Source organism: Xenopus laevis, chromosome 2S, assembly GCF_017654675.1.
Source record: "Xenopus laevis strain J_2021 chromosome 2S, Xenopus_laevis_v10.1, whole genome shotgun sequence".
Classification (NCBI taxonomy): Eukaryota; Metazoa; Chordata; class Amphibia; order Anura; family Pipidae; genus Xenopus; species Xenopus laevis.
The window spans coordinates 158,871,035-158,931,963 of NC_054374.1; the positions used below are offsets into that span (position 1 = coordinate 158,871,035).

At 41.2% G+C, this 60,929-nt stretch overlaps 1 protein-coding gene across 2 annotated transcripts; it reads right to left on the reverse strand.

Annotated features, from left to right (window-relative positions):
* Positions 1 to 2,171: 2,171 nt before the first annotated feature.
* Positions 2,172 to 59,813, reverse strand: naalad2.S (N-acetylated alpha-linked acidic dipeptidase 2 S homeolog). Of its 2 annotated transcripts, XM_041584589.1 has the most exons (20): positions 59,658 to 59,812; positions 52,589 to 52,694; positions 52,164 to 52,235; positions 49,626 to 49,812; positions 47,173 to 47,274; positions 41,497 to 41,622; positions 28,642 to 28,828; positions 27,229 to 27,322; positions 26,540 to 26,635; positions 25,361 to 25,446; positions 22,257 to 22,376; positions 16,741 to 16,823; positions 13,793 to 13,856; positions 11,357 to 11,424; positions 7,042 to 7,133; positions 6,765 to 6,855; positions 4,557 to 4,821; positions 4,344 to 4,425; positions 3,395 to 3,487; positions 2,172 to 2,483 (listed from the first exon to the last, which is right to left on the reverse strand). In XM_041584589.1, exons 4-20 carry the CDS (start codon positions 49,734 to 49,736, stop codon positions 2,294 to 2,296), a joined length of 1,950 nt encoding a protein of 649 aa, XP_041440523.1. In that variant the 5' UTR covers positions 49,737 to 49,812; positions 52,164 to 52,235; positions 52,589 to 52,694; positions 59,658 to 59,812; the 3' UTR covers positions 2,172 to 2,293. The 2 variants fall into 2 exon arrangements, with proteins under 2 accessions (XP_041440523.1, XP_041440522.1); XM_041584588.1 differs by lacking the exon at positions 52,164 to 52,235 and having other exon boundaries at positions 59,658 to 59,813.
* Between the last annotated feature and the right edge of the window lie 1,116 nt (positions 59,814 to 60,929).

The following is a 60,929-nucleotide window of genomic DNA, read 5'->3' on the forward strand; positions in this document are numbered from 1 at the left end:
GTGACTGTTTAAATAAACCTGGGAATTTACATTTATTATAAATATGTGGTGTTGTGGTATAAAGCAGCACTAACCTGGTGAATGGCACAACCTATTTGATCTCGCCAGTTTTTATTTGCTGAGTTTTTTTCTGGTAATATTTTGTTGTGGTTTTGTTCATTAAATGGCAGCTGTTCAAGGTATCAAAATATTAAAGTATATTTTCTCACTTCATTTTTCATCAAATGGTAAAAAATAAAAATGAAACTTGACTTTTGATAAATTGGCTCCCTCATGTTGGTGGGATTTTGAATGAATTTATAATATAGTTAACAGGCTTTGGATATTCCCCCTGCACTGAACACACCAAACGACATGTCTTGCTACAGGGGAGCCCGTAAGCAGACCCAGATTTGTGGCGAGGCTACAAAGGGCCGGCCTAGGGCGGCGAAATTTTAGGGGTGGCATGCTGCCCCACCACATCCTAAATCGCTTGGTCGACAAACAAGCGAATATTTCCCCGATATGCCCACCAACGAAAGGGCGATATCAGGTTAATCCGAACATTTGGCCCTAGGGCCAAACGATCCGATTATACGAAAGAAAATGGGGGCGACGGATCGTAGGAACGCATCAACTAGCCGATTCATGCGCTCCTTGATCGCAGGAAAAAACCTGCCAGATTTTTGTCCAGATATCGATCAGGGAGACCCGATAAACTGCCAAGTCGATCTAAAGGACCAATATCGGCATCTTTACTCTGCTCCACCAGCGCTAGGACACTTCACCAGGAGTTAGCTCCCAGTGCGAGCAGCCATGTCGGTCAGAGCTTCTGACGTCACGCCCATGCGCATAATTAGAAAGTTGCATCATGCATTCATTATGCACATGCATGTGCCCCAGCATGGTTGCTCAAACCGGCAGCTCCCTCCCGATGCAGTTGGTCTAGCACTGGCAGGGGGCCAATTAAAAAAATAAATAAATACTGTTAGCCCCAGTCGGAGTTTAGCCTGCACCTTTGGTTGGGGTATGATATTTTTTGCCAACAGGTGCCCTTTAAGGAAATCACTAATTTATCTCTGAAGGAAAAAAAGCTTGTTGAATGGGATTATATTTTAAAACAAAAATAAAATACAAAAATGACTACAGTGATTGTGCAATTATGGGAAAAGAAAATTATTTTTTTCTTTTTAATAATAAGACAAGAACCTTGACCTGGATGGACATGAACCCATATTGGTGGCAAAACAAAGTAGGGTTTGATGATGATGCACTGAATCCAGGAATCAGTTTACAATTTCAGCCATCTGGTTGACAGGGCCCTAATTCCCCTAGCAAACCTGCATTGATTTGAATAAGAGACTGGAAAATGAATAGGAGAGGCCTGAATAGAAAGAAGAGTAATAAAAAGTTTTGAAGACGCCCGACCATCGGCCACTGGAAAGTATTGAATCAATAGAATTCTATTGTTTCTACCTGTATATCTGACGATTCAGCTCTACGTGTGTGTTGTAATGAATGATCTTTCTCTGAAAGATATTTTCCTGAAAAGATCGTAATTGTTACGTCTATGGCCTTCTTTACAGAGCATCTGTTTTTTAGATGGGGACTAGGACCCCCATTTGAAAGCTGGAAAGAGTCTGAATAAGAAAGCAAATACTTCAAGACAAATTAAATGTTGCTTACAATTGGCCATTCTATAACATACTAAAAGTTAGCTTAAAGGGGAACCACCCCTTTAAGGAATGGTGATCCAGATTACAGAAAAATCCTAGATCATAGAAATACCCCAGCTATCCAGATAACGGATCCCATACGTGTTTAATACTGGACCAGAAATGAAAAATGAGAAAATAAATTTTTAGCTGCTTACAAACTTGAACTTTGCACACAATACATTAATGGAACTATGATCGCCGGGCGAGAGTGTCTGGAGGGCCCCAAGGGGGAGCCGGACAAGGTGTAATCGCATCCCCGAACAGTAGAATATCCAACTATTTGCATGTAAAATCTTGGATGAGGGGACACAGAGTGCCTACCTCCATAGGCTACAGCAACAATGACACATGTGCAAGTAACTGGGGCTTCCAGTGCCCATGGAGCACTCTCATTGGATATTACATGTGAGCAATCAGAAGGGCAGCAGTAATCTGCTATGTAAAGTGCGATTCCATGCAACCAATCTCACCCAGTTTGAAAACTGTAGTTTCTTTTATACAGATAAATATAAAAATACTGAACAATAAAGCTTAGTGAGTGGTTTAAACAAACAGTCCGTTGGGATCAGAGATCACTCTCTGGAATTGTCCATGGTTTATGCTACTTCTTGAAGTGTCTCGGCCGCTGCCTGAACTGTAAATGCAGCAACTGAAATTTGCCTTTTCACTTCTTCCCACGCCTGGTACTGATCGACTTTATTCTCGATATCAAACAAGGCATCGTAGATCCCCGGGAAGGATTCTCCAGCGTACTTGTTATGGCTGCTTGGAGCGAAGATGATGTGTCTGAAAGAGCAAGGAAATCCCTAGTTTAATTATTTTCGATGAATGATAATGGCGGGTATCTCCTGGACTTGGGGTGCAAGACTTATCTCACCTTATTAAAGGTCTAAACAGAACCATGAATGCCTACTTACTTGGGGGTATCAAAAGTTAGACACCACCCAAGTGATTGTAAATACTAAACCCCGGGCCAATGCTCCTATCAGCAGAAAACTGCCCCAGCCCGGGTATTCTTCGATCGAGCACCACGGAGTGATCGCCTTCTTCTTTCTTTAAATTTCCTGGGGCAGATGCATGCACAGTAGAACGAAATTCTTTGTTAAAATTCGGCTTTAACTGCGCAAAGAAGGAACAAGCTGAAAGAGGTTAGCTCAGTGGTGCCCGCTGGAATAACCCTGGGCCGGTGCAATTTTCTCCTGATAGATGCACTGGTTCAGGGTTTCAGGTAAGTATATACAATCACTTGAGGTGCCTCCAAGTAAATATAGCCTTTCCTTCACCTTTAAAAATTGTAGACAGTTGGGTAATGATGATCTCCACCATGTACAGAGGTGTAAGAAAATAGAGAGCTAAGGATTTCTTCCTACCTTCCTCTGTCTAACTTAGAAGGGTTGGCTAGGTTCTCACAAATACCAGACTAAGAAACACCTTCTACTTTCAACAAAATTAAGGAGTACCATTGTAGATTATAATAGTGCTACACATAAAGAGAACCATGTCCTGATGCAATATCATTCAGGTGGAGCCTCTAGTCTATTCGATTGGAATTGTTTAGTCTGATGGGATAGTGATTTTAGATTGTTGCCCAAGTCCGAATTGACATATAAAAGCACCGGAAAGGCAAAGATAAATCTCAACTCGTCAAGAGACACAACTCAGACGGACATAGCCATAATACAGATAACATCATTTACCTGTAAAATTGTCTTCCTGGCAATCCTAAAGGATCTGTGAAAGCTCTTTCTGAAAACATCAACTGATCATTCATAATGCGAACATCAAGTGGGCTGGGAGAAGAAAATCATGGTTTAATCATACAATATAGGAAAAGGTCTAAGTGAAAATTCATATCCAGACCCGTCGGACTGGGGCATCTAAGACCTACCAGTAACAGTAGCCTTGAGAGCCCACCACCACCCCAACAGTTGCACAAGTCAATGGTAAGCACTTAAATACACCTTGAACTCCAGTTTAAGGTGCCTGCAACCATTACTTTATATTGGACCCATGTCTTTCAGATTCTGAAAGTATATTTTCTATAAACGTGAAGTAAACCTCACGGGGGATTTCTGAGGAACATAGGTTGAGGGGTTAGTTTCATGACAGCTTCTCAAGTTTGAGGCACAGAGAAAACTGACATATTTAGTGATCCAGATAGGACCACCTAGAAATTCCTGTAAACCCAGCTTGTAGGTCAGTTGACTCAGTTAAAGTGAGATTTGGGGTGGAAACATATTTCCTTGTTCTAGATATTCTAGAAATTCTAGATATCATTATGTGAATGTAACCTCATTACTAGTGAAAGGCTCCTTGACCAAATGTTGGACCTCCAAAGAGGACTAGAACTTTAAATGTTAAACATGTATTTAAATGTTGTGTCTCTCTCTGCTTACCTTTAATTCTATCCTATCCCAGACTGGAATGGATAGAAAATTAAGAAGAATAACATCTGCTGTATGTATACGGGCTTTTTCCAGTCTCTGTGAACACAGCCCCTGTTATTCTCCACAATTGCTTTTTGCATTCTGGGAGAGAGATACCGTCCTTATGGATTCCTCCCAGCACATTCATTTTATGAACACAGTATAATCGTAAATTACACTTTAATGTGGGAGACTATGTCTAATTATGTTTCGGACTTACTTATGGCGATTGAGATTTTCAAGCCTTTGGTGCAGCCCATCTGACGCTTCTGTGAAGTTCTGGATGGCAGAAAACAGTGAATCTGCAACATACAAAATATATTTTTATAGCAACCAATCAGCAGTTGGCTTTGGTTTAGTCTTCTGCATGTACTGTAGAATTCTCTGATTGCTCCCTTTTGGTTACCAACATTGTAACAAACCTCCCACTTACCAAATGATACTCCATAGGTTTCCATCAGTGACTTGGTTCTTTTGGCCAGACTGTAGATACTGGTCGCGTAGCTTTTCAGAGCATCTCCGTAGTCCTGGACATTGAATGGGATCACCTGGGAGTTTGCGAGTTCATAAACCAGACTTCCCCTCAACTGGGCCACTGCCAACTGTCTCTTAAACCCGGGGTCATAAAAACGATCCACCAGCTCAAAGGTCTCATAGACGGTGTGATAGACTGGGTAGTTGCTGTACTTGTCTGTTTTCTGTTGAGAGAAGGAAAAAATATTTTCCTTCCTTTATCCTGTAAATTCTATTCTTATAAATGGTTCTCAGTGATGTCATCCGTTTGCTTTGTGATGTCATTTCTGTCTTGAAAAATATACTAAAGTTCACTTCAGAGTTCCATGACCTTTATAAAAGCACAAGGTCTTTGTGTAGATGTTGGTGACTTTTAATATCTCATCCGGATTTACAATACATGGTATCAGTGAAATTTGACCACGCCCATTTTTGTGGCCTAACCCCCTGAATACCATATCCATTTTACAAAATTTGGCAGGCAAGTTTTAACACATTTCTGGGGGTTTTAGGGCCATATTTTAGGTGTTATTTCAGTTTTGCTAATGAAGGTGAAATTCCCCTATTATTACAATTGTATCTGAGTGCAGGTGCTGAGTATTCTGTGCGCTCTTCCAAAAACCTCTTATTTAATAAAGTTTCAGAAACTCTGTATATTTTTCTGGGGTCAGGGCAGGAGATCTGGGACATTTCAGCAAGAAACCAGGACCGCGGGCTGAGCTGTCAAACTCTAAGAGCAGAGACACGCGCTCAGATTCGGGAAGATTAGTCGCCCGGCGACAAATCTCCTCTTCAGGGCGACTAATCTCCCCAAACTGCCTCCCGCAAGCTAGAATGTAAATCCCTGCGGTATGGCAATCGGTGCATTTCGTTTTCTGAAGTTGTCTCACGAGGGAACTTCGGGTGTCTTCGGAAAACGAATCGTTCCAAGTGCCATCCCGCCGGCAATTTAGATTGTAGCCGGTGGGAGGCAGTTCTGGGAGATTAGTCACCCCAAAGAAGAGGCAATTTATCGCCGGGCGACTAAATCTTCCCGAATCTGAGCGTGTGTTCCTGCCCTTATACAACACCAATGGCTGATTGCACTGACTGGGTGGGAAGATATATAGAGTATTGCGTTTGGTTCAGCCCAAGATGTAATCAGCCCAGTCCTCTTGTGATAGAGAGAGAGAGAGAGAGAGAACACCCCACAAGTAGGTATTTCGTCCAAAAAGGGAGATATTTGTCCTTGTTCAACACAAGCCTAATAAATAAGACTTGCCTTGAAAGTCTATTCTGTCTATTGCTCCTCCGAGCACTGTGTGAAAAGAAGAAGGTAAGTAATGTGTTATATTAACCTTCTGTATAACGAACTCCTCCTTATCTGTAAACCCGAGGTGCAGCAGTAAGAAAGAGGTGCTTGTACCAAGCTCTGTATTCATATTTCAAATATCCACCTAGATCCCTGGATGGGCTTCCCTAACCCCTCTGATATGCCCAACCCCAACATTTGCAAAATACACCCATCCCCTCCAGCGTAAGGTAAGGGCTTGTGATGCACTGGAGAGGGGGCAGTACTTCCTATACCAAAATAATAATCCTTGTCATGAAAAATTCTTACAGACCAAGTGATGTCATACACCAATATGCAAACGTCTGTTAAAGCTATAACTATACACTATGGGGGTATTTATTAAAGTCCGAAAAAATTCTACTTTTTCTACTAGATTTTTTCGAGATTTATTATACCCCGAGGCTGCAAACAGTCCTAATCCATAAAATCCGGCATCTCAGATCTGCCGAGGTTGTATATAAGTCAGTGGGAGAGGTCCCTATCGTATTTGGAAGTGTATGTGGTCTGCTCTGAAATTAGCCCAAAAATCTGACTTTTTCGGGGCAAAAATCCGAAAAATGTGGGCTTTTCGGAAAAAAGTCAAGCGATTCAGGAAAAAAATCTTATGATTTGAGTTTCCGCTCGATTTTATCGAGTTTTGCCCCGATCCGATTAAAGTGTGATTTTTTTAATAACAAATAAGGTCAAATCGTGGATTCTAGTTTGGTGAGACTTTTTTAAATTATATAATCAGAAAAAAAAATCGGATTTTGATAAATAACCACCTATGTATTCACGTGAATATACTGTACTTGCCCGATTTTTGGTATAGCGAGCTCTTGCGGAGGCGATGCCCAGGCGCTGGAAATAAGCCTCAAAGTCACTTCCAGATCCAAGTTTATTTATTCTGTAAGGAAATGAAATCAATCAATCAATGAAAGGTGAAATAACGTTTGCTGAATGTTTAATAGCCGGGCCCAGACCAAAATGTTTGGCTTATGACCAACTACGGTTATTTGGAGAAACCCTCATATAGGTAAACAAATGCAGCAACGTGCAGGTAGGAAGCGTCAGCTCCTGTGCTGACAATTACCTGGGAATATCTTTATCCTCAATAGAAGGATCTTTTTGCATCCAGCTTTCATATAAGGACTTGCCCTCGAAACCTTCATCTGGGCTGGCAATCTGTAAAGAATACAAAAATCAGATCTTCAAAGGAGCTTATATGGCACCAAAATCCCAATAAATTGGCATTGAAATTGCTTGGAAATGCCTGTGCCAGCTGTAGGTGCCTAGAAACACGGCAGTCCTTGCTGATCATTTCAGTGCAAGTCTATGAGAGTCAGTAGGGTTGGATCAATGGGCACTGTGTTTTGGGGGGCTGCACTGTATCTGATAGTGGTGGGCACAAAAAAAGAGTTGCATTAAAGGGGTTGTTCACTTTTGAATTGAAGGCACAGGATACACAGTAGATAACAGATAAGTACTACTATAGTTTATATAAACAAGCTGCTGTGTAGCCATGGGGGCAGCCATTCAAGCACAGGATACACAGTAGATAACAGATAAGTACTACTATAGTTTATATAAACAAGCGGCTGTGTAGCCATGGGGGCAGCTATTCAAGCACAGGATACACAGTAGATAACAGATAAGTACTACTATAGTTTATATAAACAAGCTGCTGTGTAGCCATGGGGACAGTCATTCAAGCACAGGATACACAATAGATAACAGATAAGTACTACTATAGTTTATATAAACAAGCTGCTGTGTAGCCATGGGGGCAGCCGTTCAAGCACAGGATACACAGTAGATAACAGATAAGTACTACTATAGTTTATATAAACAAGCGGCTGTGTAGCCATGGGGGCAGCCATTCAAGCACAGGATAAACAGTAGATAACAGATAAGTACTACTATAGTTTATATAAACAAGCTGCTGTGTAGCCATGGGGGCAGCCATTCAAAGCTGAACAAGGAGAAAAGGCACAGGATACACAGCAGATAACAGATAAGCTCTGTAGTATACAATGGGATTCTTCAGAACTTATTTGTTATCTACTTGAATGGCTACCCCCATGGCTACACAGCAGCTTGTTTATATAAACTATAGTAGTACTTATCTGTTATCTACTGTGTATCCTGTGCCTTCATGGCTACACAGCAGCTTGTTTATATATAAATTATAGTAGTGTTTCTGAAGCAAACACGCCAGTTTTATCAGTGCAGGGCAACAGAACATTATATTTTCATTACTTTAAAACACTTTCATTTTTCAGCGTTACTGTTCCTTTAACAGACCTGACATCCACTACATTGTTTAAATAATCAGAACCAGAGAACAGTGGTTGGGGCCTTTGAGCCTCCCGTCTCCTTTGAACAGAGCACTGGCAAAGGCAGATATCATTCAAGTCAAGGAGACCAATTGTGCAACAGGGAAATGCAATGTAGATAGTAAGCAGCAGGTGGTGCTGTTGTTTCATTATATTGGCAGTATGAAAACAAGATTCCAACCGGCATTTCCAGTCCACAAGAGAAATTGATTTAGATGCAGATAGTGAGGCAGCACAGAAAGCAGCGCAGGCTGACATATATTATTATAGTTCATCAGTATCGGCAAATAAATAAAAAAGAATATAAAAGTCTGTTGACTTTGTCTTTGTGTTACAGTCCCGCCCCTTACGCATATGATATGACTAATGTAGTAAAATGGATGTAGATAGTAAATATACAGGGGGTTATTTATCAAAGTCCGAATTTATCTCAATATTTTCTGAAAAAAACTCTGACCAAATTTATTAATAAACTGTCCTGAAAATTTTGTTTGATGGGAAAAAATCGGGAAAAATCTGAGTTTCACGATTTTTTCATCCGATTTTCACGTTTTTGTCGGATTTTTTACACATAAACTCAGAATTTTGCCCGAAAACTTCGGGGTATTGCACGAAACCCAGCACATATCAAGGGGGTTATTTATGAAAGTCCAAATTTATCTCAATATTTTCTGAAAAAAACTCAGACCAAATCCGCACAGGTTTTTTGGGCTTATGTATTAATAGAAAAATTTTGTTTGCAGGAAAAAATCGTGAGAAATCTGATTTTCGTTATTTTTTCTAATTTTTCAGCCAAATTTTCACAATTTCACATTTTGGATCCAAAAACTTTTACCTTAAAACCCCTAAAACTTCGGGGTATTGCCAAAAACCCAGCGCACATCAAAAAATCTTTGGGACTTCTCCCATTTTCAGATTCTGACTTTTCCATCCTCGGGGGTTTAATAAATTCAGAAAAATTAAAAAATCACTAATTTTTCGTGATTTTTGCATTCAGAGTTTAGTAAATAACCCCCACAATGTACAATATAACAGCAGTCCTATAGGAACCATAAAACATAATGAGAATTATCTATTAAAGGGTTGGTCACCTTTCAGATTACTTTTAGTAGGACATAGACAGGGATATTCTGCAACAATTTGCAATCAGTTTTCATTATTTATTATTTGTGGTTTTTGAGTTATTTAGCTTTTTATCCAGCGGCTCTCCAGTTTGCAAGGTTGCTAGGGTAATTTGCATGCTAGCAACCAGTTTGCTGAAATTGCATTGATTCGAATAAGAGACTGGAATCTGAATAGGAGAGGCCTGAATAGAAAGATGAGTAATAAATAGCAGCAATAATAATAAATGTGTAGCCTTACACAGGATTAGATTTTTAGATGGGGTCAGTGACCCCCATTTGAAAGCCGGAAAGATACAGAAGAAGAATTAAAAAAACTATATATAAACAAATATAACGACCAATTGGAAAGTTGCTTAGAACTGGCCTTATAGTGTTCTAATTAGGGGCAGTGTTATAACTAGTAATTAGCATATTGGATGCAAAGAATTCACCAATGGCCAATTAAACGGGGGGGGGGGGTAGGAATAAAATGAGCTGGGGATTTATCTTTAAGTGGGGGGGGTATTGACACCCAGACAAATTTGCTAAAAATAAACGACAATTCACTGAACATGTGACCTAGTTTTCAGGTACAGAATAATTGTGTCCCTTGAAAAACAATATCCCATTGCCATACCTCCCAACATTTTGGAAACAGAAAGAAGGGAAAAAAAGATTTGACATTTTTTGACCACACCCCTTTCTGTTGCCACACCCCCTAATTACCATGTACATTTTACAAAATTTGGCAGGTTATGAAAGTTTGAACACATTTCTGTGGGTTTTAGGTGTTATTACAGTTTTACCAATGAAGGTGAATTGCCCTTTAAGTTGTGTAAGTTCTTATCTAAAACTGTTACAAAAGTATGTTAAGTGAGTATTCTGGGCTCTCTGCCAAGAGCCAATTAAGTTAGAAACTTTGTATCTTTTTCTGGCTGTTCAGTGCAGCAGATCAAAGAGAAACTTGGGACATATCAGTACATATCCGGGACTGCGGGTTGAGCTGTCTAAAGCGGGACTGCCCCTCTCAAAACGGGACAGTTTTGAGCTATGCATTGCCAGTGTCTTCCTTAGGGCTCTTACACACGGCAAATTTTTCCCTGTGTTTTATATGCGTTTGGCGCAGGTTTGAGCGTGAAAAAAATGCATTTGTTAAATTATTCCATTAATTTCTGCCAAGCTGTACTCATGAGTGTAATGAGTTGTGTTTTACTCCTATGCACGTTTGTTTAGGTGCAGAATGCTGCATTTTCCTGCGCTTGACGCATGTTCTATATAATAGAGGGTTGCGTTTGGAAGGGGAAAAAATTGCTTGGCTGTGTCAAAAAAATTGTTTAAATGCAATATAAAGTTTTTCTAACTCAACCCTTAAAGGAGAACTAAAGTCTGTAGAAATGTTGTACATTATGTTTTATGCTTCTGTACCAGCCCAAGGGAACCACAGCCCTTTAGCAGTAAAGATCTGTGTCTCCAAAGATGCCCCAGTAGCTCCCCATCTTCTTTTCTGCTGATTCACTGCACATGCTCTGTGCTGCTGTCACTTACTGAGCTTAGGGACCCACTCACAATATACAGTACACATAGAATAGAAATGTCACAATATAAGGCTGATTAGTAATTAATACAGATAATTACTACATGGCAGCACAGAAACCAGTGCAATTAGCATCAGAATTTAATAATCAGCAAACCTGTAGCATCAGCTTATATTACAGCCAGGGAAGCTCATTTTCTGCTGGATAATTAGTGACGAGCCCTAAGCTTAGCTTCTCAACAGCCAATCAGAGCCCACTGAGCATGTGAGTGTCACAGACACTTTCCAAGATGGTGACCCCCTGTGACAAGTTTGAAGTCCTGGATCATTGCTGCTATTGACAAGCTCAAACTTTAGCCTCGTGCAATAAGTTCACTATATAAAATATGCCATTTTTAGGGTTTAGTTCTCCTTTAAACCACCATCAGGTTTTACCTCTTTTGTCAGGTTGTAGACGAGTCTGTACATCAGGGGGGTACAGTCCACTCTCAGGGTGTAGTTCCCTGCAAGTATAAAGGAATCATTTCTTTCCATGTTACATAAGGGTTAATATCATATGGAAAGGAGGCACAGTGGGGTTTTCGGGGGTTAGTGTAGGAGGCACAGTGGGAGTTACACATCTACCAACATTTCGGAAATATAAAGAGGGACAAAAGGATTTGCCGCACGTATCACGTGAAAACAATTTGACCACGCCCATTTTTGGCCACACCCACTAATTACTGTGTACATTTTACACAATTTGGCAGGTTATGAAAGACTTGAACACATTTCTGTGGTTTTTAGTAGTGATGGGCGAATTTGTCCCGTTTTGCTTCTCTGCAAATTTCCCGCTAAATTTGCGAAACTGGTGAAAAATCTGCGGGTGTTGGAACCGTTGCAGGCATCAGAAAACCTTTTTTTTTTTCCGACACTGGCGAACTTTTGTCAGCGAATTTTCACAGCAAATTCGCTAATTTATTCGCCGCCGGCAAAATGCGCAAATTCACTGCGAATTCGTGCCTGGCCCATCACTAGTTTTAGGTGTGTACACTCAAAAAAAAACTTCATCAGACAAGGGTGGTATCATAAAAATGTATCTTTATATAGAATTAATGAAATGTGGCAATTGCCATGAAAATGGCCCCAAAGTTTCGACACCAAGACCAAAGTCGAGGGGGGCCTTGCCTTGGAAACGTTTGGGGCCATTCTCATTTTTTGGCAGGTGTATCGGCTTCTTGTTGCCTTCCTTTACTCTGTACAGACAATTGGACGGTATGTATATTTGCTCTAATGCTCCAATACTATGGGGCAAATTTATCAAGGGTCGAATTTCGAATTGAAAAAACTTAGAAATTAAAATTCAAAAAAGACCGAAATTAAGTCAAAGGTTTTTTTGGTCGAATATATCCGTTTTCAATCGTATAGGTCGGTATTCAGCCGAATTCGAATTATACGAATCAAAGGAATAACGCATTCGATTGAAGTTCACCAATTGACTCCAAGTAGGTTCTAGGAGGTTCCCCATAGGCTAAAACAGCAATTCGGCAGGTTTTAGATGGAGAATGGTCTAAGTCGTATTTTTAAAGAGACAGTACATGATAAATTTTAATATTCAAATTTTCAATTTTTTTTCAAATTCAAACAGAATTTGGATTATTCCCCAGTCGAAGTACACAAAATATAGCTCGAAATTCGAATTTTCGAATTCACCTCGACCTTTAATAAATCTGCCCTGATGTGTATTGATGTTTTTCTAATATTACATTGTTGCTATTGCCACATTTATTCTATATAAATATAATTTTTTTTACCCTTGTCTGATGAAGTTTTTTTTGAGTGTGCATACCTAATGTATTGTGTATAGTAGGTTACTCAATATAGGGGTAACCTTAGTTCTTCTGCACCTCTTTCCATTAGGGATGTAGCGAACTGCCGATTTGGTGTTCGCGAACGCCGTTCGCGAACACCGGCAAAAAATGCGAACGTTCGCGAACAGTTTGCGAACTTCGAACACCCGCTAAAATCGTTCGATTCGAACGATCGAAGGTTTTTAATCGTTCAATCGAACGATTTTCATTCGAATCGAACGATTTTCATTCGAATCGAACGATCGAAGCATTCGATCAAATGCTTTTCATTCGATCGAATGCTTACAATTGTTCGAACGAATGGAAATCGTTCGATTTTTAGCGGTCGAAGGAATTCGAATGGTCGAATGGTCGAACGATTTGTATTCGAATCGAACGCGAACGCAAAATGCGAACGTCGCGCGACGTTCGCGAACATTCGGCGGACGCGAACGGTCGAAGTTCGCGCGAACAGTTCGCTACATCCCTACTTTCCATACACAGTTATAATATCTTTCTCCAAATTGTGTGCCACCATTAATCTATACTATTGTAGGTTTTTAGTTGTTATTACAGTTTTGCTAATGAAGGTGAATTGCCCTTTAAGCTGCAAGTCACAGTTTCCCCAAGACACCTGCTTATCTTAAATTGTTACAGTTGTTTCTTTGCTTATCTTATATTGTTACAAATGTATCTAAGTGCACCTGCCACATATTCCGGGCTCTCTGCAAAAAAACAATTACGTTTTAGAAACTTTGCATCTTTTTCTGGCTGTTCATTGCAGGAGATCAAAGAGAACGTTGGCAAATTTCAGTAACAAGCTGTCAAAATCGGGACTGTCCCGCGAAAAATGGGACAGTTGGGAGGAATGGAGTTGGGTTGTGGGTATTTAGGGAGACTAAAAGAGACTGCAAATTAGCTCTGAGATAACATTTGTAGGAGCAGAAAGACGGGGCCACACTGACGGTAAACTTGCACTCATCTCTATGCCGTGGCAGACCCTGGGGCAGACCAACACCTTTAAATGGGAGTGACCACTTACCTTCTATAGAAGAGTCGGAGTTGATATAGGCCACAGCTCGCTCATGCAGAATTTTGGCATTTTCCTGTAAGAGAGAATTCAGCAGATTAAAGGGGAAGTAATACTAAAAACATCTTTGCAAGACCAAGACTGTGCACATGCTCAGTGTGGTCTGGGCTGCTTAGTGATCGTCATAAATGATTAAAACAGCACAAGTCAAATAATATCTGCCAGAAGCTGATACAGCAAGACTGATTAATAATCAGAATATTCAGACTGCACTAGATCCTGTGTTGTCATGTAATCTAATGTGGATTTTATAGTTTTTGTATTGTTTAATACAAACTTTCTCCAAATCTGCAGAACCAGTGGCTGCAGCAAAATAATCCTCCAAATAGAATCCCAGTTCGGGCGACTTCATTTTCCGAAGTCGCCCGAAGTTGCCTCACGAGGAAACTTCGGGCGACTTCGGAAAGCCGAAGCGATCTGAGTGTCACCTCGCCAGCAATTTACATTCTAGCCGACAAAAAGGCAGTTTGGGGAAATTAGTCGCCTGAAGAATAAGAAATTTGTCGCTGGGCGACTAATCTGCGAAATAGCAGCGTGTGTCTCTGCCCTAAAGGGGATGTAAAGGCAAAAATAAAATCCAATACAAATCTCTACACAGTCGCCGACTGCTCTACAGGGAAACAAACAAAGCTGCTTGAGTTCTGCATGGCTGGGAAGTAAGGCAGGGGCTCCCCCTGCTGTTCATAAGTATGATTGTTTCCCTGCAGAACAGTTAGGGACTGTCTGACAATTCATATCCACAGCAGTAAATGAAGGGAGAATGTCACTGTATACAGTCAGGTCTCTTTTAAAAACAGTACATATTTTTTAATTAAAGTATATTGGAGATAGGTTTCTTTTTCATTAAAGAAAGTAAAAATTGGATTTTATTAGTTTGCCTTTACATGCGCTTTAAGGTGAAATATGCAGTGAGTGAACCACATGTTAATGGCTTTACAGGCTGTTCTGAGAATAAATAAATAAAGTTAGTGATTGTGTCCAGCTTGTATTTGCACAGTCTGACCAGCTGGTGGCGATCTCTAGCAACGAAAGAAAGAATGATATGTTTTATTATTTGTGAGTTTTGAGTTATTTAGCTTTTTATTCAGCAGCTATCTAGTTTGCAGTTTCAGCAGCTATCCGGTTGCTAGGGTCCAAATTACCTTAGCAACCATGCACTGATTTGAATAAGAGACTGGAATATGACTAAGAGAGGGCATGAATGAAAAGTTGAGTAATACAAAGTAGCAATAACAATTTATTTCTAGCCTTACAGAGCATTTGTTTTTACAATGTGGACAGTGACACATTCAAAAACTAAATAATACAAAGAAAAAATGAAGACCAATTGAAAAGTTGCTTTCAATTGGCCATATAACATACTAAAAGTTAACTTAAAGGCAGACCACCCCTTTAATAGCATAAACCCCACTGCGGAGATCAGTACTGGATGCAAGACGGGTGCAAAGTGCACAAACAGGCTCAAGCGGCTCAAATTAGTGAGTAAAGGGGATTATTTATATGATATGTAATAAAAGTGGCAGCAGGTTTCACCTAAAAGATTCAAGGTAGAAAAGCAAATGCCTTTCAACCAATTCTATGACAAAAAAAAGAGGCAGAAACTGACTCCTTACATAGAAATCAAGACCAGGATTATTTAAGACTGATCTCCCAGTATCCCTGGTAACACATTGTTTTGTATCAAGACTGAACCCTGAAATTAGTAGTTTAGACACATCCACTGTGACCAAAGTCTGTGGGGTCAGAGTTATTGTTATATGCGGAAAGTAAGACACCAATAACACCAGGGGACTGTTCCTGCTGAATTGTGCTTAGTACAGGGAATACCTATGCTGCCATAGTTTTATGGGATCTCTCTGTACAGACTATGAGCAAACTTAGGGGACTGTTCCTGCTGAATTGTGCTTAGTACAGGGGAATACCTATGCTGCCATAGTTTTATGGGATCTCTCTGTACAGACTATGAGCAAACTTAGGGGACTGTTCCTGCTGAATTGTGCTTAGTACAGGGAATACCTATGCTGCCATAGTTTTATGGGATCTCTCTGTACAGACTATGAGCAAACTTAGGGGGCTGTTCCTGCTGAATTGTGCTTAGTACAGGGGAATACCTATGCTGCCATAGTTTTATGGGATCTCTCTGTACAGACTATGAGCAAACTTAGGGAGCTGTTCCTGCTGAATTGTGCTTAGTACAGAGGAATACCTATGCTGCCATAATTTTATGGGATCTCTCTGTACAGGCTATGAGCAAACTTAGGGGACTGTTCCTGCTGAATTGTGCTTAGTACAGGGGAATACCTATGCTGCCATAGTTTTATGGGATCTCTCTGTACAGGCTATGAGCAAACTTAGGGGGCTGTTCCTGCTGAATTGTGCTTAGTACAGAGGAATACCTATGCTGCCATAGTTTTATGGGATCTCTCTGTACAGACTATGAGCAAATTTAGGGGACTGTTCCTGCTGAATTGTGCTTAGTACAGGGAATACCTATGCTGCCATAGTTTTATGGGATCTCTCTGTACAGACTATGAGCAAACTTAGGGGGCTGTTCCTGCTGAATTGTGCTTAGTACAGAGGAATACCTATGCTGCCATAGTTTTATGGGATCTCTCTGTATAGACTATGAGCAAATTTAGGGGACTGTTCCTGCTGAATTGTGCTTAGTACAGGGGAATACCTATGTTGCCAGGCTATGTACAAACATTTAGATATTGTTGCAAATTGAAAGCAATGGCAAGTTGGCTTTAAGTGTCACTTCAAGAGAGAGCACACACCGTACAGCTATAGGTACAAATACATATACACACATTTTCCCTTGGCTTTGTACAATGATACAGTTACAGAACGTTTCCTATAGCCCCCAATGAAATATGGCTCTGTCTCACTTTCTTTATTACCTCGGCCCATTCAGTAGATCCCAGCAGTCCAAACTCTTCCGCATCCCAACTTGCAAATAGAATCGTCCTTCTGGGCCTCCAACCTGAAACAACAGCCGCTGGTTATAATAGGAATGATTATATCGGGGACAACTAACTGGGTCATTAGCTCATATTCATTATTAATTCTCCCAATATTATGCTGAATGAGAGTAAAGAGCCCATGAGGTTTGGTTACCGGTGGCACAACCCAGTTGTTTGCACACAAATCAATGTAAAGTGGTTTATTATCAAACTGCTTAGACTGCTCCTTTGCACTTTTCCAGTTTTCAAGATGTTAGCAGTTTTTACACTGCCAATATAATAGATTTGATACAGTTGTGCCACCTGCTGTTCAGTTCTGCCAGTTGGCTAGCAGAGAATCAAGTCACCAGAGGAATCATCTACTCAGGACATCCTCACAAGCCTTACCTCTGCTCACAAACTTTATTTTCTGCAGCTGCGGGTGGTTGGCAGAACTGAACAGCAGGTGGCGGTGTTGTTTCAAATGTATTATATTAATGTAAAAACTACAAATTTCTCGACAACTAAGAATTCATATAAATTGCAAAAGTGCTCAGAAGGGCATTTAGAGCAATTTTACAATTGGTTTGAAACCCAATCAATGAAGAGGATGAAAGGTGTAAAACTACTGCCGTCAGGGCTGCCTAAAACCTACTACAGTGGGAGTAATGAATTACTGGTTTCCAATGCTGAACTGACTAGGCCAGGGCAGGGATAACTGGATCACTGGGTGCAGCTGCTCTAGGGAAAGTAGAACAAGTCAATCCAGGTGAATTTGCACTGCCCAACCCGACTGCTGAAAGTAATCTCTCCGGCTCCCACAGACTGAGCATTGCACTTGCAATTAATTGGAATAATGCAATGGTGAAGCCCCTAGTGAAATCACAAACAACTGCTGCCCTTGTATACTCATCTATCTCTGTTAGGGCTCTTACTCATGAGTAGTTGTAGTTGCGCTCCCCTGCGTTCCGTTTTTCTGCATTCAGCCGCAGGGGATCGCAGGAATAGACGCCGAACGCAGGTTGAGGCGCAACATGCTGCATTTTTCCTGCGTTCGGTGCCTACACGCGCCTGTGTGAGTACAGCCCCATTGGAAAAAACATAATGCGTCTATTCCTGCGATCCCCTGCGGCTGAATGCAGAAAAACGGAACGCAGGGGAGCGCAGCTACAACCGCTCATGAGTAAGAGCCCTTAGGACTCTTACACATGGCCGTTTTTGCCTGCACTCTCCTGCGTTGCACTTTCTTGTGTTCAGCCACAGGGGAGCGCAGGATTAGACGCAGTTAAATATTTTGAAGGGGGCTGTACTCACACAGACACATGAAAGTGCCGAACGCAGGTGAAATGCAACGTGCTGCATCCCAACCTGCGTTTGGTGCTTACATGCGTCTGTGTGAGTACAGCCCCCTTCAAAATAATTGACTGCGTCTACTCCTGCGCTCCCCTGTGGCTGAATGGAAGAAAGCGCATCGCAGGGGGGCGCAGGCAAAAACAGCCGTGTGTAAGAGCCTTTAGGGGCTGTACTCACACAGGCGCATGTAGGCGCCGAATGCAGGTTGAGACGCAACATGCTGCATTTTTCCTGCGTTCGGCGCCTACATGCGCCTGTGTGTACAGCCCCATTTGAAATAATTAAATGCGTCTATTCCTGCGCTCCCCTGCGGCTGAACGCCGAAAAACGGAACGCACGGGAGCGCAGGTAAAAACGCTCATGTGTAAGAGCCCTAAGTGTTCCGTGCTGCTGAGAGTCAGATATTCCATAACAATCATCCTATAAGTGATCCATAGGTTCCTTTTTAGTGCATATACACTACAGGGACATATATAGGGAAATACTGGGGTGTTTTGCCCAAAGTTATCTGATACAGGAGGTATAAAGGACCCTGCTCATTAGAGCTTACAATTTAGTGCCGGGCCAAGCTGGCCGAGTGCCCTAGGCAACCCTGATGTTTATGTTGCCTCACCCCCTACAGCAGGGATCCCCAACCTTTTGAATCCGGGAGAAACACAAGAAAAAGGAGTTGGGGTGCAACACAAGCATGAAAAATGTTCCTGGGGTGCCAAATAAGGGCTGTGATTGGCCATTTAGTAGCCCCTATGTGGATTGTCAACCTAAATCAAGGCTCAGTTTGGCAGTGCACCTGGTTTTTATACAACCAAAACTTGCCCCCAAGCCTGGATTTTCGAAAATAAGCTCCTGCTTTGAGGCCACTGGGAGCAACATCCAAGGGGTTGGAGAGCAACATGTTACTCACGAGCTACTGGTTGGGGATCACTGCCCTAGAGCATGTACTGTATTTGCAGAAGAGCGAATTCTTGTTCTGACGATCGCAGCGACAATGTAAGAGCTGCCGAGTTAGGGGACAGAAGGACCCGAGCTGGGGAGAGGTGGTAGAAGAGGTACGTGCCTGGCACCCCTTTACCTTTGTGCCGTCTTCATCCAACCCCTAGTTCTGACTCTGTAACACTCTAAAGGAATATAGCAGCACCCGTATGCATGTGAATAGACAATATAGCGCAGATCCTGCTTATAATAACGGTGTTTCCCTGCTAAAAACAAGTAATTTCTGTGCCTGAGTCAGTTCCCAGGGGCAGGCCAGACTGGGGGTAAATAAAGACAATAAAGCCCAGATCCTGCTTATAATAAGCATACCTCCCAACATTTTGGAAATAAAAAGAGGGACAAAAAAGTTGACCACGCCCATTTTTGTGGTCACACCCTCTAATTACCATGTTCATTTTACAAAATGTTCTTATCTGCTGCTGTTCTGGGCTCTCTGCCAAAAGCCAATTAAGTTAGAAACGTTGTTTCTTTTTCTGCCTGTTCAGTGCAGCGGAAAAATGGGACTTTCCAGTACAAATGAGGGACTGCGGGTTGAGCTGTCAAAAGAGGGACTATCCCTCAAAAACAGGACAGTTGGGAGGTATGAATAAGGGTGTTTCCCTGCTAAAAACAAGTCATTTCTGTGCCGGAGTCAGTTCCCAGTGGCAGGCCAGACTGGGGGTAAATAAAGACAATATAGCGCAGATCCTGCTTATAATAAGGATGTTTCTCTGCTAAAAACAAGTCATTTCTGTGCCGGAGTCAGTTCCCAGGGGCAGGTCAGTCAGGGAGTAATGTATGTAGCTTGGCTGAGCGTGTGCCGTGCCATCAGCACAAACACAGTGAGACGGATCCCCCCACGTCACAAAGCAGCTTTAGAATATTAAAGATAAACAAGGAGGCACTGTACCAGGACTGGCAGAACCCAGAGAGTAAATAAGTGTGCGGGTGGTGCATTGTCTCCAGCATAGATATCCCTACTCCCTGCCAAGTTCTGCTCCATCCTGGAACTTCTCCAGCACCACTAGATCCGTGGCCTCTATTGTAATTCATTATGAGGTAGCCCTAAAATCCATCCCTCTGTTAGAATTATTGGGGTACCGCATGCAAGGGATGCCATGTGAATATTTTGGGAGGGTTCCCATTAGTCATGTAAAAAGTAGGTCTATAGGTCAAGAACAGAGGCATTTAGACTTTTTTTCAGTTCAAGCAATACAGTATCAAATCTTGGGCAGCTCACCCCAAATATCACCCTTATTGTCCCCCACGCTATGGTTCAGGTGTATCTAGCAAAGCAAATAGAGTAAAGTAGAAATCAACTGTACCCTCTGTTTAATTTTGTTTTCATTTACACTGAATTATACATAGATACAGCAGTAGTGGTGTAAACTATATGGCAGCTTCCACAGTTACACCTGGGGCTATTGCAACACAACAACACAAAGAAGCGGAAGAATCAGCTGCTACTGAATAAAGCCCTTTCAGTCTTTGGCAACACAGCCACTTATAATCCTATTGCTATAGATTTCTGTCCTGCTTTCCTGATGCTTAAATGGGTTTTTGTTGGGTGATATTATGCAATCATTTGCAGTTGGTTTTCATTATTTGTGGGTTTTGAGTTATTTAGCTTTTTATTCAGCAGCTCTCCAGTTTGCAGTTTCAGCCGTCTGGTTACTAGGGTCCAAATTTCTCTAGCAACCATGTTTTGATTAGAATAAGAGGCTGGAATATGAATAGGAGAGGGACGGAATAGAAAGACGAGTAATGAAAAAGTAGCAATAACAATACATTTGTAGCCTTGCAGAGCATTTGTTTTTAGATGGGGTCAGTGACCCCCATTTCATTTGATGATATTAGCAGTTTTACACTGTTAATTTCAATACTTAGTAAGAAGAGCGCCCCCTGCTGTTCTATCTACTGCTCTGAATGTGACGGGGGGGGGGGATTAAACTCAGCAGAGAAGCATCAGGAGACTATTTCAGCATAAGTAACTTTAAAGGCAGAGACACACACTTCGGGAGATTTAGTCACCCGGCAATAAATCAGCTCTTCTTTGGGGCAACTAATCTCCCCAAACTGCCTCCCGCCAGCTAGAATCTAAATCGTTGATTGGATGGCACTCAGAGCGCTTTGTTTTCCGAAGTCGCCCGAAGTTTCCACGTAAGGCATTTTTGGGTGACTTCGGAAAATTAATCGCACTAATTGCCCACTAAATCCCAACGGCGATTCACATTCTAGCAGGCGGGAGACAGTTCAGGTAGATTAGTCACCCGAAGAAGAGGAGATTTGTCACTGGGCGACTAATCTCCCCGAATCTGTGCGTGTATCTCTGCCCTAATTCTCTATCTGCTGATAAGGTGCAGATTAAATTTTTCTTTATAGCTCAACCAATGGCTGCAGGTCTTAGGTGCTGGTCAAATAAAGGAAACAATTATGGAATAAAAGATCAGTGTGTAGTGATCCCTAAAGCAACAGAATAAAGGTCCTTAGTCCTAAAATTAGTGGAGAAAGTGAGGGCCCACCAGGATATTAACAGGCATTCATGAAGACCAGTCCTACTCTGTAGAGCAGGGGTCCCCAGCCTTTTTTTACTTGTAAGCCACATTCAAATGTAAAAAGAGTTGGGGAGCAACACAAGCATGCAAAACGTTCCTGGGTGTGAAATAAAGGTTATGGTTGCCTATTTGGTAGCCCTTTGTGGACTGGCAGCCTACAGGAGGTTCTGTTTGGCATTACACCTGGTTTCATACAACCAAAACTTGTCTCCAAGCCTGAAATTCAAAAATAAGCCCCTGCTTTGAGGCCACTGGGAGCAACATCCAAGGGGTTGGTGAGCAACATGTTGTTCATGAGCCATTGGTTGGGGATCACTAACCTAGTGAATGCTTTCCAGAGCACAACTTTGAACCCCTATTTAACTAGTATGCCTTTCAGAGAACATGGGCAACAAACCTCTGGCATGCCAAGAAAATCACATGGCATTCCAGTAAAAATGTCAGCCTACATCACAAAAATGAACAAATCTATGTACAATCCACCTGCTTTGAGGCCACTGGAAACAACATCCAAGGGGTTGGGGAGCAACGTGGTTGGGGATCACTGATTTAGAGGTTACTTATTCCCAGATTAGACATACAAACTTTTAGTACCTTCTTTCACTTTTTTGCCAAAGCTCCTTGTGATTTCTTGCAGGACGGCTGCTCCGGTCGTTGGATCTATGCCTCCGAAGACCCAAGAGTCTCGATGACCACCCAATATTATGTACCTATCTGCGGATAAACATAAAAACGAATTTGCCCGATTGGTTGATATTGGCAACTGCGCTTGTGTGGTTTAGTACCTGTGTACTGTAGGGGTTCAGATGCCAGAAGTAATAACTAGTGATGGGTAAATTAATTTGTCTGGCGCGAATTCGCTGCGAATTTCCACATTTCGCCGCCGGCGAATAAATTCTTGAAAATTCGTCAGGGAATTCAAAACATTTTGGACGTGCGCCCGAAAAGTTGTTCTCGTCAAAATCAACGTGCATCAACACTATTCAAATGCCCATTGACTTTAATGCTGGTGTCAAAATTGAAATGATCGACTTTTTGGACGCGCATCCAAAATTTTTTATGAATTTTTGGCTTTTTCACAAATTTTGCGGGATATTGTCAAATTTTTGGCGAAACGGGAGAAATTCAGGCCATCACTAGTAGGGTTTTTCCCCCACAGCATTGGGTACTTTTTAATTCCATACTGCAAATTGCAAAAAAATTACTATTGGTCATTTGTCTTTATACATAGAGAAAATATAGGCACCAAGCTTAGTTAGGGTGCAATAAATGTATAGTATATATATATATATATATATATATATATATATATATATATATATATATATATATATATATATATAGTGGTGTGAAAAACTATTTGCCCCCTTCCTGATTTCTTATTCTTTTGCATGTTTGTCACACAAAATGTTTCTGATCATCAAACACATTTAACTATTAGTCAAAGATAACACAAGTCAACACAAAATGCAGTTTTTAAATGAGGGTTTTTATTATTTAGGGAGAAAAGAAATCCAAACCTGTGTGAAAAAGTAATTGCCCCCTGAACCTAATAACTGGTTGGGCCACCCTTAGCAGCAATAACTGCAATCAAGCGTTTGCGATAACTTGTCTTTTACAGTCTCTGGAGGAATTTTGGCCCACTCATCTTTGCAGAATTGTTGTAATTCAGCTTTATTTGAGGGTTTTCTAGCATGAACTGCCTTTTTAAGGTCATGCCACAACATCTCAATAGGATTCAGGTCAGGACTTTGACTAGGCCACTCCAAAGTCTTCATTTTGTTTTTCTTCAGCCATTCAGAGGTGGATTTGCTGGTGTGTTTTGGGTCATTGTCCTGCTGCAGCACCCAAGATCGCTTCAGCTTGAGTTGACGAACAGATGGCCGGACATTCTCCTTCAGGATTTTTTGGTAGACTTTTTGCCAAAAGTCTTGGCAATCATTGAGATGTTTTTTAGCAAAATTGAGACGAGCCTTAATGTTCTTTTTGCTTAAAAGTGGTTTGCGCCTTGGAAATGTGCCATGCAGGCCGTTTTTGCCCAGTCTCTTTCTTATGGTGGAGTCGTGAACACTGACCTTAATTGAGGCAAGTGAGGCCTGAAGTTCTTTAGATGTTGTCCTGGGGTCTTTTGTGGCCTCTCGGATGAGTTGTCTCTGCGCTCTTGGGGTCATTTTGGTCGGCCGGCCACTCCTGGGAAGGTTCACCACTGTTCCATGTTTTTGCCATTTGTGGATAATGGCTCTCACTGTGGTTCGCTGGAGTCCCAAAGCTTTAGAAATGGCTTTATAACCTTTACCAGACTGATAGATCTCAATTACTTTTGTTCTCATTTGTTCCTGAATTTCTTTGGATCTTGGCATGATGTCTAGCTTTTGAGGTGCTTTTGGTCTACTTCTCTGTGTCAGGTAGCTCCTATTTAAGTGATTTCTTGATTGAAACAGGTGTGGCAGTAATCAGGCCTGGGGGTGAGTACAGAAATTGAACTCAGGTGTGATAAACCACAGTTAAGTTATTTTTTAACAAGGGGGGGCAATCACTTTTTCACACAGGCCCATGTAGATTTGGAGTTTTTTTTCTCCCTTAATAACGTAAACCTTCATTTAAAAACTGCATTTTGTGTTCAATTATGTTATCTTTGACTAATAGTTAACGGTTTTTGATGAGCAGAAACATTTAAGTGTGACAAACATGCAAAAGAATAAGAAATCAGGAAGGGGGCAAATAGTTTTTCACACCACGTATATATATATATATATATATATATATATATATACACAGGTTTGGATTTCTTTTCTCCCTAAATAATAAAAACCCTCATTTAAAAACTGCATTTTGTGTTTACTTGTGTTATCTTTGACTAATAGTTAAATGTGTTTGATGATCAGAAACATTTTGTGTGACAAACATGCAAAAGAATAAGAAATCAGGAAGGGGGCAAATAGTTTTTCACACCACTGTATATATATATATATATATAGTACAAAAATCCCTTTGCCTAAATTAAAATATAGAGAAAATCTAGGCACTATGTTTGCACCATATTTGTGTGTTGTCTGAAACAAGGATAGACTGGGCCACTGGCAATGGGAAACTCTAGAAAACTTGCTCTTTCACAGGACCTCGGCCTATTAGGTTAAATTCAGCCAAAAAAGTAACATATTTCTGTTATCCTTTCAAACTTTAGGTGTTTTTTTCACTGCTCTCCCAAACAACTCAAGATCATCTCTCTCTTCCTGCTTCTGGGACAGAGAGCTCAATCACGACCCACCACTCTTCTACAGGGGATGGCTCACTAATCCCAAACATGTGTCTTTTTCAGCCTTAGTGAACACAACCCCTTATATTTTCCATACTTAATCTGTCTCTTCAAGTATTTTGGGAAAGTTATACCTTCCTTTAAGGGCCATCCCACTAATTGTGCAATGGTGGAAATATAAGATCAGGTGTGCCATAGCCCAAAGGAACCTATGTAATGAAATTCGAGACCACTTTTTTCAATATTGTGGTTCAAACTTTTGATTTCTCATTTTTTCAAAACATGAATTTGGGAGATTTATCAATAATAAAAATCTAAAAAAAATGTAGATAAAAAATCTGGTTGAAATTGTAAAAATGAATAGAACAATTTAGAACAATAGAGATTGTATTTGTGAATGAATACCATTAAGACTCTATATAGAGCATTCTATTCCCCTCACCTGGCTCCACAGCTCCCCGGATGGTGCCAATGACATCATAAATCCTGGTAACTTCATTGTTGCTGTGGACATGCATCCTGACCTTTCTGTAATGGAGAGACATCAGTTATAGGACAAGGAAAACTAATTTCAGCTTGAAAGAAGATGATGCTTCTGTATTGTCCGTCTCTTCAGAATTTGCCATTTTTAAAAGCTCATTTTCCTTAAAGGTTACTTAAAAAAAAATGTTGATTTTGTCACAATGACACGTGTACATCCACCCAGGACATTTTTATAAGGTCAAACGCCCTTTGCTGGAGAAATTCAAAGGAGAGCCCATAACATTAATGCAATCTGTACAACAAACATGGATGTTGTCCATCTTACTTAAAGGGAAAATATACCCCTCCTTTTTGACATATATTAATTTAGTTGGATTTATAAAATGTACATAAACACTATCTGAACTTCTAGAAATAAATATAATTTGTTTTTACACATAACTGATTTCACAGATTGAAAGGAAGCCATGTTACTCTTAGGAACCATTTTCCTACTCTCCACAGAATACTACAACCTCTTCTTCACCTTGTTCCATTGTTAAGTGATGGGTCCTTGGACTAGAAGTCCCTCTTCTCTCCATAGTGAGTGGGGCACAGATTCTAACATGTCCGTACTAGTTATATGTTGCGGCACAAAACTATCTAGCCAAAAGTGCCCCAAAGCCACCTACAGCACAGCAGTACATACCTAAGCTACATTCCAACATGGCAAAAGGATCTTCTGCAGTTGTGTCAGTCATGCTGGCCTGGAGGTGGTCAGTGTCATACTAGGGCCACCACCCTTATCCCATTACTAAACTTACATTCTCACCAACTTCTCAAAGCAAATTCCTGTGCCACCACCATCCCAGCCAGGGAAGCCTCGGACCCACTGGATTTTCTCCTAGTGCCCTGTTGGCCCAGTCTGACCTTCGAGATGGACAATCCTTCCATAGGCTGGACAACTGCTTTCATTTGTAATTAGCCAATGGAAGGATCATGCTTCCCCAACCCAGTGTGACAAAATGATAACAGTGAGGCTTTCTCTGTTCTCTGCCCCCTTCATGATGAGCAGGTAGTGGTACAGCTTATTCTTTAGCAATATTGATACACTCCTATGGATTTTCATAGAAATGAAGATAATTTGTCTTTGTCTTACCTTGTAGAAACATTTTGTAGGAATCCTGGCCCAATGTTGTAAGGAACATCAAGGTTTCCTTTCCAAGAGCTTGGTGGTGAGGCTCCTCCCATTAGTCTATTAATATGAACAGCAAATAAACAGAAAGGTAGGCGTAATAGCGGATATATTGTCGACATTCATTAAAGATACTTCTAAAGATGTGCGGTTGTCCCAACTTTTCATTCCTAGTCACACAAGTGCATCTATTGATGCAGGCAAACCCTAGAACTACCAGCACCTTTAAGCTGGAGCTGATTCCAGGGTTTCCACTGTGGGTTGCATCAATAGGCACAGCAGACCTCATTAATTATGCATGGTGATGGGCAAATTTTTTCACCTGCGGCAATTGCGCCAAATGTCGCCAGCGTCAAAATTTGTGTTCCAATTACACAGCCCTGACATTTTGCTAAAACATTTTCAACACATGCTGGATATGTGTCCAATTTTCAGTGTAATTGTGTACAGTATGACAGAACTCCTCTTTGTGGCTGCAATTATGTGGAATTGTTAGGGGCATTCTGGATAAAAATATGGCAAATTGCACCTTAAATTGCACTTTGCACATCACGTTTACATTTCTAAATAAAATAGTAACTTCAAGATTCAAAGCATGAACAAGGCTTTAGACATTAGTAAAGCTACTTATATGATAAAGTCCAATAACTTACTTGAGTATTTCCTCTGCATCACGGTATCCAATAGGATGAACAGGAATGCTGGGAAGGCCCACTCCTTCATCAGCCTCATATCTGTATGTGAACTCTGTGGATAAATGTAGAATCAAACATTTAAAATATTTTGAACGTCTATGCTACTGGTGGATCAGAAACAATATTATGATGTATTAAGTGAGCCTATGTATTGAAGAGTATATGTTCTTTGTGCAGATCGATACACTTAAATCAGTAGGGGAAATTAGTACCTTGAGAGGGAATAGTAGGACCTGAGGATGTAATAGAAGGATCTAGGGAGGGAATAGTAGGACCTGAGGATGTAATAGAAGGACCTAAGGAGTGAATAGTAGGAACTCGGAAGGGAATAGAAGAAGCTAAGAAACGAAAAGTAGAACCTCAGAAAGGAACAAAAAGGATCTTGGAAGGGAATAATAGGACCCGGGGAGGCAATAGAAGAACATGGGGAGCGAACAGTAGGACCTGGAAAAGTAGAAGGACCTCAGGAGGGAATAGTAGGACCTCAGAAGGGACTATGAAGAACTGGGAAGGTAATAATAGGACCTGAGGAGATTTTCCTCACATACAACTTGTATGTGAGCTGACTCTTTACATCAAACCAGTATTTGCTAAATTCTGCATAGCACACCTTGTTCTAAATCAACATTACAGAAAAATCAACCAGAATAAAAAGAGTTAAGTGCCATCAATATTATTAATTCAACCAAAAGGTTATTAGAGTTAAAGCTGTAACTCTATGCAGTTTTTTCCTTAGGGTGTCAGGAAAAACTGCTTAGGAGACCACTCATTATATCTGCCTTTGGATCTACATATATCCATGTATGGTATCCTTGCCCAGTAATGGAGGTCAACTGAACTCCATTGAAGAAACAGCCGCATGAGACGTGATCCTTTTTATGTAATATTATAGCTCTTGCACTGTGGTGACCCTATATATTCTTAGTATTGACCAAATGTACAGATGGAGCAAACACATCACAGTACAACATGTTACACCTTTCATTTCAATGGAAAAACATGTGCTACTTGTATAACCATCAGTGCCAAATATCTACATAAAATTTGCTCCAATTATACCAGAAAGCAATAGAAGGACCTAAGGAGTCTACATAGTCTACATAGCAGTCTACATAGTCATATATAGGGACAGGGTTGGTCGGGGTCGCTGGGACACAAATCCATCAGTTCAGTTTGGCCCCTGAAACCCAATCAGACACTGTGTTAAGGAATTCACTTTAATGTGTCCTTAAAACCAAGAGGTCAACAAAATAGAAAAGTGAGCAGATAATGTTTTTAGGGAACATTTGGAGGAAAGTTTGATGTGCAGTTAATTTACTGTTTATGGTGTGTTTAAGCATTATTCTCCAGTGTAATTATTCAAATAGTGACCTTTTGCTGGATAGCCAGGGGTCAGTGGGTCTCCTGCACCATTCAGATTAAGGACATTTCCTCGTTGGACTCCACCACTTGGGAGATTCCAACCATGTGGGTATGGTTCTACTCCAGGAGCACAGTAATCTGCTGGGTCAGAGTAAAGGATGATTCCCTTGGCACCCGATAACATTGCATTCTTCACCTGATTAAAAGAAATAATAATTAGAAATACACTAATCTGTATAATAACTGACATAGTCCCACAGGCCTCATAACAAGGTCATAGATATATAAAATCAAAATGGGCAAACCGGAGGAAAGAAAAAAACTTAAAAGTGCTCCATTTAGTGGTGGTGAGGTGGGACATAGAAAGGTAGACAATGTGTTTCCCAGATCCTGTCATGAATAAAATCAACCACAATCTATTTTTATTGTAACGCTATAGTAAATTGACTGCACCATTCTCTGATTATGAGCTCCACTCCCAATACTGTGCTCCGGATGAGACCTTACATCTTAGGGAGTAAGCCCTCGCAAATGGGTGGGTGTAATGTAACTGTAACAATTGGGTGCCATTGGCTCTCATAACTTAACCAAAGTACATATTTATTGAGCAATAACAATCCTCAATGAGTGTATATACAAAGCAAACAGGATCATATATCAACAGTGGATAGGCATATACTCACAGCACCTTTGGTTAGTAGCTGTCCCCCACATGTATGGGGACAATGTACACAGCCACTCAGGGTACACCCAGCTTTCAGCCTTTTCTCTAAGTGAAATCTGAGGGGAAACTCACATCCCTAGGTCTGTAAACTTAGTCCCTACTTCTGGGCAATTAGTACCCGGGATCATAATCCCACTCACAATTCTCAGAGGAGCCTCAAGCTGCTTAGCTAAATAGCCTGGCTAGCTGTCACTCCTAGAGTGACCTCTTAAGGTGAGTAGCCTATCCATACTAGACCTGACCTGTCTAGGTTCCACTCGAGCTCTGCCTGCCTGCTCAGGCCAGAGCCAGCACAAGATGGACCCTGAGCACATGGCTGCCCTGGACTTTATACTTTAGCACAGTGCCATCTACTGGTTACTATTGTTAACACCAAGGGGCATAGCTTTAAGCAGGAATAGGAACAGGTCCCCCTCCTAACTGAATTTTAGGACCCAGTTAGGTGTCTATAACACTAGAGGAATGCCTGCTAAATAATACTGGGAGACTAATTTACCAGTACCCTACATTATTAAGATGAAGCAGGTAAATATTAAGGATTATTTTAAAGGGGATAAAGTGTGTGGGAAAAATGTGCCATTGTATTAAACTCTTTAAAAGACAGAAGAAATGTTCTCAAAAAATGTGTGCATAATGCTGATCAGCAACTATGCTGAACTGATAGGGAACACACCCCTGGATTTGCTTGTGTGACTGCAGGGCCGTGATTGGCTATCGCCCTCCTATTGTGCTTCTGTCAGGGACCGTTAAAACACGCCCACCCCTCATTTGAAACATGGACAGGGCCATAGCAGATCAATAGGGAGCTCCAATAAAGGGTCCAGTTTTAAAGAAAATGTACATTTTTTTCCCAATGTGAAACAGAAGCATATATTATTCATAATTGCCTACACAATTGGGACTTTTTAGTTCTAGGTTTTCTTTAAATGATCATTAGCCTGGAGAAAGTTCTCACAAGTTCTCTGTATGGCTTGAGTATCTAAAACTCAAGCCATACAGAGAACTTGTGAGAACTTTCTCCGTCAACCATCAAGGCTGCTACCAAGAAAATTGCTCTTAAAGGGCCATCCTAGAATTTTTCCTCTTCATTGGGGTTGGGGTAACCATACATTTTTAGACTTCAAGATCAATATTTGTTCAAGGGTCAATAATGTTGAAGGGTAGTTGTGCCTTCATATACTTTTTAACCTCATTTTATGCTATGGGGGGCCATAGCATAAAATGAGGTTAAAAAGTATATGAAGGCACAACTACCCTTCAACATTGCTGCCAGTATCCAAAAATACAAACTGGAAACCACCCCTATATTTCACAATGGCTGGCCTCCTCCATTTACTTCTATGGGCCCCTTGCCTGGGGTCAGTTCTGTAGTTTGGAAAAAGGTTCTTTAGGCAGTAGAGCATTCAGAGTTAAATGGTTAATAGAAAGACCATTGTTTGGAACTCTATTAAAAGAAGTAAGATCCAATATTTTTGTGTTTACAGAGATGGGAACTAAGCTTTATCACTGGAGGGAAGGCTGAGCATCCTACTGGGATGAAAAATAAGTGTTTATCTTGGTTGTGCACTGATCCACTGATCAATCTGCCTAGCACTAGGGATCAGTATGAAAGCAAAATGCTGCATTCATCAGAGACAAATGCATAAAGTAGAGAGGGATTTGGATATTTCTTTGAAATAGGTCCACATTGATTTCTATAGAACGATTCCTTGCCAGAAAATAAAGCTTATTTTATTTTTGATTCTATTATGGTTTAATCCCGCCGACACGTTTGAGGATTTTCAGTAGAGATGTCGCGAACTGTTCGCCGGCGAACTTGTTCGCGCGAACATCGGGTGTTCGCGCTCGCCGGAAGTTCGCGAACGTCGCGCGACGTTCGCCATTTTGGGTTCGCCATTGTTGGCGCTTTTTTTTGCCCTCTCACCCCAGACCAGCAGGTACATGGCAGCCAATCAGGAAGCTCTCCCCTGGACCACTCCCCTTCCCTATAAAAACCGAAGCCCTGCAGCGTTTTTTCACTCTGCCTGTGTGTGCTGAAGAGATAGTGTAGGGAGAGAGCTGCTGCCTGTTAGTGATTTCAGGGACAGTTGAAAGTTTGCTGGCTAGTAATCGTTTTGATACTGCTCTGTTATTGGAGGGACAGAAGTCTGCAGGGGTTTGAGGGACATTTAAGCTTAGGTAGCTTTGCTGGCTAGTAATCTACCTTCTACTGCAGTGCTCTGTATGTAGCTGCAGTGGGCAGCTGTCCTGCTTCTGATCTCATCTGCTGACTGCTGCAATAGCAATAGTCCTTGTAAGGACTGCTTTTATTTATTTTTTTGTTGTTTTACTACTACTACTACTACTACTACTACTACTACTACTATAAGAGCCCAGTGCTATTAGTCTAGCAGTGTTGGGGAGTGGGACTGGTGTGCTAATCTGCTGCTCCTAGTAGTTCAGCAGCACCAACTTTAATTTTTTTTTTTTAATATTCATTCTTTTTTTATTTAACTTTTTTTTATTTTACTATCGCTGTAGTAGTGTATAAGTTGACCTTTTAGGCATTATTTGCCCTGTAGGCATTTTTTGCCCAGTGTGTTATTCAACCAACTGCTATCTAGCTGTGTGCCCGTGTTCACATTCTGTCTAAATATCCATAATATTACCGTCTCCAGAAAAAACACCGGAGTGACTTTTTTCAAGCAGCCATAATAAATTTTACGTAATCCGTATCCATCGCTGTAGTAGTGTATAAGTTGACCTTTTAGGCATTATTTGCCCTGTAGGCATTTTTTGCCCAGTGTGTTATTCAACCAACTGCTATCTAGCTGTGTGCCCGTGTTCACATTCTGTCTAAATATCCATAATATTACCGTCTCCAGAAAAAACACCGGAGTGACTTTTTTCAAGCAGCCATAATAAATTTTACGTAATCCGTATCCATCGCTGTAGTAGTGTATAAGTTGACCTTTTAGGCATTATTTGCCCTGTAGGCATTTTTTGCCCAGTGTGTTATTCAACCAACTGTTATCTAGCTGTGTGACCGTGTTCACATTCTGTCTAAATATCCATAATATTACCGTCTCCAGAAAAAACACCGGAGTGACTTTTTTCAAGCAGCCATAATAAATTTTACGTAATCCGTATCCATCGCTGTAGTAGTGTATAAGTTGACCTTTTAGGCATTATTTGCCCTGTAGGCATTTTTTGCCCAGTGTGTTATTCAACCAACTGTTATCTAGCTGTGTGACCGTGTTCACATTCTGTCTAAATATCCATAATATTACCGTCTCCAGAAAAAACACCGGAGTGACTTTTTTTCAAGCAGCATTCTTATATTTTACGTAATCCGTATCCACCGCTGTGTATACGTTGACCTTGTAGGCATTATTTGCCCTGTAGGCATTTTTTGCCCAGTGTGTTATTCAACCAACTGCTATCTAGCTGTGTGCCCGTGTTCACATTCTGTCTAAATATCCATAATATTACCGTCTCCAGAAAAAACACCGGAGTGACTTTTTTTCAAGCAGCATTCTTATATTTTACGTAATCCGTATCCACCGCTGTGTATACGTTGACCTTGTAGGCATTATTTGCCCTGTAGGCATTTTTTGCCCAGTGTGTTATTCAACCAACTGCTATCTAGCTGTGTGCCCGTGTTCACATTCTGTCTAAATATCCATAATATTACCGTCTCCAGAAAAAACACCGGAGTGACTTTTTTTCAAGCAGCATTCTTATATTTTACGTAATCCGTATCCACCGCTGTGTATACGTTGACCTTGTAGGCATTATTTGCCCTGTAGGCATTTTTTGCCCAGTGTGTTATTCAACCAACTGCTATCTAGCTGTGTGCCCGTGTTCACATTCTGTCTAAATATCCATAATATTACCGTCTCCAGAAAAAACACCGGAGTGACTTTTTTTCAAGCAGCATTCTTATATTTTACGTAATCCGTATCCACCGCTGTGTATACGTTGACCTTGTAGGCATTATTTGCCCTGTAGGCATTTTTTGCCCAGTGTGTTATTCAACCAACTGCTATCTAGCTGTGTGCCCGTGTTCACATTCTGTCTAAATATCCATAATATTACCGTCTCCAGAAAAAACACCGGAGTGACTTTTTTTCAAGCAGCATTCTTATATTTTACGTAATCCGTATCCACCGCTGTGTATACGTTGACCTTTTAGGCATTATTTGCCCTGTAGGCATTTTTTGCCCAGTGTGTTATTCAACCAACTGCTATCTAGCTGTGTGACCGTGTTCACATTCTGTCTAAATATCCATAATATTACCGTCTCCAGAAAAAACACCGGAGTGACTTTTTTTCAAGCAGCATTCTTATATTTTACGTAATCCGTATCCACCGCTGTGTATACGTTGACCTTTTAGGCATTATTTGCCCTGTAGGCATTTTTTGCCCAGTGTGTTATTCAACCAACTGCTATCTAGCTGTGTGACCGTGTTCACATTCTGTCTAAATATCCATAATATTACCGTCTCCAGAAAAAACACCGGAGTGACTTTTTTTCAAGCAGCATTCTTATATTTTACGTAATCCGTATCCACCGCTGTGTATACGTTGACCTTTTAGGCATTATTTGCCCTGTAGGCATTTTTTGCCCAGTGTGTTATTCAACCAACTGCTATCTAGCTGTGTGCCCGTGTTCACATTCTGTCTAAATATCCATAATATTACCGTCTCCAGAAAAAACACCGGAGTGACTTTTTTTCAAGCAGCATTCTTATATTTTACGTAATCCGTATCCACCGCTGTGTATACGTTGACCTTTTAGGCATTATTTGCCCTGTAGGCATTTTTTGCCCAGTGTGTTATTCAACCAACTGCTATCTAGCTGTGTGCCCGTGTTCACATTCTGTCTAAATATCCATAATATTACCGTCTCCAGAAAAAACACCGGAGTGACTTTTTTTCAAGCAGCATTCTTATATTTTACGTAATCCGTATCCACCGCTGTGTATACGTTGACCTTGTAGGCATTATTTGCACAGTGTTTTCTTCAAACCGCCATCTAGCTGTGTGAGCTTGTTCACATTTTGTCTAAATATTGATAATATTATCGTCTCTAGAAAAACCACTTGAGTTACTTTTTTTCAAGCAGCATTCATATATTTTACGTAATCCGTATCCACCGCTGTGTATACGTTGACCTTGTAGGCATTATTTGCACACTGTTTTCTTCAAACTGCCATCTAGCTGTGTGTATTATCGTTTCCAGAAAAACCAACTGAGTTTTTGTTGTTGTTGTTTTTTTAAAAATAATGCCAGGCAAAGGCAGGCCGCCACGCAGAGGCCGTGCTAGGGGCCGTGCTGCTATGCAATCCTGTGGCCCTAGCAAATTGCCCAGTTTTAAAAAGCCAATGACCCTGAACTCCCAAAATGCTGAAGAGGTAGTTGACTGGCTTACACAGCACACCCCATCCTCTACCGTTTCTAACTTTACCACAACATCCTCCTCATCCTCCACTGCTATGGCCACCCCACGTAACACTTCCTCCACCACCGGTGCCCCTTCTTCACTGGGGTCAGAGGAGTTATTTTCCCATGAGTTTCTTGAACTGAGTAATGCGCAACCATTATTGCCAGAAGAAGATGAAGGAGATGAGGACCTTACACCAGATTTAATTCTGGCAGAGAACACGATAGAGATGGACATAATGAGTGATGAGGAGGAGGTCCCCGCTGCTGCTTCCTTCTGTGATGTGTCAGAAGAAATTGATGCATCTGAGGAGAATGATGATGAGGAGATTGATGTTTTGTGGGTGCCTAGTAGAAGAGAGCAAGAGGAGGGTAGTTCAGATGGAGAGACGGAGAGTCAGAGAGGCAGTAGGAGAATAAGACCTAGAAGAAGCAGGGAGGACAGCCCGCAGGGATCAGTAGGGCAACAACATGTATCGGCACCTGTGTTCAGCCGGCCAACGCACCCGCCATTGCCGCCAATACCGCCAACTCCGCCAACTTCTACTGTTACCGCCAGATCGCACACTTCCAAAAAGTCAGCAGTGTGGGATTTTTTTAATGTGTGTGCCTCTGACAAAAGCATTGTAATTTGCAATGAGTGCAGTCAGAAACTGAGCCTTGGTAAGCCCAACAGCCACATAGGTACAACTTCTATGCGAAGGCACATGAGCGGCAAGCACAAAGCACTTTGGGAGCAACACCTCAAAGGCAACAGGCAAACTAAAAGCCACACTCCTTCTGGTCCAGCATCTTACTGCTCTACCTCTGCTCTCCTTGACCCGTCTGAACCACCCTCCACTCCGCCTTCCACCTTGACCACCTGTTCCCATTCCCAGTCATCTGCCACCAGCCAAGTTTCTGTGAAGGCCATGTTTGAGCGTAAGAAGCCAATGTCTGACTGTCACCCCCTTGCGCGGCGTCTGACAGCTGGCTTGTCTGCACTCTTAGCCCGCCAGCTTTTACCATACCAGCTGGTGGACTCTGAGGCCTTCCGCAAATTTGTAGCAATTGGGACACCGCAGTGGAAGGTACCCAGCCGCAATTTTTTTTCTAAAAAGGGAATACCACACCTGTACCAACATGTGCAGAGCCAAGTTACCGCATCTCTGTCACTTAGTGTTGGGCCAAAGGTCCATATGACTACTGACGCATGGTCCTCCAAGCATGGTCAGGGCAGGTATGTCACCTACACTGCCCACTGGGTGAACTTGGTAATGGCTGGGAAGCAGGGAATGGGTAGCTCAACAACAACAGTGGAGTTGGTGTCACCGCCACGGATTGCACGCGGTTCTGCCACCACCTCTACTCCTCCATCGCTCTCTACCTCGTCTTCTTCTTCTTCTTCTTACTCTGCTGCTGGGTCCTCCTTCTCCTCCTCCACACCTGTGCACCCCCAGCTCCCCCTAGGCTATTCGACGTGCCAGGTACGCCGTTGTCACGCTGTCTTGGGGATGACGTGCCTGGAAAGCAAAAACCATACCGGATCTGTACTCCTGTCATCTCTGCAGTCACAGGCCGATCGGTGGCTGACCCCACACCAACTGCAGATCGGAAAAGTGGTGTGTGACAATGGAAGCAATCTGTTGGCAGCGTTGAGACTAGGCAATTTAACACATGTGCCCTGCATGGCACATGTGTTAAATTTAATAGTCCAACGTTTTGTCTCCAAGTACCCAGGATTCCAGGACGTTCTCACCCAGTCCAGAAAGGTGTCGGCCCATTTCAGGCGTTCCTACACAGCCATGGCACGCCTTGCTGACATTCAGCAGCGCTACAACATGCCAGTCAGGCGTTTGATTTCTGACAGCCAGACTCGCTGGAATTCAACGCTCCTTATGTTGGAACGTCTGCTGCAACAACAAAGGGCCGTCAACGAGTACCTTTTTGAACTGGGTGGTAGGACTGGATCTGCACAGCTGGGGATTTTTTTCCCCCGTTACTGGGTGCTTATGCGCGATGCCTGCAGGCTCATGCGACCTTTTGAAGAGGTGACAAATATGGTCAGTCGCACCGAAGGCACCATCAGCGACCTAATACCCTTCGCTTTATTCCTGGAGCGTGCCGTGCGACGAGTGACAGATGAGGCTGTAGACCAGCGTGACGAGGAGCTGGAAGCGCACGATTTCTGGTCGGAATCACCAGAACGAACCCAGGCACCTGCTGCAACGCAGGGAGAGGTGCCAGAAGTGGAGTCAGAGGAGGAAGGTGGCTTTGTGGAGGAGGAGGAGGAGGACCAACAGGAGCAGGCTTCCCAGGGGGCTAGTGGTGACCTTTTGGGGACCCCTGGTCTTGTACGTGGCTGGGGGGAGGAGACCGTGGATGATGCAGTCCTTGATAATGAGGAAGCGGAGATGGATAGCTCTGCATCCAACCTTGTGAGAATGGGGTCTTTCATGCTGTCATGCCTGTTGAAGGACCCCCGTATCAAGAGGCTTAAGGAGAAGGACCTGTACTGGGTCGCAACGCTACTAGACCCTCGGTACAAGCATAAAGTGTCAGAAATGTTACCAACATACCACAAGTCCGAAAAGATGCGGCATTTACAAACCAGCCTGCAAAACATGTTGTACAATGCTTTTAAGGGTGATGTCACTTCAGGAACTCATCAACATTCCAGGGGCAGAGGTGCCAGTAATCCTGCCACGAGCACACCTGCAAGGACAAAGCCCTTTGGCCAGTCTGTAACGTCAGACATGCAAATGTTTTTCTGTCCAAGGCAGCGCCACAACCCTTCTGGATCCACCCTCAAAGAACGCCTCGACCGGCAGGTAGCGGACTACCTGGCATTAACTGCAGATATCGACACTCTGAGGAGCGATGAACCCCTGGACTACTGGGTGCGCAGGCTTGATCTGTGGCCAGAGCTGTCACAATTTGCCATGAACCTCTTGTCTTGCCCAGCCTCAAGTGTGCTCTCAGAAAGGACCTTCAGTGCAGCAGGAGGGATTGTAACTGAGAAGAGAACTCGCCTAGGTCACAAAAGTGTCGATTACCTGACCTTTATTAAAATGAATGAGGGGTGGATCTCGGAGGGTTACTGCACGCCGGAAGACTTGTTCTGACTTCTATGCAGCTGTCCTTCTCTTCAAGCCTCATGACTCCACACACAGCTGTCCTTTAGCGTCCTCCTCCCTCCGCCACCGTTACAAACTAGGGTGCAAACCCTACTGGTTTAATTTTTTCTGGCCTCTGTGCTTCAGTGGCTGCAACCAAAAAAACTGGGCAAACAATGTCTACAAGGTCAACGTATGGCGAAAAATGACTATTTTCAGCATTTATATGGCATATTTTTTCTGGCAACTGTGCTTCAGTGGCTGCGTCCAAAAAAATGCATATTTTCTGCATTTATATGGCATAATTTTTCTGGCCTCTGTGCTTCAGTGGCTGCAACCAAAAAAATGCATATTTTCTGCATTTATATGGCATAATTTTTCTGGCCTCTGTGCTTCAGTGGCTGCAACCAAAAAAATTTATATTTTCTGCATTTATATGGCATAATTTTTCTGTCAACTGTGCTTCAGTGGCTGCGACCAAAAAAATGCATATTTTCTGCATTTATATGACATAATTTTTCTGTCAACTGTGCTTCAGTGGCTGCAACCAAAAAAATTTATATTTTCTGCATTTATATGGCATATTTTTTCTGGCAACTGTGCTTCAGTGGCTGCAACCAAAAAAATTTATATTTTCTGCATTTATATGGCATAATTTTTCTGTCAACTGTGCTTCAGTGGCTGCGACCAAAAAAATGCATATTTTCTGCATTTATATGACATAATTTTTCTGGCCTCTGTGCTTCAGTGGCTGCAACCAAAAAAATTTATATTTTCTGCATTTATATGGCATAATTTTTCTGTCAACTGTGCTTCAGTGGCTGCGACCAAAAAAATGCATATTTTCTGCATTTATATGGCATATTTTTTATGGCCTCTGTGCTTCAGTGTCTGCGACAAAAAAAATGTATATTGTTAGCATTTATATGGCATATTTTTCCTGGCCTCTGTGCTGCAGTGGCTGCGACAAAAAAAAAATAATATTGTTTGCATTTATATGGCATATTTTTTCTGGCCTCTGTGCTGCAGTGGCTGCGACAAAAAAAAATTAATATTGTTTGCATTTATATGGCATATTTTTTCTGGCCTCTGTGCTGCAGTGGCTGCCACAAAAAAAAATTAATATTTTCAGCATTTATATGGCATATTGTTTCTGGACTTCTGGTTCAGTGGCTGCGACAAAAAAAACATAATTTTTCAGGAAAGTACACATGCCTAATTTTTCAGGGTTCTGCAACAGTGGCAAAATCGCATCTTTTATGGTCACCGCAGGTGATCAATAAAGTAGACCAAAACTGGGCCCACACTGCAGAATCTGTGTTTTTTGGTTCACTTCACTGTACATTGAATTACCTCTGCCTGACCGTGCACGTGCGCACAAGCACGGTGACTGCTAAACACACCACTACAGAAATATTGCCACCAACAGGACGAACATCCTGGAGGTGACAAGCAACTAGTAATTAAAAACTATTATTTGCTCACTTGACGGTATCATTCATTAAAGCTCTTTGCGTCTTTTTGCGTTGCAGTAAGCACCGCGTTTCGTCTTTGCGTGTGAACAGGCTGTAACTTTTACACGACTTGATTGGCATGTAGACGCCGGACGTTTTAAAGCATTTTATTACACAGGTTTAGAAATGTAGTGTGATTTCTGCCCTTTACAGCACAAAACGCAGCGCTGTGTCAACAATGGATTTTTTAGAAACATTTTTGCCCATGATCCCCCTCTGGCATGCCACTGTCCAGGTCGTTGCACCCTTTAAACAACTTTAAAATCATTTTTCTGGCCAGAAATGTCTTTTCTAGATGTTAAAGTTCGCCTTCCCATTGAAGTCTATGGGGTTCGCGAACCGTTCGCGAACCGCTCGCATTTTTGCGCAAGTTCGCGAATATGTTCGCGAACTTTTTTTCCGACGTTCGCTACATCCCTAATTTTCAGTCTCACGGTTAATGAGCACATCAGCAGGAGATACTTATTTATGCTAATGTGCAATAAAGGTGGCGCAGACATCAGTCTCGTATCGCCAGTCTTGACTTTCATCTTGTAACAAAATGAAATTGAATGTCGTGTTTAACACTTTCACTTTATTCATCGCAACAGTTTCCATTAAACTCAATTGCGACGTTGAATAGTTATACCACTGAGATTGGGTCATTTAAAAAGCCAGGAATAAACACTTACTACTGAAAGTAATAGAGAATGTGCAGGTTACATTTGTCCAAATACATGGAAAACAAAAATCATGTATAATAACCCCAGAACATATGGCAGGATAAATTCAGTGCCGATCTCATGTCTAATACTGTATATCCATTCTGTTTCTTATCAAAAATACAATGGTGTTGGGGGAAACTTAGCCTCCCAAAGCCTTCATCAAAATCCACCTTTGCCTACGTTTCCTGTTTCCTCGTATATCTTTTTTTACTTTTACCCATTTTTATACCATTCTTTCCCAATTCTCCCATTGAAATGAATCACCCCCTGAATAGACATTTCATGATGTGTTTGGGATTGGGTTGGGCAAGGGTTGTGAGTTTTGACTTGAAATATCTGTCACCCAATGGAAGGATTCTTGTAGTGTAGCTGGTGACCCATTGATACTTGAGCCCAACATTGCTGCCCTAGTGTAGTGCTTGACATGTCCAACCATACATGTGTGTCTCTATCAGGGGTGACCAAACTATTTTACTCATGAGCCAGATGTGAAAAAATAGCTGGGGAGCAAGACAAATATGAAAACAACTTTGATTGCCAATTCGGTAGCTGCTATGTGTACTTGTAGCCTACAGGAGGTTCTGTTTGGCAGTACACATGGTTTTATTCAACCAAAACTTGTCTCCAAGCCTGAAATTCAAAAATAAGCATCTACTTTGAGACCACTGGGAGCAAAGGGTTGGGAAGCAACATGTTACTCATGAGCCAATATTTGGGAATCAGTCTCTTGACCATCCTGATATTAAGTTTTATGATGCATTTATGTATTTTATTATGATGAATGAAGAGGGTCATGGGACTGTGTATGGAATCAGTATGTTATAAGTTTGCTGTCAGTGGAACAGTGAGGACAATTATTTGAAGAGGCATGTTCTTCAAGTATTTGAAGGACAACATTGGTGTTAAAAGAAACATTTCCTACATCCTTGGCTGTAACATTTGAAATATAGGATACCATAAGGTTTATTTCAGTTCAAGCAACACTTAAAGTTCCAAATGTTGGTTTAGTCATAGTTTTAAGAATATCTAGAACAGCACATTTATTCCAAATCTCAAGATGGACTTTTAGCTGTATCTAAGTTCAAACAACCATCCTCCACAATTCTCTCTCAAACTGACCTCCATGGGCCCCTCTGCTCTAAGTTCCACAGTTTTGGAGTTTCTTTGGAATCTTTCATGATTTTGTTCCACGTAAGACCATGGACAGTCAAGTATATCTGTGTACATATATATCTGTGAGTTTTATTCGCCTTAACCACTTCCTTTTCCCATCAGTTACATTAATGCACTTCACCACTTACTCTCTTTTTCCCTGTCACTGCTTCTTGTCTGTTATTACTCATAATAATCACATTACTGTCATTATTCCCATTACTCTCCCTTAAAAGTAGAGATGGTCTTACTTTGTTTCCTCGAAAGATTTTTCCATATCGAGCAATGACAATTTTCCCAGTACAGTTAATCCCCATATTTCTTTCCAAATGGAAAAAATCTTCTGTACGGCCATAGTTTACATAGACAAGATCACCCTGGTGAAAAAAAAAAGACAGTAATTAAATGAATTGATTTTCACGTGTTGCCTTGGTGGTCCAAGACAGGACTACTTGGGTCCCACAGAGAACCAGCTGTATCGGCTTCCACAATAACAATTCCTACCAATGACTTGAGGCAAGGGTTTATATATACGGCATAGCAGGGATACTGTAGTAGGGAGAGATGGTGCCTATAGTAACAATGGATAATAGTCTCTGGGAAGGGAATGTGACTGTGGGATAGCAGGTATAGTAGGGAGAGATAGTGCCTATAGTAACAGTGGATAATACTCTCTGGGAAGGGAGTGTGACTGTGGGATAGCAGGTATAGTTGGGAGAGATGGTGCCTATAGTAACAGTGGATAATAGTCTCTGGGAAGGGAGTGTGACTGTGGGATAGCAGGTATAGTAGGGAGAGATGGATGGTGTCTATAGTAACAGTGGATAATAGTCTCTGGGAAGGGAGTGTGACTGTGGGATAGCAGGTATAGTAGGGAGAGATGGTGCCTATAGTAACAGTGGATAATAGTCTCTGGGAAGGGAGTGTGACTGTGGGATAGCAGGTATAGTAGGGAGAAATGGTGCCTATAGTAACAGTTGATAATAGTCTCTGGGAAGGGAGTGTGACTGTGGGATAGCAAGTATAGTAGGGAGAGATGGTGCCTATAGTAACAGTGGATAATAGTCTCTGGGAAGGGAGTGTGACTGTGGGATAGCAGGTATAGTAGGGAGAGATGTGTCTATAGTAACAGTGGGATAATAGTCTCTGGGAAGGGAGTGTGACTGTGGGATAGCAGGTATTGTAGGGAGAGATGGTGCCTATAGTAACAGTGGATAATAGTCTCTGGGAAGGGAGTGTGACTGTGGGATAGCAGGTATAGTAGGGAGAGATGGTGTCTATAGTAACAGTGGATAATAGTCTCTGGGAAGGGAGTGTGACTGTGGGATAGCAGGTATAGTAGGGAGAGATGGTGCCTATAGTAACAGTGGATAATAGTCTCTGGGAAGGGAGTGTGACTGTGGGATAGCAGGTATAGTAGGGAGAAATGGTGCCTATAGTAACAGTTGATAATAGTCTCTGGGAAGGGAGTGTGACTGTGGGATAGCAAGTATAGTAGGGAGAGATGGTGCCTATAGTAACAGTGGATAATAGTCTCTGGGAAGGGAGTGTGACTGTGGGATAGCAGGTATAGTAGGGAGAGATGGTGCCTATAGTAACAGTGGATAATAGTCTCTGGGAAGGGAGTGTGACTGTGGGATAGCAGGTATAGTAGGGAGAGATGTGTCTATAGTAACAGTGGGATAATAGTCTCTGGGAAGGGAGTGTGACTGTGGGATAGCAGGTATAGTAGGGAGAGATGGTGCCTATAGTAACAGTGGATAATAGTCTCTGGGAAGGGAGTGTGACTGTGGGATAGCAAGTATAGTAGGGAGAGATGGTGTCTATAGTAACAGTGGATAATAGTCTCTGGGAAGGGAGTGTGACTGTGGGATAGCAGGTATAGTAGGGAGAGATGGTGCCTATAGTAACAGTGAATAATAGTCTCTGGGAAGGGAGTGTGACTGTGGGATAGCAGGTATAGTAGGGAGAGATGGTGCCTATAGTAACAGTGGGATAATAGTCTCTGGGAAGGGAGTGTGACTGTGGGATAGCAGGTATAGTAGGGAGAGATGGTGCCTATAGTAACAGTGGATAATAGTCTCTGGGAAGGGAGTGTGACTGTGGGATAGCAGGTATAGTAGGGAGAGATGGTGTCTATAGTAACAGCGGATAATAGTCTCTGCGAAGGGAGTGTGACTGTGGGATAGCAGGTATAGTAGGGAGAGATGGTGCCTATAGTAACAGTGGATAATAGTCTCTGCGAAGGGAGTGTGACTGTGGGATAGCAGGTATAGTAGGGAGAGATGGTGTCTATAGTAACAGTGGGATAATAGTCTCTGGGAAGGGAGTGTGACTGTGGGATAGCAGGTATAGTAGGGAGAGATGGTGCCTATAGTAACAGTGGATAATAGTCTCTGGGAAGGGAGTGTGACTGTGGGATAGCAGGTATAGTAGGGAGAGATGGTGTCTATAGTAACAGTGGATAATAGTCTCTGGGAAGGGAGTGTGAATGTGGGATAGCAGGTATAGTAGGGAGAGATGGTGCCTATAGTAACAGTGGATAATAGTCTCTGGGAAGGGAGTGTGACTGTGGGATAGCAGGTATAGTAGGGAGAGATGGTGCCTATAGTAACAGTGGGATAATAGTCTCTGGGAAGGGAGTGTGACTGTGGGATAGCAGGTATAGTAGGGGAGAGATGGTGCCTATAGTAACAGTGGATAATAGTCTCTGGGAAGGGAGTGTGACTGTGGGATAGCAGGTATAGTAGGGAGAGATGGTGCCTATAGTAACAGTGGATAATAGTCTCTGGGAAGGGAGTGTGACTGTGGGATAGCAGGTATAGTAGGGAGAGATGTTGCCTATAGTTACAGTGGATAATAGTCTCTGGGAAGGGAGTGTGACTGTGGGATAGCAGGTATAGTAGAGAGAGATGGTGCCTATAGTAACAGTGGGATAATAGTCTCTGGGAAGGGAGTGTGACTGTGGGATAGCAGGTATAGTAGGGAGAGATGGTGCCTATAGTAACAGTGGATAATAGTCTCTGCGAAGGGAGTGTGACTGTGGGATAGCAGGTATAGTAGGGAGAGATGGTGTCTATAGTAACAGTGGGATAATAGTCTCTGGGAAGGGAGTGTGACTGTGGGATAGCAGGTATAGTAGGGAGAGATGTTGTCTATAGTTACAGTGGATAATAGTCTCTGGGAAGGGAGTGTGACTGTGGGATAGCAGGTATAGTAGGGAGAGATGGTGTCTATAGTAACAGTGGGATAATAGTCTCTGGGAAGGGAGTGTGACTGTGGGATAGCAGGTATAGTAGGGAGAGATGGTGTCTATAGTAACAGTGGGATAATAGTCTCTGGGAAGGGAGTGTGACTGTGGGATAGCAGGTATAGTAGGGAGAGATGGTGCCTATAGTAACAGTGGATAATAGTCTCTGGGAAGGGAGTGTGACTGTGGGATAGCAGGTATAGTAGGGAGAGATGGTGTCTATAGTAACAGTGGATAATAGTCTCTGGGAAGGGAGTGTGACTGTGGGATAGCAGGTATAGTAGGGAGAGATGGTGCCTATAGTAACAGTGGATAATAGTCTCTGGGAAGGGAGTGTGACTGTGGGATAGCAGGTATAGTAGGGAGAGATGGTGCCTATAGTAACAGTGAATAATAGTCTCTGGGAAGGGATTGTGACTGTGGGATAGCAGGTATAGTAGGGAGAGATGGTGCCTATAGTAACAGTGGGATAATAGTCTCTGGGAAGGGAGTGTGACTGTGGGATAGCAGGTATAGTAGGGAGAGATGGTGCCTATAGTAACAGTGGATAATAGTCTCTGCGAAGGGAGTGTGACTGTGGGATAGCAGGTATAGTAGGGAGAGATGGTGTCTATAGTAACAGTGGGATAATAGTCTCTGGGAAGGGAGTGTGACTGTGGGATAGCAGGTATAGTAGGGAGAGATGGTGCCTATAGTAACAGTGGATAATAGTCTCTGGGAAGGGAGTGTGACTGTGGGATAGCAGGTATAGTAGGGAGAGATAGTGTCTATAGTAACAGTGGATAATAGTCTCTGGGAAGGGAGTGTGACTGTGGGATAGCAGGTATAGTAGGGAGAGATGGTGCCTATAGTAACAGTGGGATAATAGTCTCTGGGAAGGGAGTGTGACTGTGGGATAGCAGGTATAGTAGGGAGAGATGGTGCCTATAGTAACAGTGGGATAATAGTCTCTGGGAAGGGAGTGTGACTGTGGGATAGCAGGTATAGTAGGGAGAGATGGTGCAGATATTTTAGGAATGCAACCTGATACCCATTAGTTGCTATTGAAATTCCATTTCTGCTTAAGGATGTGATGTTGGATAATCCTACTTTAAATACAATTTAGTGCCCAACAATATCTGTTTTGTAACAATGCCACCAATAATGAAATTCCTATAATTACATAATATGCTTCGGAAATGAGCTTTTGCAGCTTCCATCTAAAACGTTCTTCCACAACACTGACATCAGAACAAGCAGATGCTGCTTAGAAAGTCTGGCTTTTAAAAGAACCAGTAATCGCCTATTACAGGGAGGTAGAAATGGGTGATACAATTTTGAAATTGTACTAAAGCCAAATGTGAAAACTGTTATTGGCGAATGGAAAGAGGAGAAATGCAAATCATTTTGTCACAGTGTAATACAGAATTAATTTAGGATTTCAACGGTTTTGAAAAGGAATTTTCATCTTACAATGAGCTTGTTGTATGATGATTAGTGATTTTATTGGTTTTAATTCTTTTTTACTCTACAGGTCGCCAGTTTGGAATTTCAATTTATGCGTTAGCCGAAAATCCTTTAAATTAGAAGGAGAGGTTAAGACTAAGTAAGCCTTATCAGAAAGGTCTATATAAATACACCAGTAAACCCTCAAAGTAATGCTGCTCTGAGTCCTCTGTCAAAAGAAACACCACATTTCTTTCCTTCTATTGTGTACTCATGGGCTTCTGTATCAGACTTCCTGTTTTCAGCTTAAACCTCCAGGGCTAGGGCTTGAGCATGCCCAGTTTGCTCCTCTCTTCCTCTTCCCCTTCCTGCTGTAATCTGAGCCCAGAGCTGCGAGTGAGCAGGGAGAGATTCAGGCAGGAAGTGATGTCACAGCAAACTAATATGGCAGCTGCTATCCTAAACAAACAGAGAGCTTCTAGGGCTGTTTACTCAGGTATGGTAAAACATTCTGCAGAATAAATACAGTTTTATAGCTTGTACTATTGTGGCTAATCTATTGGCAATAAACTGCCCTGGTAACTTTCCTTCTCCTTTAAAGTAGCACATAAAACAGAGATGAGATTCTGCCATTAAAAGGTTCATGATTCCAGCACCTCTTTCATTTGGTAGAAGAATAGTGGAGACATTAAGGGGCAGATTTATCCAGGGTCGAATGGGATTTTTTTTTTAAATCCCATAAATTTGAAATTTGAATAAAAAAAAGACCTATAGAAATGTATTAAAAAAAAATCAAAGTTTTTAACTTTGGGTGAAAAGGCTGTGTTCGAATTGAAGTATTTGCCCCAAAAAACTTAGCTTTTTCAAAATTTACCAAATGACTCCAAATATGTTCTAGGAGGTCCCCCATAGGCTAAAACAGCAGGTTTTAGATGGCGAATGGTCGAAGTCAAAGTTTTAAAGAGACAGTGCATGATAAATTTCGATATTTAAATAGTCAAAGATTCAATAGTCGAAGTACACAAAAAAAGCTCAAAGTTTGAATTTTTTTACTTCAAATTTTCACTTCGACCCTTGATAAATGTGCCCCTAAGAAATACAACCGGTCTCCTCCCCCCCCCTTCCTTTATGGAAGTCATTGGAAAATCCATGAAATAAATCCTACACCGCCACATATAAACAAGAAGCAACATTCCTTATATTTATAATGTGTCTCTTGTCTAAACCCACGGCACATTATCTAAACATTTACCTCTGGGTCTCCTTGTGCAGAGAAGGCATTATACGGGGGGACTATGTCTGTGAAGTTTTCATAACCCATCGGAGGTGGCTCGAACAAAGAAGTGTTATAAATCTGCGAAAATTAGAGCAGAGAATAGATTTTGGCACACGTCCCGTGTTATTATAACTTAATCTTTATTGGTGGACTATTTGTATTCCATAGTTCAACTCTCATAAACGGTTCATTTGAAGGAGTTTATACAGATATAATCTTTTTATACAGTGTTTGGGAGAGCTGGAAGCAAAGTGGATTAGGGAGGGAAACATTCAGTTTGGGATATTTAACATGTGGCTGTGCTTCAATTGCAGAATCCATGCCGAGATTTGTAGATAAACAGATGGTCAACCAAATGCTGATGGTAGTTGAACAGTAGACGTAGAAGCTAGTGATGAGCGAATCTTTTCACCAGGTATGGATTTGCTTCAAAATCCCGCCTTTCACCATCTGCAAATTTTTGTACTAAATGCACCACGTCAAAAATTGTCGCCAATAAAATAAAGTTGACGAGAAAAAACATCCATTGGCTCTAATGCATTTGGAAAAAAGTCACCAAGTTAAAAAAGCCGTCAAAAAACGCCCATTGACTTTATTGCTTTTGGAGTGAGGAAAAAAAGTTCCTCGCATAAAAACATGTTTGTCACCTACTGACTTTTTTCAGCAGTTTCGAACATTTTTCAAAAATAAAAATTACATATAAAAAAAAACATACAAAAAGTATTTGTAGAAGTGAAACCTATTGGCTAAGAATAAAAAAAAATTGCAGGCTCGGTGAAGCAAAACAGGACAGGTCCGCTCATCACTACAGGAAACCTTATGTAGCTTTGGAGAATATTCAGCTAAGGACAGGGCATTCTGGATTAACTTTAGTGAGTTAGCAAATTTATTTAGATTGCAATTAATTTATTCTAAAATTCAAAAATAGTGTTTTACAATTTATTCCATGATTCAAAAAAATGCAACTTTGAATTTGATTCTAATTTTCGGGGCAGGACTATTCGATTGAATATTACACGTTCAAGTTCTTTCATAAATAACCTCCCATACGAGTTGTGAGTAGATTCGAATTTATAGTAAAAAAAAATCACATTAGTTACTGTAAAACATTTTCAATGCAGTTTACTATTATTTTCAATGTTATTTATGGGAAAATAAGTGAAAATAAGTCCATAGGTGTAACTACAAAAATTTTTTCCAGGCATGAAAACATCTTCACTTTTTACAATAAAATTTTGATAGAATGTCAGAAAATTTGCTAAAGTTTTGGCAAATATTAAGTTACAGTTAGTGAATGGCGAATTTATTTGGCAGGCACAAATTTCCGTGTTTTCGGCGCCGGTGAATAATTTTTTTTTTACTTTATTTTACGCCATCGACAATTCCGACACCAGCGACAATTAAAGGTACCTATTGACTTTAATGCATGTCAAATTGTCGCCAGCAACGGAATTAACGCGTTTTGCAAATTTCGTGAGAAATTTGCACATTTTTCTGTGAAGTGAAACAGGATAAATTCACCCATCACTAGTTACAGTATTTATTTCTCAGATATGGCCAACATTTATTGGTGGATAAAACATTTACAAAGGAGAACAATAAAAAATAATGCATAAATAGGAAAGATTTCACAAAATTTGGAAAAAATTTGAATTTTTATAAATCTTCCCTTACGATCAGAACAGGATAAAGACTAAATGATAAAAGATAAATGACCAAACAATAAGGGTCAAATTTACTTAAGGTTGAATATTGAGGGTTAATTAACCCTCGATATTCGACTGCCGAATTGAAATCCTTCGACTTTGAATATCGATGTTGAAGGATTTAGCGCAAATAGTTGGATCGAACGATTTTTCCTAGAGCTAAAAAAGATAGCAAAGCCTATACGGACCTTCCCCATAGGCTAACATTGACTTCGGTAGCTTTTAGGTGGCAAACTAGGGGGTCGAAGTTTTTTCTTAAAGAGACAGTACTTTGACTATCAAATGGTCGGATAGTCAAACGATTTTTAGTTCAAATCGTTCGATTCGAAGTCGTAGTCAAAGGTCGAAGTAGCCCATTCGATGGTCGAAGTAGCCCAAAAAACCATTTGAAATTCAACATTTTTTTTCCTCTATTCCTTCACTCGAGCTAAGTAAATGGGCTTTTTTGTTGCAGGAGTGTCATGAAAATAACAGGAAATTGTCAAGATTTCAGAAAAACCTAAAGGGGGACATTTACTAAGCTCGAGTGAAGGATTAGAAGGAAAAAAACTTCAAATTTCAAAGTATTTTTTTGGCTACTTCGACCATCGAATTAGCTACTTCAACCTTCGACTGCGACTTCGACTTCGAATTAACCCTCGATATTTGACCCATAGTAAATGTGCCCCTAGCAGTGACACAAAAAAAATGTAGCCACTTAGCATGCGCAACTATTCTACTGACCTCTTTTCCATGTTCATCGATTATGGAGATATAATTGGGATTGCTGCTATTGGGATATGAGAGTAAGACGTCATAATGAACCAACTTTGCCGAATCCAACCCAAAATCCATCCACTGCTCCTGAATTCGCTTCGCAAGCTCTAAATTCTGTTTGGTTCCTGCCAGATGAGGAATCTTTGTGAAGTCTCTATAAAAACATTAAAATGTTATAATGGTTGTTAAGCATGAAAGGAACCATGGGATATGGGATGGGATTCTTTTTCCGGAAACCTGTTATTTAGAGAGCTCCGAATTACAGGAAGGCCATTTTCCATAGGGCCTGTTTCAAACAAATAATTGTGATTCTAACTTTTAAAAATGTCCTTATTTTTCTCAAAAATATACAGTCCTGTCAACCTTTATGGCTGACTTTAAGGGGCAGATTTATCAAGATTTGAATAAAAAAAAAACTTTGAAATTCAAATAAAAAAGACAACCGAAATGTATTAAAAAAAATCAAAGTTTTTTTTGGGGTGAATAGGCCATTTTTGTTTGAATTCAAATTGTATGAATCGAAGTAACACTGTATTCGATCAAATTAGATTCTAAGTTTTTCCTAAAAAAATGTTGATTTTTCAAATCCACCAATTGACTCCAAATAGGTTCTAGGAGGTCCCCCATAGGCTAAAACTGCAATTCAGCGGATTTTAGATGGCGAATGGTTGAAGTTGATTTTTTAAAGAGACAGTACATGAATTGAATTTTTGTTCAAATTCGAATCAAATTTGGACTATTCCCTAGTCGAAGTACACAAAAAATAGCTCGAAATTTATTTTATTTTCATTTGAATTTTCCATCCAGCATGCACAGCTCAATACTTTCCTCTTGCTGATCTGCTTTGCATAAACTATGGAAGTTTGACTCAGCATGTTACCCAGTTATATTTGGATTGGACCAAACTGTATTCTTGAGTTTATTCTTCATTACCAGATCCAGCAGATGTTCCATGATCACCTAGCTTTGCTTCAAAAAATTGGGTCCTCATCAAAAGGCACTCCGGCTGTTCTGGGATGGACCACTTCATGTGCTTCTTGCTACAGATACTGCAGTGAAAGTGGAGCGGAAGCCGAATTGGATCCACTCATAACACTGTAAGAACACTCAGCTTCAACCAGTTGTGTAAGTGGGGGAATTGCAGGACACAATAAAGCCTCTTTTCCCTGCACCACCTAAGTCCCAGGGACCTCAATATCCAGTGCTAAGGCAGGGAGGTCCTCTTCGGGTGAAGATCATACTCTAGGACAACAACCGAGGACAACACGTTAACATCAAGTCATGTTTTTGGGTTCGATATTTTTGCCAAAGAAATACTTTTATTGTGGTCGCTGTGCATCGCTCCTATCCAATGATGAGCCGTTGGTACGTAGACATCAGCCTCACTAACAGCTCTTGTGCCAGTGGTTGCAACTGTTTGTGCCTTAAAGTACTCTAGCTAAGTGACACTTCAGGCTACGGGCTACACCCACTGCACAATATTATGGGACATTTTCTTGTAACAGCAGCACAAACTCGCATAATGAAACGAGACGTAACTAACCACAAATTTAACACCTGTTTAATTTCTGTAACCTTGGCATCCTGATATCTTGTTCTGCTTCTCCTTGTACTCAGACGAAAGGGGCGTACAAGGGTATATAATCCTGCGTCACAAAATAATAAACAGACAAGTACTTGCATCACATCTTGTGTATTCTTTTGCTTGTCTCCCGGAGGTCTCTGGATCCTAAGTGGGCTACTCCAAGGGCGTGGCAGGTGAAGGCGGTAAAGAACCACCTCAACAACTTCGACCCTTGATAAATCTGCCCCTATGACTCTATCTTTATAAGGTCAGTGGCAGACAGTGATTTCAGGTATTTTCCCCTAATAATTACCCCCACAATCTAACACACCCGTGATCCAGGGTTGGACTGAGGGGCTCAGGGCCCACCAGGACTAATGTCCAGGGCCCCCTCTGGCCCCCTGCCGACCCCTACTATGACACGCCTAAAAATGCTTTTTTTTCCTAATCCGATCAGGAGAGGGGACTGGCCCATTAAGGGTCAGGCCCACCGGGTTTTTTCCCGGTATCCTGCTGGGCCAGTCCAACACTGCCGTGATCCCAGGCACTTTCCATTCAAATCCATAGGTTGGGATTCTGAGCATTATGTCACTCCCTACATGACTATCAATTGCCTGGGGGGGACAACATATCCAGAATAATAATTATTTGGGTAAATTTAGTGTATTGTAGCATAAAGATATAAAGGAGCATTGTAGAATTTTGTGTTGTACATTTGGACAGGGTCGGAGTGGGGGGCCTGGGGCCTTCCGGTGCTGCTGTCCCAGGGCCCCCCTCCAGACCCCTGTCCTCCACCGCAGGTTTTTTTTTTGGACGCGTATGCATGTTTTTTTTTCACGTGTCTTTTTTTATATTTTTTTTAGATAATCCAGGGAGCAGGTCTGGGCCATTTGGATATAAGCGGAACAGTACATTTTAATTAAAAAAGGGTTAATTTTCACCTTTAAATCCAAAGATTATGGGATCCATTATCCGGAAACCCGTTATCCAGTAAGCGCCACATTACCGAAAGGCTGTCTCCCATAGATTCCATTTTATCCAAACAAAAAAAAAATTATTAAAATAAAAACATTTTTAAAAACAATTTCCTTTTTCTCTGTAATAATAAAACAGTAACTTGTACTTGATCCCAACTAAGATATAATTGATCCTTATTTGAGGCAAAAGCAGCCTATTGGGTTTAATGTTTATATGATATGATAAGATAATTTATGAAAAGATCTGTTATCTGGAAAACCCCAGGTCCCAAGCATTCTGGATAACAGGTCCCATACTTGTATATGAAATATAGACCAGCCTACTGCAGGAGGGATCTGAATTTAATGACAGTCAACAGCGCATTTATTTTAAAACACTGGCTTCTTACCGCAGGAAATGCCTGATGTTTTCCGCTTTCATTTCTGACACCAGTTCCTGCCTTATGTTCTGCGTGGGTGGGGTTATCCTTTCCTCTGAAGGTTTTATCAGCCATCCTATAAATGACAAGACCGGGATACAGTATTTCTGGCAAGTTGGGTTCTATAAAACATAACTATTGCGGTGTTTATACAAATGGCCTGTAGATGTCACTGTGCTCAAGACTTATACTGTGCATACTTTCTATACAGCTTGTGGTGTTAGAGTTGCTTACTGCTGAGTAATGGCTGCATGAACCTGCTAATAAAGCATTGTTATACTCTACTCATCCTTGGCTACCCAAAACATAACAAAATGACAATGAGCTACCAAAGTCACCTCAACTTGTATTACTTAAAAAAAAATAGCATTAGCCATTCCAAAAATGCAAATGAGGCATTATACAATGTACAGTATAATGCAGCCCATGACTAAGGGCCTTATTTATAAAAAAAATCCTCACAGATTTGGCCCCCTTATTTATCAGTACATCTTACTGAAAATTTCCTGATCAGGGAAAAATTCAAAGAAATTTGATTGTAAGAATGTTTTCGATTTTCCATCCGAAAACTCTTTTTTATGGATTTTTGCCCAAAAACCATGAAATCTTCAGATTATTGCACAAAACCCAGGGCAGATCAGGATATCTTCAGGACTCCCATTGACTTATACAGTATACAACCTTGGCAGGTCTGAGATGCCTGATTTTCAGATTCTGACTTTTTCCATCCTCAGGGTATAATAATTCTCGAAAAATTCAAGTTTGTTTTTCCACGAAAAATGTGGATTTCATAGTAAAAAAAACTAGAATTTTTAAACTTTCTGACATTCAGGCTTTAATAAATAACCCCCTAGGTGTCCCTAGGACACGAAAAGCATAGGGAGGTTGGAGATGATGCTTTTTTAATGCAACTCTAGGGGTTGTGAGTCGTATTAAAGTATCAGTGTGGGACCTCCTAGAATTTAATAAAGACAAGCTTTAAAGATTTGAGGTCCATTCGCAGCCAATCAGAAGCCAAACATAAACTAAGCCTGTTATTGGTTACAAGTTTAACTTTATGCTCTCCATTATGTTTTCCATTGTGTCCTCCATTGTGCTCTCCATTGTGTCCTCCATTGTGCTCTCCATTGTGTCCTCCATTGTGTTCTCCATGCTTTATGTTCTGATAACTGTATTCCTTTAAAAAATGTGTGGCTGGCTTTAATTGTTAGGCTTTGAAAAAGCACACAAAGGCTATTAAATACATGGCCACTATTTTAGCATTGTGTTGACTTTCACAAACAAATTTAAAGCAGCCGCATTAAATTACAAATAATATAGAGCACAGAGGGCCGTTTGATGTTCAGCCCTGATGAGAAACAACCTGGTAAAACTAATAGAGACAAGAATATGTTGCTCCTTTTACATTTCATCCAACATGCTCCCAGCCATCTGTGTTACTTCTCTGTACATTAACACTTATTTTGGGAGATGTATAGGAGGGTGACACATCCCTGTGTATTTGTATTTGCATTTGGTTCAGCTAAGGCATTATATATGTATATATAGGGACATGGGCTTTTACTATTGAGTGCTGTTCTTATACCTATCAGGGAGCTGCTATCTGGTTACCTTCCCATTGTTCTGTTGTTAGGCTGCTGGAGGGAAGGGGGTGATATCACTCCAACCTGCAGTGCAGCAGTAAAGAGTGACTGAAGTTTATCAGAGCACAAGTCACATGACTGGAGGCACCTGGGAAACTGACAATATGTCTAGCTCCATGTTAATATTTCTAAATGAAATATAAAAAAATGGAAATGAAAAATGGATTTTAGTGCAGAAGTCTGCTGGAGCAGCACTATTAACTGATGCATTTTCCCATGACAGTATCCCTTTCAAATGTAGCATACGACACATCCTGCATTTTAAACTGCTGCCCGACCCACTAATATCAGTTGGTGGGGGCAAAGAAGACTTACAGTGAGACCCATGACCCAAACTAATAACCATATCCAGAATTCCTACCTGCAGCCTGAGGGTTTTCTGCAGGTAACATGTAGACTAGTGTCAACCCACTGCAGGACTCTTACAGACTCCTAAATAATTTGCATTTGTGATTAGTTTTTTGCTTTTTTTAATGATTTCGACATTTGACGGAAAGCTCTCCATTTAGAGTTGTAAACTGTTCTCTGGTTGCTAGGGTCCCACATACCCCAGCAACCAGGCAGTTGTTTGATAGACAGGCTGGAAGAAGTAGAAGTCTGGGCCTGAACAGGCATAAAAGTTATACAAAATAATAATTATGTAATCTTAGAAGAAATCTGCTGTTTCTTTCTTGTTGATATTATGTCGGCCCAAAGATCTAAGAATAAACACAGTCTCTACTGAACAGAGAATTCACAATTATTTTCTGGCCAGAATGCCTGAATTCATGAGAGTTATTTTCATATTTTTCTTCTGAACCAACAGCGCGATTATTGCATAAACCTCCCAACATCTGTCAGTTCCACATATCCAACTTATAAACAAGCCGAATCCATGAGCGGAAGGGAAACAGGTATTTTTTAAAGTGCAAACAAATGAAATTTAACTTGTCTGTAACTAATTCTGTCTCTGAATTGCTCCGAGGAGCAATCTAAACTGGACAGGATTAAAGGAGACATATTGTGTAAAAAATAAGAACGTACCAGTGCGTTACACTCATTGAGATATAGAAAAATTGTGCTAAAAGTGGACCTGTCACCCCGACATAAAAACCTGTAAATAAAAGTCTTTTTCAAATTAAATATGAAATCCAAATGCTTTTTTTTTATTATTAAAGCATTCATAGCTGTTGTAAACTCATTTTAAAATCTCAGCTGTAAATCAAATATTGCCTGTCCCTCCTCTAGAGGCGGGGCAGACAATTACTTTCACTTTCCATTCAGCACTTCCTAGATGTCACTGCTCTCCCCACATTCCCCTCTCTCTCTTTACCATTTAATTGTGTAACCAGTAGGGATGCACCAAATCCACTATTTTGGATTCGGCCGAACCCCCGAATCCTTCGTGAAAGATTCGGCCGAATACCGAACCGAATCCTAATTTGCATATGCAAATTAGGGGTGGGAAGGGGAAAACATTTTTTACTTCCTTGTTTTGTAACAAAATGTCCCACAATTTCCCTCCCGCCCCTAATTTGCATATGAACATTATGATTCGGATTTAGTTCGGCCGGGCAGAAGGATTCGGCTGAATCCTACTGAAAAAGGTTGAATCCTGGCCGAATCCCGAACCGAATCCTGGATTCAGTGCATCCCTAGTAGCCAGGGCATGGGGAAGGACATCAGGTCCCCCATTCTGGTGCATAAACAAGATTTTAAGATGATGCAAGGCTTGAATTTATAACAGTGTCCACAAAATGGCGCCTGCCTGACTGCTATAATTATGAGTTCCCAGACCGAACGAAACAAGGTTCAAATAATTTATATTGTGTAATTAAAGTTTATTCTGCTTAACTAATGTCATAAAATAGTATTTGGATCACGATCGGATCAGCCCGATATTGCCCACCTCAAGGTGGGCATATCGGGGAGAGATCCGTTCATTTGGCGACATCGCCAAACGAGCGGATCTCTCCGTGTATGGCCATCTTAACAGAGCCTCCTGTAGGCTGCCAGTCCTCATAGGGGCTACCAAATAACCAATTTGGCACCTCTAGCAATAGTTCTCATGCTTATGTTGCTCCCCAAATCTTTTTACATCTGAATGTTGCTCACAGCTAAAAAAAAGGTTGGGACCCCTGGATTAGACACTTTTACAAATAAGACACTCCTTATTCTGTAATGGAGTAAACAAGAGAGCCGTCCATGTAAACACAGGCTTTGAGACTCCCTGACCCACACATTCCTATGAAGATAATTGGAGTTTCAGAGTATGACAGGACTGCTGTTTGGGATAAGAAGGAGAGACTCCTACATGTGTACAGAGAAATGCACTCCCCCGAAAAGAATTAAAGTGATTGGCTGCTTTGAGTTACTCAAACCTGTGCAAAGCTTGTATTCACTATTACATTGTTTTAGGCAACACTCAAGCTTGTTGTAGGCATTGTTTTCCCTTTGAAGTGGCTGTAAAGATTCATAATACTGTACATGTACATAGTATAGTACATAAATTTCGATATTGGAATTTTCGAATGGCGCTGAGCGGCGCAGCAAATTGTCTTTTTTTTGTAGGGCCAGGAGATCAGGAGAGGGGGTCTAGCCGGCAGGAGCACACGAGGACCGGGCCCACTGGGTTTTTCCAGTGTCCCGCCAGGCCAATCCGACCCTGGTAGCCATAGACCTCCCCGCTAGGAAAAGTCTCTTGGAAGCCTATATAAATAATTTATCACTGGGTGGTGGATGAGTAGAGCTCAATAATCAGTGTTGAGAAAACAAAGCTCATGCATTTTAAGCCTAATTGCCAACCGACTGGTACAAATACATAGTGAATAAAGTACCCCCTATTGTAAAATATAAGAATATTATAAGTCACCAAGGAGTTCCATGACCATATAAAAGCACAAGGCCGAAGGCCAAGTGCTTTTATATACAGGTCATGAAACTCTGAGGGGTACTTTATTCATATTTTCCAACAAGGGTACTTTATTTATTATAATACAGTTTTAGTGTCATGTGACAAGGGACATCACTAATCACCGTTTATAACTGATGACATCACTAGTCACCGTTTATAAGGATATCATTTACAAGATATTCATGGCTTTTGTCTATTATAATATATAATAGACAAAAGCCATGAATATCTTGTAAATGATATCCTTATAAACGGTGAGTTCTGATGTCATCAGTTATAAACGGTGAGTAGTGATGTCATTTCTGTCACATGACTCACTGAATCTTGTGTACTAAAATAAATAAAGTACCCCCTAATGCAAAATATGAGGATATTATAACATAAGTTACCTTGGAGTTCCACGGCCTCGTGTTTTTATATGGTCATGAAACTCCTCGGTAATGATACCCTTATATTTTACAAGAGGGGGTACATTATTTACTATATATATATATATATATACACACACAAATATAGCCAACCCCCAAGGAACGTATGCATTTTTCTACTAGATCCCCAAAACTCTCCCCTACAGATATTTTAACGGGATGACGAGTGAGAAGACACAGGGGCACATTTACTTAGCTCGAGTGAAGAAGAAATAGAAGAAAAAATACTTCGAATTTCGAAAGTTTTTTTGGGCTACTTCGACCATCGAATTGGCTACTTTCAACTATGACTTCGAATCGAACGATACGAACTAAAAATCGTTCGACTATGCGACCATTCGATAGTCGAAGTACTGTCTCTTTAAAAAAAGCTTCGACCCCCTACTTCGCCAAGTAAAACCTACCAAACCTCAATGTTAGCCTATGGGGAAGGACCCCATAGGCTTTCTAAGATTTTTTTGATCGAAGGAATTTTGTTTGATTCGAAGGATTTAATCGTTCGATCGAACAATTATTCGTAGGGATACGAAGTAGGGATATTCGAAGTCGAAGGATTTAACTTCGACAGTCGAATATCGAGGGTTAATTAACCCTCGATATTCGACCCTGAGTAAATGTGCCCCGTAGTGTCAAGAGATCCAGAGAAGCAGAACGTTAGTCAGGCCCCATATCCAGTAGGTGACAGTGTGACGACTACTCCAGTCGTTGCTAAAGTGATGGATTCTGGGTAAAGAAAAAGTGGTTGGCCAAGTAACTGTGCAAAGTGACCTGATTCCTACTGACCTACAGAAATGCCCCCAGGTGTGTTGTTAAGAAAGAAACCAAACCAAAGCAATTCCTCAGCCCTCCCCCATATCAACATCATGTGCAAAAATACCCTAACCATATACTCATTTACTACCACTATGAGAAGCGCAAAGAATATTACACGGTGCTGCCCTACTGCTTGCCATGCTCAAGATACCTTGTTAAGTCAACCCCACAATAAAAATGTGCCTAATAAAAGAAAACATTATTCTGAGCAACTTTTCAATAAACGTATCAGTGCTTTTAAAGTTGTTTGTAAAAACAATTGTTATTGACAGCTTAAAGTGATACTGACACCAAAAACTACTTTTTCAATTATTAAAGTGCATTAAAAGTTATCTATAGGTCCTGTTGATTGTTTTTTGCTGATAGGGTTGGTTTTGTAAGTAATTGTTACTCTAAAGTTCCTAAACCTGACTGTTTTGCCAACCTGACTGTCCCTTTTCAAACTGTCAGTGAGCGTTGCGACTCTTACAGACGAGCATTTTTAACTGCGCTCCCCTGCGTTCCGGTTTCATGCGTTCAGCTGCAGGGGAGCGCAGGAGTAGATACACTGACTTCTTTTCAATGGGGCTGTACTCACACAGACCAGTGATGGGCGAATTTATTCAGCAAATAAATTCGTGAAACGCCAGCGAAAATTCGCCCGAAAAAATTCACCAGCGTCGGAAAAACGGACGCCAGTGTCAAAAATGGCCACCAGCGTCAAAAATATGGGAGCCCCCTCATAGAGGAACAGGGGAATCAGATGATAATGAAAATGTGTCTGGCAAATACTCTTATGTCAAAATTATAAACAGCATGCAAAGACGATGTTATGATAGATGTAAAAAAAAAAAAGTTTAATTGCTGGCGTCTGTATCTTTTTAACGCCTGCTTGTTACTTTTTTAAAGATTGTTGCAAAAGTCTTAGTTCCCCAGCAAAGACAAGTCTGTGAATCAGCCGCCTTGTCTTACATTGCAGCAACAGTCAGAACCACCAGTGCAGAGCATAGAAAGGGACAGACGAATGCTGCTTTCAATAGCAGCACCTGTGCAAAGTTGCTCGGAATGATGACAAAATGTTATTTTGGGGTTGACTTGCCCTTTAAAGGAGACATTACATTTTTAAGAGGCAAAATGAATAAAACACAAGCAGCACCACTTTAGTTTGGAAGGTCCGAGGCAAAACGTATGGAGCAGCAGCAGCAGCAGCTCCACTCACATAATAACCATTGAAAGTTCCCAGAAAAGAAAACCCCTCCATTGTGTCGTCATCACTGACTCACCTACAAGGATCCCCAGCAGGAAGAGAAGAGCCATAGTGAGACAGGAGAGCAGACAGGTGCGCCTGGTGCTTCTTTTCCGTGCCATGTCTCTGAGGATCGCTCCCAGCTGCTCACCCATGGGACTCTCTGAGTGGGACGTACCTAAAACTTGTCCTTTTTTTTTTTTTTCTCTGGCTTTTGGTCGTCCTTTAAATAGGGCCGACAACTGACTAATTCCGCCACCTACTGGTATCACCTCTGTGACTGGGTCCCTGCAGCATTGTATTGAAATGAATTTCTTCTGGAAACAATAGAGTGTCACCATCTTGATAACAAGAAATCCTTTGTCAGTCGTGTTTCTCTGTGGGGGGGGGAAATGTGCATCTTTGGTTTTATTTCTCTCCATTGTCCATGATGAACTGAGCCACAATAAAAAGAAAACAAATGTCATTCTAAGCAATTTTACAACTTACAAGTAACCGCCGTTGCATGATATCAAGAGTCAGAACCGGGGAACTGAAATGGACAGAAAGACGCAACTTTCCACATCAATCGCATTTCAGAATAAGTCTGATACGAGTGGGAATTTGTAAGGAATATATATTGCAGAGTTACCTAGAATTACATTTACATTCATTGCAAGATAACCGTTTTTGGGTGGATTTCCCCTTTGGCCTAAAAATGACATTTTCCTTATTGTTTACAAGTATTGTTGTCTATTTCTAATAATATCCCCCCTATTGTAAAATATAAAGATAGCAGGTTACATTGGAGTGCCGTATAAAAGCCTGCACCTTGTGCCTTCATATGGTCACAGAACTCTAATATCCTTATCATTTACAGTAGGGGGTACATTATCCCTTATACTACATGAGTGATACTCAGAGTTCCCTGTATAACTCAGCCTGCAGCCTTGTGCCTTTATATGGTCACAGAACCCCTCAGTGACTTCTAATATCCTTATCATTTACAGTAGGGGGTACATTATCCCATATAATACATGAGTGATACTCAGAGTTCCCTGTATAACTCAGCCTGCAGCCTTGTGTCTTTATATGGTCACAGAACAACTCCTCAGTGACTTCTAATATCCTTATCATTTACAGTAGGGGGTACATTATCCCTTATAATACATGAGTGATACTCAGAGTTCCCTGTATAACTCAGCCTGCAGCCTTGTGCCTTTATATGGTCACAGAACCCCTCAGTGACTTCTAATATCCTTATCATTTACAGTAGGGGGTACATTATCCCATATAATACATGAGTGATACTCAGAGTTCCCTGTATAAC

What these genes read in the sequence shown, in the direction of transcription:
- naalad2.S (XM_041584588.1), bottom strand. Translation starts at nt 59,775, where the DNA reads ATGGGTGAGCAGCTGGGAGCGATCCTCAGAGACATGGCACGGAAAAGA. An exon ending in AAATCTTTCGAGGAAACAAA is followed by an intron (nt 28,829 to 41,496) that starts GTAAGACCATCT and finishes TCTTTTAATCAG; the next exon opens with GTGAAGAATGCAATGTTATC. An exon ending in CTACAAAATGTTTCTACAAG is followed by an intron (nt 25,447 to 26,539) that starts GTAAGACAAAGA and finishes TCTCCATTACAG; the next exon opens with AAAGGTCAGGATGCATGTCC.